Below are 72,089 nucleotides of genomic sequence, written 5' to 3'. Positions count from 1 at the left end.
AGTGTTTTTAGTTTTCCAGAAGGAAACCAAAATTTTCCTTTCTTTCAGGCCTCAAAAACACTAGCAGCAACATATATATATATATATATATTTTTTGGCTTTGTACATTGTAGCTGGCCCCCCCTCAAAAACGACGGGCCCCTCCTACACAAACCTGCTGGCTACACCCCTGGTAAAATAGAATTAAAACCTATTGCTTTAAGTATTTTTCCGTTAGCGAAATGCATTGTATATACAGTAGGACGTCGATAATCCTAACGTCAAAAATCCGAATGCTGTCCCTAGAAGCTTTTTACATTTTGTCTTAACGCTAGCGATAAACAAACAATAGCGTGTCCATCGACGTTATGTGAAGTCAGTGTTTTTACAAAAGTTCATTTATATGTAATTGTGTCATGTATTTTTATTTTTTCTTAGGCCTATAAGTTTTAATTGTGACTTACAAGAACAGTGTAATTTAGAGTACAAGCAAGTTCTTCAGAAACATTAAATGTAAGTAGCCTTACGTACGGTATTGTAATTACTGTATGTACTGAATAACCACTGTATCGATAGAAGAACATACCGTAGAGTATATAAGCCTAAATGGCATTTTCTTGGTCACTTTCGAAAATCCGAACAATTTGAAAATCCGAATACCTGTGGTCCCAATTAGTTCGGATTTTCGACTTCCCACTGTATATGTTGCAGACATGTTACAGCAAGTAAGATTACTAGCTTCAGGCTAACAAATAGTTTTTAAACTACATTTTCCTGTTTTTGCCAATATTTCCGAACGATTTTGAAACTATTTTTTCTAATGGTTTCAAAATTTCCGGAATTTTACATAGAACAATCAAAATATCTCTATAAAATATATGTTTGATTTAACATATTAACTAAAATGATTCTGTGATTAAATGATGATTCTGATAATACCCAAATTTTCCGTTTTTTCCCCAGCTCGGAAAAACAGTAAAAAAACTTTTTTTTTATCCCAAAATTTCCGTTTTTTTCACAGGCCTTCACAATACTAGTCTGAACACACACTCCTAACGATGGCGAATGTTAACACCACGACATCGGCAACTATAACTAAAATGAACACATGACCATCGCCACTAGACCTTGGCACAATGGCAGATCGTTGCATTGTCTGATGAATCCCGATATCTTCATCATGACGATGTGAGGATGACATCTGTACTGCGGGACGGAGACAAACTGGCTGCGGCTTAATTATTATCTTGGGAACATTCAGGTGAGCATCCATGTGTCTAGTGGAGCTTGAGCAAGGCACCATGACGGCCGAGGTATCGCACACTGCTTGCAGACTACGTACAACCCTTCATGACGGCCATGTTTCCCATCGGTAGTGGCATTTTTCGACAAGATAATGCACCATGTCGCAAGGCCAGGAGTGTGATGGAGTGGTTCGAGGAACACAGGAGCGAGTTCCAAGTGATGTGCTGGCCCCCAAACTCTCCGGATCTGAACCCAATCGATCACATCTGGGATGTGATTGAACGTGACGTGAGGGTGCATCACCCGCTCCCCGGAATTTACGGGAATTAGATGATCTGTGTGTGCATATGTGGTGCCAACTCTCTCCAGCGACCCACCGAGGAACATTGCGACCATGCCAAGACGCGCTGCCGTTGTTATTCATGCCAAAAGGTGGATATACTAACAATTAGGTAGGTAGTCATAACGGTCTGGCTGATGTGTGTGTGTATATTTTAACTCGTATATTTTGTCTCGACTCGAATTTCGAGACGTCTCGACTCGAATTCGAGTCGAGTCGAGACAGAGACTGTCGAGTCGAGACACGAGTCGAGACAGCAACATATTTTCGAGTCGAGACACGAGTCGAGACAACATTTTCTCGAGTCGAGTGGAGACAGGCTTAAATCTCGACTCGACTCGACTCGAACGCATCCCTACAGGTCTCAGCCTTGATCGTAAGTACTACAGTATATACTTATGTTGGTGCTCACGGTATTTGAGGCTGTCTTGTTATAAAAATCTATGGTCGTCTTATTATTGAGATGAGTCGGGACACGAGCGGTGTTTCCTCTCATGAACAACAATAAAAGTACCCACATTACACTTTACATTTCTCATTGCTTTCGTTTTCCTTCTCACTAGGCCATGATTTCAAAACTAGTTAAAACGAGCTGAACGATCTAACTATTTACCAAACTCGACTCGACTCGAAACTCGACCAGGGAAACAATGACTCGATTGAAAACTCTACCCTACAAAATTGCCTTTGACTCGAATCGAATTCGAGTCGAGTTTTAGCTCGATTTGTGTCCATCCCTAATAAGCATTCTTCTACCATGCAACTGAGAGCGACAAACAATAGAAAGGAGATGCTCAGTTTGTTGTCTGCAATACGAAACAAAAGGACTATACAATTCTTACCAATGCTTGTCGCTTGCGGTCGCCCAATGAATTTCAACATGATATCTTTTCTCGGGTCAACGAATTATGAGCAGGGAGCAGGGTGTCTTTGTTGTAGGGCGTCATTTAAGATGCTAAAGGCCTTTGGTTCGAACCCATAGAATGTGAGTTTGTGTTGAACAACATTGTGTTGTAGGGATTTTCCTTCAAGTTCTCCCGTTTCGTCCCACATTCCCATACCATTATATTGAATGGAATCCTTTCATAATCCTTTTGGTTAGAGCATAAGAATAGGACCTTAGCGCTTTTAGGATTTTTGGTAACTTGTTTCCATGGCGTAGTATCGTCTTTGACCGCTTATTTAGGTTCTATAACAGGTATTTAAACCGGGTTGTTTTTATTGGTCAAGTTAAGGGTGGACCAAAGAACACCTCAGATGCGTGTTGGAAGTGAATGGTCAACTGGGCGTCGCCAAGTGGGGGCGGAGGAAAGGGACCTTTTTATTTTTTCTTAAGGCAAATTTTAATAATTTTTCACGTCTTTAGATTTCAATATATCAGACTGAAACTTTCCACACAAATTTTGTGTACCTTGGGATATTTCTCAAACTTTTTTGAGATCCCTACGTAAAACCGGGTCCCGGCCCGAGGGAAGCAAGTTCCGAGGGGGTGATTTTTTCAGGAAAATTTCCGGTTTTTCTCAATTTCTCCTATTAAGGTATATGATACGAACGAGTGAGTAGTACCGTTGGTAAGTATGCTCTATCCTGAAAATAATCTATCCTCTATCCCGAGGTATGAAGCATGGTCCTATGATAAATAGTAAGGAAACAGTATTTTTTTATAATATGTGTATTATATATATATATATATATATATATATATATATATATATATATATATATATATATATATATATATATTAGAGATAGATAGATAGATAGATAGATATAGATACATGGGGCCTAAAATCAGATTTTCAACAATTTTTCCGCCCTTTGTTTTCAAGATACAAGATTGAAATTTTGTACATTTATTATGTACATAACAACGTATTGTTTTAAAAATTCAGATCCCTACGTCAACCCAGGCCAGGAACAGAGGAACAAATTATTTTGGCTGTATTTTCAAAAAATAATCTAGATTCCCGAATTTTCCGGTTTATGTGTATGATACGAACATACGAATGGTACCGTTGCAAAAAAGCTCTTTATACTAAGTACTGAAGAAAATATATACACCAGGTGGTTCATTTTCGCCGTCTGTGAATCACTTTCAACATACTAAAAGAAACAAGTTATATTTCTCTAACAGTACACTGTAGAGAGTGCGGTTAAAAACGTCATTTAGGAAGTCATACCTACTCTATTGAAAAATGTATGTTTCAAAACGTCGCAATGCGTGCGCACGGGATTCCCCAAAGGAACGGAGGGATTCCCGGACATGCTGTGAAAGAAAAATTTCACATGTTGTTAATTCCGTGCACACGCATAGCTGCGTTTTCAAACATGCATTTTTCAATAGGTTAGGTATGACTTCCTAAGTGACGTTTTTAACCGCACTCTCTACAGTGTACTGTTTTTGAACTATTGGCCTCTGAAGTTCATGTTCCCACGCTTTCGACACGCTGTCACTCCTGAACGGGACTGAATTTCCCCATGTTCACTAGGACTTTTCTTCTTCTTCTTTTTGGATGTATACTATCACTCCTCTAAGTTTGTTCACGTAGTTACCGTTCACTCTCTATCGTTTAACCTGTTTACCTTCAGACCTTCAAAACTTTCTTCCGACCTCAGTTTTCAAGATACAAGATCGAAATATCGCACACATATTATATACATAATAGCGTAATTTTCTATAAAAATTCATGTCCCTACGTGAATCCAGGCCCGGTGCAGAGGGGAGCAAAATTTTTCGAATTTTTTCGAAAGATCTCCCAGTTTTTTCCCGGTTTTCCCGTTTCTGGTGTATAATGTGGGCAAGCGAGTGGTACCGTTGGAAAGTACGCTCTATCTTGAAAAACACGGGGAATAAACTATGATCCTATGATAACTAGTAAAGAAGTAGTAGCTATTTGAGTGAAAATCTAAAATTTACTTCGAAAAGTGGAAATCCTAAAAGGGTTAAACTAAAAATTTTACTCTTTCATTTCTTTTCAATATGTGGAACCTTGGTTTAGAAACATAGTAGTAGAAGAATCTAAATTTTAGAAGGTTTATTATATTAGTTCACCCAATATTAAAGTATTTTACTTCTCTTCTCTCCATTTTTGCTTTGGTTTCAGTTTATTATTTCACCTTGTTAGGAAGATTTGGGACACAACTCTGAATTTCTGTATTACTTATCTGTGACATTCATATAAAATGCAAAAGTCGTATATATTATCATGTTGGAAACGATACATTGTTTTATTCTTCGTAAAACAAGCTTTTAATTCAAACCAGAGCTGAGTCAAGTGGTTAATATGCGTGCTAGTCACTGTTGCCACACTTGGTACAATTGTACCAAATTCAGCCCTTTTTGTTATCCATCGGCCCGTTGGTACTACGCTGGCATTTTCAGCCCCTTTTGTGAAAAGTTGGTACAATTCTACACAATTCAGCACCATTTAAGGTTGATTTAAAGGGACAAGCTTTGCCGATAGATGTCACTACAGTCTTCGTATCTCTCTCATGTATCTTTTTACATTTCACGATGTCTCCTACAAATTTCAACCTACAGACTCCAAATTTTTAAAGAAGGAACTTCATAACCTATGGAAGCCAACAATCCATGCCGATTTCTTATTTAGAATTTTCTTCAATGTTGAAATGACGATTATTGAAATGGATATCCAAACCATTAACAATATAACTGTTTCAACAATGAAGAAAATTCTAAATAAAAAATCGGCACGGATTGATGCCTTTGATAGGTTATGAAGTCCCTTCTCTAAAAATTTAAAGTCTCTAGGTTGAAATTTGTAAGAGAAATCGTGAATTTACGTGAAAGGCAAAAGAAAAAAATACGAGAGATACGAAGACTGTATTGACATCTATTGGCCAAACTTGTCCCTTTACACCAACCTTAACAAATACTTGTCACATTTTCAAAAGTGTCAATAAGACTTTTCCTACATCTTACGTTACTCATACTGTGTAATGTCATGAGGAGCGAACTCGGAGATGATTGATTTGTTTCTAGTTTTATATATTCTATATATATAAAAGAGAACGTACAAATCCTTTGTCCGCTCATCACGCTAATACGGCTGAACCAATTTCTTTTATTTTTGGGGGGTTATTAGGATTTGGACCCTAGATGGTTTTTATCATATCACTTTAATTTTCAATTACCAGTGTCTTGAGATAATTGACCATTCAGGTGTCCATTACGTACAAATCCTTTGTTAGTTCATCATAGGTATAAAAATAAACGTATTTATATGCAACCCGCATGACCGTGTCACTCGGCGGGTTAACATACATGACAGGCGTTATAATGGTTTTTATCATATCACTTGAAAGCGAAAAAGTAAAAATTATCTAAGTAACAAAGTTTATTGCGTTCGGGGGTGACCGCAGCGAAGCGGGGCGGGTTAACATAAATGACAGGCGATATAATGTTAACATTTACTGCAATCTTCTATGGTTTTTATCATATCACTTGAAAGCGAAAAAGTAAAAATTATCTAAGTAACAAAGTTTATTGCGTTCCGGGGTGACCGCAGCGAAGCGGGGTGAACGCTGCTAGTATATATATATATCTATATCTATATCTATCTATATCTATATCTATCTATATCTATATATATCTATCTATATCTATATATATATCTATATATATGTATTCATATATCGCCATAATACCGTTTTGGTTTATTGGTCACTTTGAAATAGAAGCGCGTTTAGTTTCCTTACAGTACATACCGAAGACGATAACTGTTTTCTCTTTTAATTTGCGACCTCTGTTATACTTCCTATGTGCAAGAAAAGTTTCATATACTTCCACGATTGTTTGGAGTCCCCCAGTGGCGTAGTAATAGGGTAGGCAGGGTAGGGCGCAGGACGTTTCGGTATATTAGGGGCTCCCCAGATTTTTAGTAAAATAGAAGCGAATTATATAAATGGAGCCCCAAACTCTCATGGTCTTCATTTGCAAACATGGCAAGAATAAAAATTCCTGCTCACTTCCCTCGCAGTTTATTACATTTGCGTATAAAATTATTGGTATTACTGTAAACTCGTTGAGGTTATAGCACTGTATGATTAAGAAATTAATCCTCTTGTATTAATACGATACCAGTCCTATATTACATGTACTGAGCTTACTAACTATAAATGAAATTCCCCTGCGCAACAGGCTTTCAACAATAACGACAAATTCTATGAACTATAAGATCTGGAATAAAACTAGTTAAAAAGTGTTGCTATGAGGCACAGCACAATTGCTACGTACTGCGGCTACACAGAACCAAGCACAAGCACCAAAGGTTGGGCAAACTGGGCAACAGCCCGGGACGCTAACGTCAGGAGGCGCCCAAACGAGCACCCCAAAATAAATTTTCGAACGTATTTTCTAACATCACTGTAATAAAATGTAAAATATAGGCTAGGACTAGGTGGGGGTGGGGGAAAAGACTAATTGGGAAGGTGAAAATTTTGCCTTCGTCCGCTCCTGATGTTGACTGAGATGACGTAGTGTTAAATGGATGAGAACGATACTGACCTATTTAGGCTCTAATCTCAACATTATTGGATAGTAATAATTAGCAGATCTTAAATACCGAATGCAATATTACTTACAGTATTTTTGTAGACGTGATAACTTTTTTCAGTTAGCGAATTTTTAGCCGTTTTAGCGGAAAGAAAAATCTCATGTTGGCAACCCTGCCCAGAGCTAGTCAAATGTGGGATGTGGCACGTACGCGTAAGTTACAGATGGTCATACTTGGACTTTTAAATGGTTGAGGGGGCACCACTATGGATTTTGCCTAGGGGCACCAAAGGTCATTGTTACGCCACTGGGTCCTCCTACTTGGATGTTTTTTAAAAAAATAATTTGATTTGACTCTTGATTTGGACTCTTGAAAGAGGGGGTGAGGAGTGTTTTAGAACTTTACATATTTTAGTTTCGTGTTATACAGCCATATATTAAACTGGTTTAAAATAATGAATTCAGCCCCTTTTGTTTCAATTTGGTACTATTTTTCAGCCCACTCCAGAGCTAGGATTGTGGCAACACCGGTGCTAGTTATGCATATGTCCTGGTCCAAGGCATGGGAGTCCTTGTCTTGGATGAAAATATAACGTTAAAACTTAATTAAACAATTGATTGTGGGGGCGGGGCATGGTGGCTCAGTGGTAGAGATTCACCTCCGGTGCTTGGGGTCCCTGGTTCGATCCCAGCTCGTGCCGTGTGGACTCTGTGGTGGACAAACACCGTGCTCGTGGGTTTTCTCGGGGTTCTCCCGTTCCCTCCCACTTTCTTCATTCCACCATTTCACTCATCTCTCATCACCACCACCTCCTTTAGCCTAACCGGCATTACCGTGGGACGTAAAACTTAATGATTTCATTTCATTTTTTTTCCTTTACAACTGATTGTGTATTTTACATTAGCGTAAATGACGATGCAGCAACTATACTAAAGAAAACCGTTTAGGATACCAAAAAGCTCGTTTTTTAAATTGCAATATTAAGAAATTACTTGAGCTCTTAATCCTAAACGGTTGTGGAAGAGTAAAAAATAGACAAACATTCTGATAAGACTAGCAGCCACCCTCACTACTTTCTCCGTTGGTAGAATAATTACTGTGATGAGAATATTACAAGGAAGGGACACAAAAATCACAAAGGAAGACTTGGTTGTTTCTGAAAATGCGCAATAAATTTATTGTTTTCTTCTCTGTCATGCACTGTCTGTCTATTTTGATCTATTTTGAAATAATATTTTTCCATCCATATCAATCCATAAACTGAATCCACACTTCTGTTGTTTGGTTCCATCCTCTGATTCCATCAACCGAATCCATTTTCTCAATCCGTCCGTTCGATACATAGTTCGTACGTCATTGCTTTTAGAGTGAATCAAAATTTCTCAGGATACCACACACATAAGTCGCGAATTTATAAATTTGGGTACCCCTATTGGGGATCCAAGTGCTGGAAGCAACACGCAAGGCACATTGAAAAGTAATATATCTACTCGTTCTACGTTAGATATTTATCAGCTTTCATTGAAGTATGATTAGTAAGTATGATGAATGAAAAATAGTAATGATACAGTGGCGCACCTACGCCGGGAGTCCACCCGGTCTGGCCAAAAAACCTTAGTATGTCAACATATATATTTGTACACTTTCTTAATAAAGCCTGCATATTGAAATACAATTAAAATTGAAAGCTAATGAGATACCTAAACATGGTGTGTTTTCACTAGTGCGGCAATGTTCGGTTCAATCTTCGTAACTTACATTATCAAGTCATATAAAATACTCAATAACGTTATTGACAACTGTCCATTTTTAAAAATCAAAATCAGAAATCACTATACTTTTTGATGACCCAAAATTAAGGGTGCTGTGAAGTTTTAAAATTTTCAAACGGCCTCCATTTTGAAACAGTATGACGGATTGGATTCCATATTTGTAATATAAATGAACTGACCAAATTTGGTTTTAATCAATTCGCTTTTAGGGAAGTTATTGTATGCACTGTGGAAGAAATGGATTCTACTACTATAGAAATAGATGGATATCGTGAGATCTCCACAATAGGTATATTGCAAATCCCATACAAGCTTTTTACAAACCGGAAATTATAAGGGAGTCGCTGGCAAGAGGATGTAATAAAATGGGGGTCATGATAGGAATTAGGTTCCATTGCTCTATAACATGAGAACCACTGCTCTATAACAACAGTATTTACAGAAAATACTACAAAATACTTTCTCTAATCTGTAAGGTAGAATGGGGTAGGTAGTTCTTGACCTACAGAGCCCCGAAGCAGGGTAACCAGAGTGGTGAAAAAAATTCCAATGCTCCGAAGCAAGCAGTGATGATGTTAAGAGTGATATAGCCCCGAAGCAACTGAGGTTGGGATCCCGACAGAGCCTAGAAGCAGTCTAAACCAGATTCTGATTTACGATATAAGTTAAATGATGAAGTGGGCTTATATGAAATCAATATATATGCACAGTAACTACTGAATGTACAACAATATAATTAGTATTTAACAAAACAGCTAAAGTGTTTAACAAGAAGAGAAGAAACATATATATCGCTATGGGGATATAATTTGAAGTACTCACCAACTACCTCTATAAAAATTGTTGCGTGAGTACCGCAGGGTTCTGAAACATGGATTTTTGGATAGGGCACATATTAGTTCCTAAATGTCCTAAATGAAGTCTTGACCCGACTACGGTATACTATAGTTTTGGAGCTATGGACCTTTAAAGTTCATTTCTTCATGTTTTTGACACCCTGTAACTCCGAAAGGAAGCCTTTGTGCACCAAGGGTGGTCTATACTCTTTGTCTTATCTTGGTGTCAGGAATCCCCTCCCAAACATTGTCGGTGTTGTTTTGAAACACCCTGTATATATATATATATATATATATATATATATATATATATATATATATATATATATATATATATATATATATATATATATAATATATGTGTGTGTGTAGAGTATATATAAATGAAAGGGACTATCTCTGTGACATCATAATTCTTGAACCACACGACCTATCTTGATGAAATTTTCGACATAGATGAGGTTCGGAGGTTCGGGCCTGGTATGGTTTTTATCATTTCACTTTGATGGTGCAACTTGGGGGAGGGGAAGGAGGAAAATATATATACTACAAATGATCGCAAATGACTGATATTAGTGTCGAATCCATAGTTTCCGGTGTCGCTGAGGCTGACAGTGACACTTTCGATGCCGTATAAATCCAAACTCAGCTCTTTATGTCCAAAATGAAACATATTCTTTCCGTGCAAAGAACGGATATTCTACTAGAATATAATAATTGATAGATTTCGTTGAGCTGAACAAGAAGATATGGGTGATTTTAAATCCACATGCGTAGTTTTCGAAAAACGTCGATAAAACCAGTATCCTATTTCTTTTTTCAGTATCCTAAAATGTATGTTGTACGGTAATCACATCTCCCATTACGAGGAAGCTGACTGTCAAGCATATACCCATCAAGCCTTTCATTCTGACATTAGCAATACCACAGTACACACTACAGATAATGAGAAATATCCCAAAATTATGATCAACCGTTAGACTTTAATTTTTGGTTAAGTTTGATATTGCTAGCGTGTTAGGGCAGCTCCATACTAAGTGAGGAGCAGCAGAACAGCATCGTGAGCTGAGAAGACTGTGATAAAGTAAAATTAGAGATCTCTCCGATGTCCAAAAATGGCCAATAGATGTGCTCGGTTATGTAGTGCGAGCGGAATGGAAGGGGCAATTGTGGTCACAAGAGATAATCTCGAAGGTGATGACGGCTTACGCAACTCATGACAAAATCACATCGGCGAAGAAAATCCACAGTACTTAGACCCGCCGAGTATTAAAGCGGATTGTCACTCAGAACGGGTGACTGCGTCTGCCGTGCAAGTGACATAGGAATTCAAACAGCATCTCGCACAATCTATGTCGGCAATTACAGCCATGCACATATGGGTTCGGGTTGCATTGATGAAATCGCTTATATGATCATTACAATATAGCATGACACCAATGGTGCCGCGAAGACTTTATATGGACAGCTGATGACTAGAAACGTGTGGAAGGACGTGGACGGGTAGTTAGTGTTCAACTTATTTCAAACCACTGTCCATGTTCATGTTTATGTTTGGTGAATTCCCAAAGAATAATATGATCCATCGTGTCTCCACCTCACTGTGAAATAACGCTACGCGATTCTGTGATGATGAGGGCCGTAACATCTTGGTTTCCAGTGGGTCTTATGCTCACGCTTACCGGTCGCCTCACTACTCCCAATTATGTCAATATTTTAGGCTACTATGTGCATTCTATGGTCCACACATTGTTTCGGGCAATGGCGCCATATTCTAAGATTATATAGGGTGCCTCAATAAGAACGCTGGACTTGAAGCTACTATAAATTGTATTTATTAACTTGAAAGAAGCAAACAAGGCACACTATTCTATTCACGAGATGTTGAGGTTTCAACGTGAAACACAATATCGGGCATATAACTCCGGCCCTACTTAACCCTATACGCGATCTCTTGAACAATGAAATTAACCATCACCCACTCACACAATCCCCATCGATTTCGTAGAAGATACGTCGAATTTCTTGTTCCAACAGACTACAGGATTTGCTCTGGTAAACTCGTTACTTAGCGTAATTCCATAGGAAAGTCACAAGATGTCAGGTCACAAGATTGAGGTGGGTAGGTTTGGTCTTCTCGTAACGAGATTAGTCTGTTCACTAACTTTACACGTAGCAGAATGACTGTATCTCCTGAGGTGTGCCAAGTTGCACAGTCTTGTTGGAATCATAAATTGCCTATGTTTATTTGATTCAAACGGGGCTAAAGGAAAGCAGTGAGCATCGCACGATACCGAACTCCATTCATCGTGACAGCCCTTCCTCGTTTATCTTCAAGAAAGTAAGGACCGATTAAGCTCCCACTTCAAATCCCACACCAAACCGTAACGGAATATTCCGTGGGAATATTCCCGGGATGATTCCCCAAAATGGGAATTTTCCGGGAATTTATGTACAATCACAAAGAACATTGCATTCTATTACTATATTATGATTCCAAAGTTAAATTCGTTTTTTAATCACAGTATATTATTATTGTTGTCTCCAGAGGATTCTTTAAAATGTATATTCTGAACGGTATTAGGCCAGTTTTAGACGAAAGCATTTATCGTAGCATTTCTCATAGCAGATGTGCTGCCAAAAATCTCGTATAATATTCTATGGCATCATAAGTATATTGTGCTCAGGGACGGCGCCAGGAACGCTTGATGGGGTGGCCGGAAAGAGGCGGACCTAGTTGTTGGGTGGGCGGACAACGAAAATGAGAACTGGGCAATGTAGACATTTTTTGACAATAATTAAATTTCAATTTTTATACTCTTTAGTTAGCTAAGGCTCAGACCGAAATAGGGGAGAAGCAAGGATGTGGAACATCTGTGTTGGCCTTATAGAAGGTGCCATTCCAGCATTCACCTGGTAAGACTGAAGAAATGCAGGACTTAGGATGGGCTGCGGGAGTTCGTGGCAATATGCTCGACCTACCGAATTCCGCGTGGCACACACACTACCTCTACTTTCAGCTTTTTAAATAATAATAACGGTGTGTTCTGTGTAGTCGAAGAAGTTCAAGACTGCTTTAACTCCTCTCCCTCCAAGAATGCACATGAATGCATAGAAATAAAAGAAGGTTCAAACAACGCAGACTAACAGATAATACTCTACTTTTCGTTAATAACATAAACTACACAATAAGTAGGTAAAGTAAAACAAGGATAAAATAGGCTGCTGCAAACATTTTTATCTTTGAAGTATTTATTACAAGAAAGCAAGAGGCAAAAAATATAAATGAGTAACTTCAGAAGCAATGCTGTCGTCTTCGCTCTCTCCAATATCTAGTTCATTTTCACTTTCCTCGAAATCGAACACTTCAAATTGCGAATCCTGGTTGTCACATGTATTTGTATTTTTTGTATTTTTCCCCATTGAAGAAGAAGGATTATCACTAACATCAACGGTTTGAAAATCGCGCTTCTTTGAACACGAGAAAGACACCGAGCCTGAGAAGAAATCGCTAAATTTTTTCGACATATTAGTTGAACAAGCACCGACCGCCAAGACTTCTGAACGCAACAGAGATCAACTCAACAATGCTATAATAAGGGTTTTTACAAATCTGTTTAATGCCACACGGGTAAGACATGTGGTATTAAAAAATTGCAAGTTGGAACCCTCTTATAAGAAACTATCGCGCCAACACAAAGCAAGGGCGCCGATTTCTCTGTAAATTTGGGGAGGGGGACATTCAGATGCAGAAGGCATGCATGAGGATTTTAAGACAAATTGAATTCAAATTATGCCAAATATTGTATATTCATAAATAAAATGCGGGGGCGCACATGGGCTTGGGGGAGCCCGGGCCCCCTTGGGCCCCCAGGATCGGCGCCCTTGACACAAAGCACTACTGTCCTCCCTCTCTTTCTCAAAATGAGACAATAGATAATACTGGCCAGCTCTGTCCATTATTTAGTTGGCTTTTTAGAAAGCACTTTTTTATTTCAGTGCAGCACATACAAACACTGGCGTTTCAATAGCACGATTGTGCGTGTGTGTTAAACTTCAATTCATTAATCACGACTTTTGGCATCCATTATATTACTACAAGTATCTGTCTTAAAATCATTGTCCATTGCAGAGTTAAACAGAGTCATAGAACCTATTACATTACAATCGAAAGTAATACCTATTGCTTGTGAAGTACAGGATGTCACCTTCAGTGCCGGATTTGCGTATAAGCTAAACAAGCTATAGCTCTCTTGGGGGCCCCAAAAATTTTAAAGAAAAAGTGGCTGTAATGTCATTTCCAAATAATAAGAAAAAGCAAATAAGATAAAACGCACATACAACAACGGTGTTCTGTACTGTTATGTATTAAGCTCTCATGAAGCAAGTAATAGGGCCCTGTTTTCCAACGCGCCTGCAATGGGATTTCTGTTGCCCAGTCCCGCTTATAATGGAACCCTCGTTTCCCAGCTCCGCTTGTAATGGGGATTTTGTTTCAGAGCCCCATTTGTAATCGGGACCCTGTTTTCCAGCCATTACACTTAGCTATTTTAATAAGACTTTACAGCATAAGTGATACAGTATCTTGTATGCGGATAGAACTCTAGTGCTACCCTTTCTTGTACTATTTGGAATTCGACAAGAAATTGAGTCTGGTAACAGTGGATGCTTAAGAAGAAGGCATAAAACGACAAGCTCGCGGAATAATAGTAAAATATAAAGGAATTACAGCCCTAAGCGGCAATAATCTTTACATCGCGAAATTATAGCTATTTTATTTCGCTGTACGTAAGTATGAAAAGTAGTTTGCAGAAGTATTTTCATAACTTTCAGAACTTGGCACTGATTTTCATAGTGATCTATAGAGTTGAGTTGATTTTGAGTTTAACGTCCCTTTCAGCAGCGAGGCTACATGAGACGGGACCTACTGATTAACGTGGAATCCAAACCACATGAGCTCCCACCGGGAATCGAACCCGGGTCTCCCACGCCAAAGGTGCGTACGCTAACCGCTTAGCCACGGAGGAGCTCATATAGTGATCTATAGAGTGCGATAATGGATCACTAAAGGCAGGGGCGGATCCAGGTGCGGAGAGGTCGACGATCCCAGTTTTTTGAGTGACAAAAATAATTGAAGCCATTACTTACATATTTTTGAAAGTTTAGAGTAAACTCACGATATATCTATCATAATCTGGGTTTTAGTTGCCCCTTCTCCAGTTTAAACCTTCTAAGTTCGCCTCTGGTTCCAGCGAATTTGTGTCGTATTACACCTTGTGTAATCTTCGAGGGTTGCATTCCATTTTGAGTTACTCCAGTAACCTGACCTGGAAAAAGCTCACACGATTAGTTGAGCTTCAGGCAGTAATTACCAACCCTGGATGATATTTAGACTGTATTTACTTACACGGATCCCTGGAAACGTTTCAAACTTTACCAAACTGAATAGAAACAACTTGAAATGAGAAATAATGCGGTCTCCACATATTGTAGAAGCATGGCGTGGAGCGTGGATCATAGTTGGTGCAAAAAGATCGGCAACGGACTTTATTGGTACCAAATTAAACTACCGCTAATTTTACAAATTTTACAGTTTTTCTGTAATGTATTCAAAACAGTAAGTTAAGTTAACGAAATATACACGAAAACGTATTTACTTAATAGATATGTATTAGGTCCATAAATTACCATATAGCATATATTCAAACAGAAAAGGCGAAATTTTGTCGCTGAAAAAGAATGCTAGAAATAAATTGGCCCCATTATCTTCAATAGCTTAGGGCCCTATCAAACCGAAATCCGGCACTGGTCACCTTTATTCTTCTTCTTCTGTTGCAGGGGTGTCATTTCAGACTTCGCTTGAGGGGGCAAGAACACCAACAACATAAGACTTTCACAGTTTGCACTAGTATATTAGTAGACAATCGATAAAGTATATGTATTCCTCAAAATCTTGCGGGGGGCAATTGCCCCCTCCTGTCCCCCTTTAATGACACCCCTGTTCTGTTGGGGTGGGCGGTTGCCCACCCTTAGCGCCGTCCCTGATTGTGCTTTTACATGGTAGCATTTTGATAAGCATTTTGTCGTGACGTAGCAAACAAATCACTGGAGAAGAGCGCAATTATGGCTCCAAAACTAAAAACAGATATTTCAGTCACTATTTCTTCTAAAGCCCTTTTTCGCATATGGTTATTATGATACAAAGGACTTTTAACGGTGCAGTTATACTATACAGATCCATAGATTTTAAAATTTACAGAAGAAATTTCTAATGTTTTAATAGAGTAGTGTATAAGTAATGGAAATATGGTGTGCACTTACATCTGAGATGCGTATTTATGTGGAAATATAGAAATTGAAGTCGAACCTGAAATGCACGTAATTTTCAATAAGCTGCCATAAAATTTTGGCAAGTCTGTAATTTCCCCATTTTGTATCGAAAACAGAACCCAACCAACCCCTTCGGGGCTTCTAACTCATTCCCACTACTGCTGCTGCTACTACTACTACTACTACTCCTATTCCAACATCTACTACTACCCGTTCCTACTTCTACTCCTATTCCTACTACTACTACTCTTACTATTACTACACCTACTGCTACAGTTACTATTACTAAGTACTCCTCCTCCTACTACTACTACTACTTACTCCTCCTCCTCCTCCTCCTACTACTACTACTTACTTCTACTACTATTACCCTTACTACTACTACTACTTACTACTACTACTACTATTAATACACCTACTACTACTAACTCCTCCCACTACTACTACTACTACTTTTACTATGGATCCGTATAGTAAAACTACACGTTACCGCCTGTTAAAGTGAACCTGCACCGGAGAATGCAAGAGCACACGAATAAATGAAACGAGAAAGTTTTTTAAATGAATTTCTGTGTGTATCCGTATAGTGAAACTGCACGCTTTTAACTTTGTACAAATAAGGATGTTCCTCATATTTTTTAATCAACATAATAATAGTGTCCCTACTCCAACTCATTTTTCTTTACTACAATTCAATTTCCCATACATCGCTTCCTTTTAACACACCACGGCGCTGCAATCGGAGCAGAAATGCTGGAGAAAATGCTACGAAATAGAGCAGGTTCTATCGACAAGAAATGCCATAGGATATGCCATGGCATGGGAAATGCTATAACATTTGCTACTTTACACGGTAGGATATCGATGATACGATTTTTGCTACGAGAAATACTATGATAAATGCTTCCGTCTAAAACTAGCCTTATGTTACTTTATTAATATTTTATTATATTTAGAGTACGCATAATTGTATATTTACTTAGAACATATTCTATGCAGGTAAATATGTGAAAAAATGGTAGGCCTACAGTAAGTTCACATACTTTTACAGCGCTAAAAAATTTAAATTTATATGTAAGTGGATTTTCTAAACTTGACTCTACTACTGATATTATAAACATTAATTTTTTTAAAAAAATATAAACAAATTAGGTTGGATAACTGCCAGAAGACATATATATATCACTATTTTATCAGCATTAGCGCGTATATATTAATGTTCACAATATTTGCAAGATTCTGACTTGTCTTTATAATTTGGCACGTAAGCACCTTTCTTCCTACCCAACCACAGACGACCTTTCTTCCTACCTATTTCTCAAAATTTCATGCGTTAACTCTTCAGAAATTCGAGTCAGAGAGAGGAGGTAGACCGAAGTCTATTACTAACGATGGTTCGGAGAGTATTTCATCTTTATTTCTATAAAATGTGTACATTACTTTACAAACTGGTTCCTTTTCATAGTTTGTAAATCAGTAGGGCCTAATTTGCTGCTTTTTAGTGGAAATATAAATGGAACTTTAAAAAGTAATATTACTAGCTATATAAAGTACAGTAAACGAATCTTAAGTTTTTTAACATCTAAATTATCTAATACCTAGACCTAAATCATAATAGATGCAAATAAAGTAATTAGTCATATGGTTCCTATAATTTTGAAGATAAAGTATAGAAATGGAAATAAATTCCTTCCCGGGAATATATATGCCAGGGGAAAAAGCCGGGAATATTCCCATTTTTTATTTTCCTTCCCACCGGGAATATTCCCACTGCCCATCACTAACCGTAACTCGCTGAGGATGTATGTCTTGACACACCTTTTATTTCAGTCATTCACACAGCTAAAATATATTGACCTGAAATTTCATATTACAGGAGGAGGACCTATAGTAAATATATACGTATATTAATTTCTTTGCTTTGTTCAAATAATATCTTAAAATAAATAAAATATAAAATCAACTGAGAAAATATGTAACTGTCCAAAATTGAAACTAATAAATAGGTCAAATCACAATTTTGTGTGGAAAAGTTTCTTTTTCTTTTTCTTTATTCTTCTTTTTTACCTTTTTAAATTAACAATATCGTTAAGTTAATTTTATTTTATGATTAAGCATGCTAGAATAATATCGTTTAATAGGGATAAATATATGGTAAGTGAAATTTCAATGTGGAATACTTCAGTGTTGTTAATGTTGTTATGTACATTAAGATCTGTCGACTTCGAAAAGCGTGATCCTCCCGTTTTTCAGATCTAGTATCTTAGATGTATTGGTTTATTTTGTTTCATGTGTTAGCTTAGTATTACGAATGAAGATACGTATCATTCGGCAAGGTTTCTCGTTATCGCATTTTACATTTTTTTTTTTTTAACTGTTAGGCAAATTCGATCACTCTTATTCCTTTTTTTTTTCTTTAAATAATTGTGTTCATAATAATACAGGGCATTCATGTATAATTTCTGTACCTGACAGAAAATATTGTTATGATGACATCTGTTGTAATTCTCAACCAGTGCGTCGTGAAACTTTAAAATTTCAAAGCAATTCGAGAGAAAATTATTAACAAATGCAAGTTACAATCAGTTTTGAGAGACTGTAGTAGTGAACTACTCCAGCGACACAATCAATGTTCAGGCATACGGCAGTCACTAGTGTATCTTGTAGAAACTTATGTGCTTACACTATTATAATTTATTCCCTATTAATAATAATAATAATAATAATAATAATAATAATAATAATAATAATGTTTCGGAAGTTCAGTACTGTCCCTGTGTCTGTAGTATATACAAATTACATAGATGGCAGCACATAGCTTTAAGTAATATTTGAGGGAAAATTAGACAAGCTGATGTCTCTAGCCATCTTTTTTTACAGCATATGTTTACACTTAAAGTTTAGTTTTACCTCTTGAATTTACAAGTATATACTTGGATATATTTGTATACACCGGAAAAGAAATTAAAAGCACTTACGTGGAATAAATGTATGTAAGAGACTACCATACCGCGCAACGTCTTCCGCCAAGAACAACGAGCTGTGTATTTAACCTTTTATTAGACGTAAGTTATTTTCTACTATAAAATTTTTGGAATGAGCATTAGTAGAGTTACTTCGGTAATTCCTAGTGCTCAAAGTGTGTGAAATCTCTAGCCTGGTCAGTTTGTTCTACTTGTTTCCATTTTCAAGTACTATTACGTATCTCGGTGTCATTTTTGACACTCATCTTACCTGAACTCCACACCTAACCAAACTCATAGGTCAAGTGCAAAATCGACTTAATCTTCTCATGCGATTAGTGGGCACAGCCTGGGGATAAAGGCCACATACCGTTTTCAATACATATAAAACCTTCATGAGGAGTACATTAACCTATGGGCATACAGCCTGGGCATCTGCGTCCCTAAAATTCTATCAAAAACTTGCTATACTAGAACGCCATGCTATATGCCTAGCATACCGCATAAGCCTACCTCATCCAACACGTTTACTTTATAAGATGATCGATTTACCGCCATTATTAACGCACCTCCAACAACTTCGTATACGTTACATCAGCAAACGTATGGCACAGCCCCATCCTATGATACTTGATATACTCCGCTACGACCGTGACAACGATGCACCACCAGCTTTTATTGAAACCCCTCTCCAACACTTGATGACATTATATCATTTACAGTTAGATGATGACATATTGGACCCCGAAATCTATACAATCTACCTACCGCATGAACTTTCATCTCATATCTATCCGTCATATGCACAGTAATACCTATTAACAAGGGCCTCCTTCGTCTTCATCAGTTCCTGAATCGCCCCAGGAACAGAAGATAACTTCATTCGTCTTAATTAATATAACCTTATGATGTGACGTCCAAAGCACTGCATTTAATCCATTCATTACATTTGTTCATTTTCTTACTGCAGCCCTCAACTTTCTTTTCCTCTCATAATGTGTGTTTATGTAATAACTGCCAATATTCACTTCTAGCCATTAACCTATTACTGCTTGTGTTATATATATATATTTTTCTCCTGGAATCATTTCAATCCATGTATGTTTAATATTAATGTGATGAATAAAGAAATAATAAACCTGACAACCCTTAGACCACCTACATTTCCATAGAAACAATTGCTCTACATTACAGCACTTACCCGAAGAAAGGGCACAACCCTTTAAACGGGACGAAGAACAAAAAAAAATATTGCTGTGTATTAGGTCTAAATTTATACGAGGTTATATATATATATATATATATATATATATATATATATATATATATATATATATATATATATATATATATATATATATATATATATATATTGGATTGAGCATTAGTAGAATTGCATTGGTAATTCCTAGTGCTCAAAGTGTGTGAAAATGCAAAATGTTCTTTTCTAATATAATTTCTAGCTTGGGCAGTTTGTTGTACTTGCATACTCGATTTTGAAGATCGGTTCATGAGCATTTATCTCTATTGAAATCTTTTGTTCTGATGAATTGAATAATTCCCACCAGTGCCAAATAGTAAACCGATAAGTTATTACAGTTTCTTTTTCAAAGGCGAAAACAGAGAACTGTACAGGGGGAATTAGTTCGAAGTAACGCACACAAGTTAATTTCGGTGCAGATTGACTGTACGGATCCATACATAAATTAATGAAATATATAATCTGCTCCTTTCTCTCTGCACTCACTTTTTTGTACTTTCAGCAATTGCTGTGTGCACTTGCATTCCCTGGTGCAGATCTACTTTAAGATGTCTTTTTTCGAAAACACCAACCAACCTATGCTAGGTGGTCACTAAAAGGCACTAATACTATCTAACCCTGTCAGGGTAGGAGCGCATCAGTGGGAACCGAGTGGTAGCGACTGGGTGTCCGTAGGGAGCTGGTGCGTCGACGATGGTGGGAATACGCGTAAACGAAGATTGTGGAAACCCACTACTTTCACGATACAAAGATATATATGATTGGTCCCTTCATTTACACTTTTACTTAGAAATCTGAAAACAAAAGATACTTTCTACTATTCTGAACTCTTTCCTGCTAACAATTTGTCACAATTTCAGAAAATTGTAAGATATTCACGAACACTTCAATGGTTCCACTTCTTAAGTGTCCATCTTTGTATACCTTGAATCAGCTTCTTTCACTTTATACCCTGTGCTCAATGGATAGCCTATCTGAAGGAGAATGTGTGTGCAATATATTACATTTCGATTTCTCTCTTTCTACGTACAAATCCGTGTCGGGCGTAAGAACACAACGTAATTCAATTATTCTCATACTAGACTATTCTATAATATTATTACTCATGTATTCTGCAAATTTTAGAAATTGTGCATCCATCACTTTCGATCGCTAGCAATTTTGTTAACGATAACCGCAATAGCTTGGCTATAGCGATTTTTGAGAGGTCCTTCCTGTTCCTCATCGCGGGCTTTTTTCTGTGTCATTCCTTTGAACACTACTCTCCAGACTAATCAAGCCAAGGGTGTGTAGTGTTACGGGTTGTCCAGAAAACTGTTCCAACCTTGGGGGCTATCCAAACGGGTCACCTTACCTACATCTACTTTATAATCATAACACACTACATCTCGTTCGTTCTTCAATCTAGGGGCTTCGGCCCGCTTCCTGCTCTCCATAGCGGATCCATCTCAGATCACTGGAGCTTCGATGGATGATCGGCATGGCGGACTACATCCAGTCTTCCTCGATTCTCCGGCTCATGCCACAAAGGTGGAAAAGCGAAAGGAAAGCACACGACACCGCAGAGCTTCTGAACGCTCAACTGCCTCCACTGTCTCGAACGCCTCCAGGTGATCGCAATCGCCAATTCTTTCAGATAGCTATGCTGAGCGTTTAGTGAACTCACCGCCAGCAAAGAAACAACATTTAAGTCGAACATCAACTTCAGTTGACATGGACGCCGAAATCGCTCTCTCTTCATCCTCATATCAACGTCAAAACCAAGTCATTCCATCAGTATCAAGACCAGAGCTTCATTGCTTTCTCCTTCAAAAATTTGATCCGAAATTCGACGTCAAATACGTAGTTCTTGAAGTTCGTAAATATCTCCCAAGTATTAATCTCACTCAAGTTGTCAAATCTCGTAATGGGATAATCGTGAAATCTACGTACCCACATTTTGCTACTACTGTACGAAACAAGGCATCTTTCGAAATCTTTGGAAATACAGCCAAAATTGACACCCTCAGTTCCTCTCGGCGAAAACAACCACCACCTCCGAAAAAGCCTCCTCTTCTTTTCGTTGTTATCAGGGGCGTTGATCCTATATACAAGGATGAAGAAGTTTCTGAAGAGCTGATACTAGAAGGCTTCACCATCACCAAAGTACTCCGCATCCGGAAAGATCAGGGACCCACTTACATGATGCGAGTCTTAACAACATCACAAGGAACAATTGACATCATGCTCCCACATGGCACTATGATCTACAATAAACGTCATCGTATAGAACGCTCACGATCACCACCGCCACTTCCAATTCGTTGCGAAAGGTGCCAAGCATACAATCAGCACACCACTGATAACTGTCGCAACACTGCCATATGTGGCTACTGCACAGGCACCCACCCTACCCGTACTTGTCCGAATTTAGAACTTGCACTCCGTTATGCTACCAGTAACGAAAAACACCCCACATACAGTTACAAGTACAAAGGAAAACCTGAACCTTTAAGTACTCGACCTGAATTAGTTGCCCCACTTCGCACTCATAATTCTTCTACCAACACGGATTTCCCCATTGATTCCACTCCTGTTACTATAGATAAACTACTCGCCTTTACTACACTTGCCTTCCAAACCTTCACCCCTTTATCCGTCCCCACATCCTTCAACAAATCATTCACGCAGCCCGTATCATTTTTCACGTCTCTTTCAACGCAACATACTCTAATACCAATGCTCATTTTCATACGTCATATCTTCCGTCTTATTCTTAACAGCCAACTCTTACAGCATATCATCATGGCTTTAGTGTTTCTATTTCTTAATATCCGATCCTTTTTCAAAAACAAACTTCTCTTCGAAACACTTCTACTCGAGGAAAAAGTAAATGCATTTCTACTCAATGAAACCTTTCTCAAACGATCGGATACTAGTCATATAGCACGCTATAACATCCTCCGTTGTGACAACACTCTTCCTGCTCCGCGAGCAAACGGTGGGGCAGCAATTGGCTTTTACCACAACCTTCCATATAGACGTCATTCTAGCCCAATTCTCAATTTTCCTGACTATGTAATATCTACATTATATTTCCCAAATATAGCCATCACACTCATTACCATTTACGTCAGGCCAGTTCATCCGATTCCACTTCATTTTCTACAAGATATATCCAATACATACAAGCATTACATCATGGCAGATATCAATTTTCATAGCCGTACAGACAACGAACGTACCATGTTCACGCAATTTGTTTCTTCAAATACAACAGGCATCATTCACGCTTTACCATCCCCATCTCGCCCTATTTCTCAGACAACTCCCAATATAGTCATCACTTCCAATACTCTTGCTTCCCATTGCACCGTTGACGCTCTAGCACTACTTGGCAGCCATCACGCACCTATTAAGCTGATGTATCGTTATACTCACGCCACTAAATCTGTTAATCTATCACTTCCACGCCCAACACTTCGATACGATAAAGCTGATTGGCAAAAATACCGTGATTACATTTCTCAGTCTTTACAACATCACGCACCACCTGATACAGAAGAGCAATTGTACGACAGCATCACTACCATAAACTCGACTCTCAACCGTGCCTCCGAACTGTATATTCCAACTACCTACTCTACTCCCTATAAACCACATCTTCCACCTCAATACTTATCCATGATTCGTCGCTCCCGTCAGCTATACCGTGATTACCTCTGTACTAGGAACCCTGAAACCTTCCATCATCACACTCAACTACAGCGCACTGTTCGCAATTACATCAAAGCGTACAAACTGCGGGATTGGGTTAAGACCTGCAATGATCTCAACGAAACCAGCCACCCAACCAAATTGTGGAAACGATTCCATGCTCTCTGTGGCAAATACACTAAGCCTTCTTACCCTATTCTTCATAATAATGTACCACTCCAAACTGATCTGGAGAAAGCTAACGCCTTTGCAGACTACTTGCAAGATATCTTTACACCTGCAGCACCCTCCACTCTCATCACTCCACATCCGACAGCTCACCTGAATCTCGCATCACCTCACTTACAGCCCGAGGTCACTCATTCACTTCCACATCATCCTCTTACCATATCTGTTACTACCGATGAAATCATGACTGTTGTAAATCGCAAAAGAAATTCCACCCCAGGCTTTGATAATATTACATATCGCCACATTAAAGAAGGTCCATTATTGTTTCTCAATCTGCTTGCACTCATCTACACATTCATCCTTTGAACCGGCTTTTTTCCGACAGACTGGAAAACTTTCAAAACACTCATGTTTCTGAAGCCTAACAAGCCTTCACTGCTACATCATCTTACCGCCCTATTCAGTTGACATCCACTTTTAGTAAAGTCCTGGAGCGCATCATCGTTAAAAGATTACATCCATATCTCGAAACTAAACATCTTCCCATTCACCAAGCAGGATTCCGTCCTTCATATTCAATTAACGATCAGCTTCTTCGCCTCACCAGTCTCATCGCCTCACATTATAATTCCATCAAACCTTCTTGCCTTCTGTTGTTTGATCTGGAAAAAGCCTTTGACAAAGTTTGGCATTGCCACTTTTCTACAAGTTCATACCTCTCAAACTTCCTGCTGTTTATATTCGTTTCGTCTATCACTTTCTGGTGGGTTGTATTTCCTACGTCTCCATTAATGGTCAGTTATCTCATCCTGTTTTTCTTTTGTCGGGTGTACCTCAAGGTTCACCTCTCTAACCCTTTTGTACATACTTTTTGTAGCAGATTTTCCTCCGCTTCCTCCTGATATATATCTTTTTCAATATGCCGATGGCACTGGATTGCTCGCCTTAGGAAACACTATTCGCCAGATTAATCAGGATCTGCAGGAAGCTATTAATCGTTTCACTCGCTGGTGTACTACATGGAGTCTCTCTATTAACGCGACCAAAACACAACCTATCACTTTCATTTCTCCACGTAAATGCTCCAAAATCCACAGAAACCCATCATTGCTTTCTCTTCACGTCCATGGTACTCCCATAGTTCCTACTCGCACAGTTATCTATCTTGGCATAATCTATGACACACATCTTACATGGAAACCCTATCTTCAGAAAGTCTCGGCCAAAGCCTACCAACGTTTGAACCTTCTCAAGCGCCTCACCGGCACTACCTGGGGCCTTCAATCACATACAGTTCTCAATACGTATAAAGCTTTCTTGCGCCCAGTCTTTACGTACGGTTTTCCTGCCTGGATTGCCGCACCACCCAACTTCTACGAAAAACTACGCATACTAGAACGTCATGCATTCCGAATTGCACACCGCATACAGCTCCCCAGTCCGATCGGAGCACTCTATGATCTTATCACTTTTCCAAGCATCACACCCATATTGAATCTCTTAGGCTGAAATTCATCACTGTCCGATATACCTCTCACCATCCTTTACTAATGGATACTATTCGCTATCATGAACTCCATCCTGTCCGTACTCGCTATATCCATTCTCCACTCAGTCTGCTATTCACTCTATACCTATGCACTCTACCACCTGACCATCCGGATTTGTATCTGCTCGAAGACTACCAACTTCATGCTCATCTACCGCACATATTTCCATCCTTCACTGTACAGTAACACCCCTTGTTTCTAACAGGGCTCCCTCCGTCTGCACCGGCCTAGAGATGCCCCTAGGCAGAAGATAACACACATTTGTCTTACTAACATACCTTCTGTTGTCCTGTGTATCGCACATCGCCTCATCTATTATTCTCACTCTCATTCGAAATTCGTTCAATTTTTAGTCTAACTTTCCAGAATCACTTAATTTACTCAATAATCCTGTATAGTAACGTTTCTCTCTTTTTCTAATTATATACTTTATCTCATCTAAATCTCTGTTCTTAAATTGTTCTCATGATTTGCTCTATTATCTAATTTATGTATATTTCCATCATGTCCTTATTTATGTTGTGTCCAATTATGTTATGTTATGTTATGTTAATATGTTAATGTAAAACTACTCCTACCATTTATATATGATTATGATCGAAAAGATCATAATGTCCTCGTTCTGGAAACAAATAAATAAAATTAAATAAATTCCTCTTAGCCCAGCTACGCCTTACTCCTCTACCACAATTCCTCCACTTCTCTCACCTCAGAGAGGGTGTAGCCCTCCAAAAGGAAGCTAGCCTATGGCTACTAACTATTCATATTTGTTTATTTTTTGGAAGGAGTATTAGTAGAGTTATATTAGTAATTCCTAGTGCTCTACAGTGTTGTCAGATGGCGGAAAATTTCCCGCAAAACGGGAAATTCTGTCAATTTTTCTTTTAATGTCGTCTCTTTCTCACTCCTTGTCTTCATCTCTTTGTATATACATGGATTGGAAGCGTCTTTGAAGGTCAAAAGAACCAGAACAGCAAGAGAGGTTTATAAACCGAGCCAAATGGAACTGATTTTTAAACGCGCCAATATCCATTTTTTGCTAGAAGATAGAGGGGAGAGAGAGTTGATTGCGCTTTGCTTACCATATTTATAGCCAGTCATTCCATGAATGTTAGGGTGAAGTGAGGGAAAGGGAGGGAGGATATAACACTTGAAAGTAGCACACACACACACACAAAAAAAGATTTCTCTCTATACCAAATAAACTACAGATAAAAAATAGAAGAATGGCTCTGTAAGAGATTTCTTCTCCCGCAAGAAATAATGTACTTCTGATTGATTATTCATAGTTATTTCATTTTAATTTGAAGTTATTAATATAATGATTAATTAATTATTATATTCTTTCTTGGTGGGAAATTTTGCAAGCGATCGGGAAATTTCAGGGCTTTAGGCGGGAAGTCTGTTACTCTGAATCTGATAACACTGGTGCTCTAAAGTAATGTAACCTTTGGGTATGAGCAATTTGTTTTACTTCCTGGACAATTCATTCCTCTCGATTCAATCCTTATGTACTGGTGAACTGAATTACAGGTTTTTAAAATTTTATTTTATTTTTTTTAATTTTTTATTTATTTATTTATTTATTTATTACAGAGAGAGGAAAATATACGAGGAGGAATTACTGTTTGAAGTTACGTACATAAAGTTAACCTCTCTAAATTGTAGGTCTTACTTTTATATACATTAAATCTAGTGTATCAGTGTTGCCAGATATGTGGTCTTGAACGTGAAAACAAATTTGCTCTTCTGTTACGGTATATGGTCTGATTCCTTGACCGTACACATCATGGTGCGAGAGGTCTTTGGTTCGAACCCATAGGATATGGGTTTGTACTGGGCTATATTGTGTTCCAGGGTTTTCCCTGAAGTTCGCTTGTTTGCCCCTACATTTACATACCATTATATTCAATCGATTCCTATCATAATCCTTACTTTAAGAAAAATTTCGTTTGAACATTTCACTTTTTTTCAATATTTCAAACCTTGGTTTAAAAACCTAGTCGAAGAAGAATAAGAATTATAGTAGGTTTATTATTTCACCCAACGTTGAAATATTTTCATTCTTTTCTCTACATTTTTTCTTCGGTTTCTGTTCGATTTTTCTTTACCTCTTAAGAAGGTTTGGGATACAACTGTCCATTTCTGTATTAACTATCTGTGACGATAATATAACATGCAAAAACTCGTATATATTATCATGCTGTAAATGATATATTGGTTTATTCATCATAAAACAAGGTTTCAGTTCAACTCAGAGCTAAGTCAAGTGATTAATAGGAGTGACCATAGACTTTCTCATCAAGAGTCGAGACTTATTTCCTCTTCTTTCACTTAACATAAGCTTTCATACGATACTCAACTAGAACCACTTTCAATTTCAACATTTTGAGTTGCACCCCGTCTGGGACCCTGCGAGGGACTATGGAATATGGAAATCCTGAATATCACTATCTTCGGTTGTTATCAAAAAAGTGGCCTTGTAGTAGCCAAACGATCAGTGATTGGTGGTTATCCTCATTAAGATTTCTTGTCAGAATCACAATATCTACAACATATAATAATTTTAGTAATTTTTACAAAAATTCAGAATATTATCTTCGGCCGTTAAAAAAAAACGTCCTGTAGTGGCCAAACGAACAGTACTTGTGCTTTGTGGTTGTGCACCACCAACTTTCAACGATGCACCACCAACTTTCATTGACACCCCTCTCCAACACTTCATGACATTATATCATTTACAGTTAGATGATGGCATATTGGACCCCGAAATCTATACAATCTACCGACCGCATGAACTTTCATCTCATATCTATCCATCATATGCACAGTAATACCTATTAACAAGGGCCTCCTTCGTCTTCATCAGTTCCTGAATCGCCCCAGGAACAGAAGATAACTTCATTCGTCTTAATTAATATAACCTTATGATGTGACGTCCAAAGCACTGCATTTAATCCATTCATTACATTTGTTCATTTTCTTACTGCAGCCCTCAATTTTCGTTTCCTCTCATAATGTGTGTTTATGTAATAACTGCCAATATTCACTTCTAGCCATTAACCTATTACTGCTTGTGTTATATATATATTTTTTTCTCCTGGAATCATTTCAATCCATGTATGTTTAATATTAATGTGATGAATAAAGAAATAATAAACCTGGCAACTCTTAGACCACCTACATTTCCATAGAGACACTTGATCTCCAGTACAACACTTACCCGAAGAAAGGGCACAACCCTTTAAACGGGACGACGAACAAAAAAAAATCAACGCGTGTGTAAAGTGGTCTGTAAACTTATTCTTTGAAGTTTTTAAAAGGAGCATTAGTAGAGTTGCTTTGGTAATTGCTAGTGCTTTAAGTGTGTGAAAAGATGAAAATGCTTTTGTGTGCTGTGGGCAGTTTGTTTTACTTGCAGAATCGATTTTAATGATCGGTTCATTATTAATTCTCGCTATTGAATCCTTTCCTTCTGCTGAATTGAATAATTCTCACTTCAGTGTGATTCCTCATTTCAGCCAAATAGTCAACTCATAAGTTATTACAGTTTTTTTTAAAGGGGTGAACAGAGAAGTGTACGGGGAAACTAGTTTCGAGTCACGCACACAAATTTAATTTCGATGCAGATTCACTGTACCACTGTACGGATCCATACATAATCTACTCCTTTCTATCTGCATTCACTTTTTGTACTTTCAGCTATCATTTTTGAGGTGTGCGTTTGCATTCCCTGGTGCAGATTTACTTTAAGAAGTCTTGTTCCAAAACACCAAACAACATGTGCTAGGTGGCCACCAAAAAGCACTAATTCTATCTAACCCAGTCAGGGTAGGAACCCAGTGGGAAGAGCCAAGTGAGTGTCCGTAGTTAGCTGGAGCGTCAACGATGGTGGGAAGATTGTGGAAAACCACTGCTTTCACGATATAAAGATATGTGATTGGTCCCTTCATTTACACTTTCATTTCGAAAGCCGAAAAAAAAAAGAGACTTTCGTACATCTCCACATCGTGGAATATTTTCGTGCTGACAATTTGTGACAACTTAACTTGTCAGATGTTCACGAACACTTCAATGGTTCCACTTCTTAACTGTTCACCTTTGTATACCTTGAATCACTTTCCTTCACTTTATACCCTGTGCTCAATGGGTAGCCTATATGAAGGAAATGTGTGTGCAATATACAGGATTACACTTCGATTTCTGTCTTTCCACGTACAAATCCGTGTCGGATGTAAGAACACAACGTAATTCGAATATTCTCATACTGGTCTATTAAATATTATTACTACTGTATTCTGTAAATCTTAGAAATTGTGCATCCATCACTACTTATTTTATGGGCAAATCCGTGCATACCAGGTTCGACTTTTATCATTAATGTATTTTTTTCGCACCAATGCACCTCATAGGTAAGAACATCGTATTTTGATTATTTACACACTACTCTATTAAAATATTATTATACAAATCTGTGGATCCGTACAATCAATCTGCACCTTAATTTCTTCCTGAATTCTTGCTTGTTATATACATTAGACCTAGTCTATGAGTGTTACCAGGCACGTGGTCTTTAACGTAAAAACAAATCAGTAACTTCTTTGCTCTTCCCGTACGGTATATGATTCGACTCTTTAGCTGTAAGCATCATGTACAATGTTGCTAAAATTTCGAAGCAAAATTTTATTTTTAAATAGAATCTGTTATCTTCTGTCATGATTTATGTCTGCCTGTGACATCTGGTCCTCACGTTGCCGCAACTCATTATTGCTGATTTCCCGTTTCGGCTTCATTAAAATAAGTGCACTCAGTGATGATTTCAAAGAGGTACCCAGAAGGGACATCTTCTCTCTCCCGGAGTCAGGGTCGGACTGAGAAGCTGTCGGCGGCGTAGATCTCAAATCATTAGGAGGGCGCACTGCCTCTAACATAGAGACATTTTTTGCATATGCGTATTCTATGTAGATTAACTGGCTGATCAACAGTAGTATAAAAGTCCTAATACAAAAATATCTTCGCAGACCCCGCAAACGCTCAAAATGTAAGTTTCAAAACCACATAGTTTTATTTGTTTACACTCAATAAAACATCTTCATTAAACAAAGTGAGGACCTTGGAGGTCAAGGGGTCTAACTGACTTTTGAAATGAAGTTTATTTATGCCCAGGAAATGGAGTCTCCACAATGAAATATATGAACTGGGAGTTTATCCACGACGCAATCCACTCATCGGTAGACCCTCGAGTGGACTGCGATGTGGTTCACCTTCTAGTTTGCATATTGTGCTGCGGAGAATCCTTTTCTAAGCATAAATAAACCTTGTTGGAGAAGTCATGTATAACTGAGATCTCTTGTACTCTGAAGCCTCAATTGAGTTGTCCGAAATCAGTGAACTAAGTGCATTTTCAAGTTATCAGCAACAACGAGTGAACTATGTAGTTTTTCATGAATTGTGATAAATTAGCATTTTTGGAAACAGTGGTAGACAAAATCACATGAAAAGGTGATGTAAAAATGTGGTAATCTACCTTTCTCGTGCCAAGTGACGTGCTGATTTTGTTTTAAGTTTTAGACGTAATTGTTGACAGCTCGAAAATGCAATTACGGTAGTTCACTTCGGTTTCACAAAGATAGTTTCGTAGGAGACGAAGTTCTTCAACAATGAAAGAGCATCATTACGAACTTTTTGATTGAATTCATTGGAGGTGTCAATAAGGAAGAGTGTAATCACAAGTTCAAAGAAAATTGACTCCGATATCCTGTCTGTAGGACCTCTACCTTCTGCCCAATAATGAAAACGACCAAATACACGTACAGTAGCATGACTTTTACTGTTTCATCTAACCGTTCCAATAGCAACAAAACTTTCACTAGGGTTCTGTTGTATATACATATTAAGGCGCTTGTAGGGCTCTTTGAGAAATGTCTGTGTTTCCTGTAGTAATCCAAAGAAAGATATGGAAACTGGATGGTATTGCGCCGTATCACAAATTACAATGTTGAAAACGTGGGCATAACACCACGTGTGAATATGGTTGATGTTTAACTCCTGAAGCCTTGCTGTGACGCTGTTATATTGACTACTCATATTCAAAGCTCCATCAAATGCATTGACAATACACTTTGTCACATCTAGTTCAGCTTCGTGCAATGTGTCGGTCAAGGTTAGGAAGAGACTATCTCCAGTTGTAGAATTTACACATTTTAGTCCTATTACTCTTTCCTTCACTTCTGCTTCCAAAATATATCGAATTACTATTACACACTGGTCAAAACTAGACACATCTATTGTCTATCCATTAGTACGGAAAATTTGTTAGCTTTCCTAATTTCATTGCAAATAATGTCCTGTATATCTTTCTTAATAATATGGATACTTTTTTTCTATTGTACTCTTGCTTGAAACTGTTATTAGCTTTCCACTTCCTTTCCCACCCTCTTTTATTCTAGATTCATGAAAAGATTTGCTTTGCTCAATAACTTTCTCCAGACGATTGTATGATCGTAGTCACTAACAGAAGAATGGTTTCTAAAAAAGTTCCCATGGTTGACATCTGGATCATCTAAGCTGTATGCAATCTCTTCTTTCCGTCGAAAAGCAAGGTCTTGTTTACATAAATTTAGTCACATTAATTACTGATGAAACTATTTTCCCTCTTTCCGTAACTTCCTGCCTTCGCTTCTCAGTTTGGCTTTCAAATAACATGTGTTCAATTGCATGACCATGTTTATAAGAAATATATCTTTTCAGTGATCCTGAAAGTACGTTTCAGTTTTCGTGTTTGCCAACTGTTTAGCTAATATGCCTAAATCTTTAGAAGCCTTGACGAAACAGATGATCCGTCACTAAATGCGAGACGTATACTACAGTATAACTTTTGGTTGATCGTATTATAGCTCAGCCAATTTCGTTTTGTAACTTCTCTGTTTCCAAGGTCAAATTTGGGCTTGGAATCCAAATTAAATACAAACGATACAATCACAGAGATACCTTACTTTATCTCTGTGGATTCAATGTTCAGAAAAACGAGCAAGTGGCACTCACTATCTTCGACCCAAAAGCTGTTGCTGGTAGTGCGCGGAAACCTCCATTGAAGAAGGGCGGGCCAGCAGGTCAATCCGACGTTGCCCGGAGCGTACCTCTAATCATTTTCAACGTGAGTTACCGGTATTTTAGGAGTACCGTACTACTTTCACCCTCTGTATATTCAAAGCCCACTGGGGGAAATCTTGATATCATCACTGAGTATCATAAAGATGAAAAATCGAAATAAACTTACAAACTCGGCAGTGAATAAATGTATTTTAAACAGTCCGTCTGTGTAATATAATGTATGCACATGTGACAGTTTCACTCTATCATTAAATACCGGTATGTTAAATTTAATTAGTTGTCTCCTGCATAGTTCTATCCAGTGCTCAATCATTTCATCAAGGGCGGGATTCATCTCTGAATCTCATTTTATTTTAGGACAAGCGTAATTTTGTTCATATATGATAAGTTAATGTAGCAAAATGTTTTCTTATTCCGTAATATTTGCACGAGGGATGTTTAAACCTTGAGCACGTGTTGCGTATACCACTGTTTCCAGCCGTGGTCCAAACTAACTTTAACATTACGTGTTGAAAATTATTGTTATAATGCTCTTTTACTTTATTGTTCATAATTTTAAAACAAAAGAATAAATATATCTGGATACAACTTTCTTTCTTTCTTTTACTTTCTCTCTTCTTTTTTTTACTTTAACGTCCCTTGTTTTTGCTCCGAGGCTAAAGGAGACAGTGATAAAGACAATAAAAGAAATGGTACAATGAAAAAAGTGAGAAGAAACGGGAGAACCTCGAGTAAGCTCAAACGCACGGTATTTGCCCATCACAAAATTCCAGTTGGCGCGAGTTAAATGGAACCACGACCCCTACGCATCAGAGATGTCTGGATACAAGCAGTAAACTGTTATGTATACATACAAAGTAAATCACTTTCGTACGAAATTTTGTTGTACGATCCTCCAGAGAAGAAAACAATATATTGTTATGTTGCTTATCGTTTTCGTGTAGAAGCGACAGGTTGATAAACACTCTTCTACCATGAACCTCGAAGCAACAAACAATTGAAAGGAGGTGTTCCGTTTGTTATCAGCAACACAAAACAAATGAAATATGTGTTTTTTACCAGTGCCTGTCGCTAGTAGCATGAGCAGGAACTTATGTCGGGGGGGGATTCAATATGAGGGTATATTTTATTAGAACCCCTAAAACTACCCCTAAATTAGGCTAAATTTACACAAAAATCGAAATTTCGGGGGGAGTCGGGTCCGGATCCCCCCTCCCCGGATTCAAATACCGAAAGTAATGATCTCGGTCCTTTTGAAACATCAATTCACAAACCAGAAACATCTCAGCATCAATGAACATCATTCTAGTAGCCAGGAATATCAACCCAGCAACTAGGAACATCAACTCAGCAACCAGGGAAATAGAGCAACTCAGTGTGCTGCGTCATGAACAAGAAGTTCTATTTGGCGAAGCATTTCTCGAAAATGTTTCTGAAATATATATCCATAGAAAATGTTCCTGGAACATTTTTGGAATATATTCCTTCAACAAATGTACAAAGAAGTGTTGTCCTGAATCTCTGTGTTTCTATATTTTGTTGTTTCAGCATGTAAAATTTGTACTTTTTCAAGCATAAATTAAAATTTATGAAACTTTTCCGTATATTTTATCTGTATATGTAACCTTACCGTTCGATGTGATTTTCCATACATATGGCTATTTCTGCAAAGTATGCATTCATTTTTTTGTTGCAAAATTATTATTTTTTAGTTTCTAGGGACAAAATTATATCCTATAAAAACAAAAAGGCTTTTTTTAGCTCTGTTAAATAATTCGGCCGGTAGAGGGTTAATAACCTTCATTGATAGGACAGACCCTGAGGAACCAAGGATTATTACAACATGCACCTCATATTTCAAAATTCTCTATACAGCAAAGTCCGTGCGGTGAAGGTTTATTGGCCATAATGCTTTTCCTAACCGGGCAGAGTAAGTCAAACTCTAGCTGAACTGTCTACCTTCATCCTTTAAGCCATATTTCTGAGCCCGCATAAGTTGCCCTCTCTTCTCATCCAGTGTGTTAGAAATACGTTATCTAACCAGTGCCGTGTACAATTGAACCATAACGAGGTAGCAGCACTGATTTCATACTTTGTTACTACTCTATATAAATGTACAGAATTTTGGATAAATTTTGCAAGTAAAATTTCTATATATGTTATTAATTGTAATTAATTTCTCTTTGTATGTTTTCAGTACAAGTATCATCTAATTGGAATTCCAGTTGGCCTTCTCCTTTGCCATCAAGTTTCAATGTACTTCGGCCGCTTAGTAAAATAACTATTCAAGAGAAAGTAAGAGTTACTGGAGGTAAGTAACGTAATTACTGTAGCTTACCTTATCTGTAAATGAAATACCGCGTTACACACTTTTCGCAGATAATCCACTTCCGCAGCACAACAAGAATATAACGTAGACCTCTCCACTGGTCTAGTGGCTTTGCGCGCGACTTTGGTTCATGGGGTCTCCAATTTAAGTGGTCCTAGTATACCTGTCAACAATTTACGGTAGATGAATTTACGTTTCTGAAATTTTATTCAGTGGTATATCTAGAAATTTACGGAATTTCAATTAAGTGTGTCTTGGTTCAATCGAACATGTGTAATACTTTCTTCGGTCAGCTATTCTTGTCGGAATTTTCTCTTCAGTCACAGCAGAAGGATACTGGATACTACCTTATATAGTCCCAGACCGTTCCCTTCAAAAATTATGTTCAGCAAGGATCATTTCTATCAACACAAAGTGGATGCCATGCAAGCTTGTTCCTAGCAAAAAGAAAGTCTTTTCTGCATGAATAGGTAAATTCAGGTTGTCTAAAAACTATTCAACCTTTGGAGATCAAATTTAAGTATAAATTTATTGTGACTTCAAACTAATATCATGAAAACACATAATGCACGAGTTTGTTCAATGATCTTCTGTCATTTTTCCAGCAAAGCCATATTCCCATCGCTGTAGAACTTCCGGGAGTCTGGTTAAATAATTGTAACACGTGGTTTTCACATGCCTCTTTTGAAACTAATTTAAATTATACGGGACTGAAACGAATGGTAGTCTAACGATACCAGGTGTAGGCTATACGGTGAACGGATGAAAACATTCCAATGAAGTGCTCTTAATTTCTGTCGGTTCGTTAAAGATGTATGGTGTCTGGCGTTATCAACATGGTACTCGATATTCTTTTTGTTGACCAGTTCCACCTGTTTCTTTTGAACTGCTAGGCTCTCGCTCTAACTGTCGACGGTACAGATTCGAGTCTATCGTTCTACCCGGTGGCAACAGCTCGTCATGCGTAATGCCCTACCAATCCCATCACACGCACAGAGTATAACCTTCCTGGGCTTCAGTGTGAGCTTTGAGGAGCCTCTCCTTACTTTAATCATGATTTTTTTTCCTACACTCTTATAAACTCTTGTATACTAGATTGTTATTTTTCTGAATGCTTTAAATTAGTGAAAGTAGTACATATAATGAAAAAGGAAATAAGTCTTCTCTTGATAACCACAGACCGATTTCACTGGTTTCAGTTACATCTAAAGTTTTTGAGATTGTTTTGAATGAACAGATTGTTGACTTTTTTGAACATAATAATTTATTTAGTAATTCTCAATTTGGCTATAGATCCGGTCTAGGTACTGTTAAGCCTGCTGTATTATTTTTGATAAATTGTATTACTGAGTGGGACAGTAAACTTTGTTCATGTAAAACTATATGATCTATCAAAAGCATTTGATATTGTGTCTCATGATTATTGATCGGAAATTGAAGACTTAAAAATTGCCTAAAAAGGACCTATAAAAAGACTTAAAAATATCTCTAAAAAAAGACCTAAAAACTGGAAAATGGACGCAAAAATAAGATCCAATGTAATTAGAATTACAATGCTAAAGAAATACAAGCTCTGGTAGGTTAACGGTCTGTCCTTCCACAAACTGAAGTACAAACTAAAATAAGAAAACTTCCCCACCATCACCCCTTCTTCTGGAAGACATTATTACGCCTCCTTATCTGACTTGTGATTGTTGCAGATCTGGTCTTATCAGTCCAGTCGTTGAAGAATGTCTTATCATTAGAATTTTCTTTACTAAAGAAAAGATATTTAAGAGGTGGTGGTGATTCGAGTTAATTGCCAATAAATTTATTGTCGAAAGGTGAAGTGCAAAAAAAGACGTTAAGACCTATGAAAAGCATTTGAAAAGACGAATAAATATGAAAACGCCGAAGAAGGCAAAAAAGGACAAACAAAATCCATCATTTTCTGGCTTACAATGACCCAAAATGATCACGTATTATGTTAAGCCTCGTTATCGGGAGCTCGTAAATAATAGGATTTTTCCTCAACTTCCAGGTCTTACTCATGATATTTTGCTTAAAAAAATAGAATTCTATGGTTTTGACACTGTAATTCTGTCACTTTTTCATTCGTATTTAAATGGACGATTTCAGAGTTGTTTATGAAGAAAAAGTCTAACCTTTTGACTGTTAGACACGGAGTGCCTCAGGGATCTATTCTTGGTTCGATTATTTTTATTATTTATATTAATGACCTTCCATACAATGTCACTTCACCCTTCGTCAATAGTTATTTATTTGCTGATGATCTCAGTATCTGTGTCAACTCACGACCAAAAGACTCAGTTCAGTCTGTATCAAACATCACCTCAAATATTATTTAAGTCTGGTGTACTTCCAACTTGCTTTGTATTAACTCTGACAAGATCGAAGACTTGATGCTTACCTACAATGACAAAAATTCGAATGCAGAACTTAAAAATATATTCCGTTCCTTTTTCGGAGTTTTAAATTGATAACCAATTTGAACTGGGACGACCATATCTTTAAAGTGAAATCTAGAGCTAGTAAAGGAGTTTATGTAATACGTCGATTAAGATTTGCATAAGTTTAAGGGTACTTAAAATTGTTTACTATGCGCAAATTCATAGTCATTTAAGTTATGGCACGATAATTTGGGGTCATCAGTCTTCCATGAAATGTCTTTTGAAATTACAAAAGATATACGGTGTATGTAAGATTGATGTTTGGTCTCCCTAGTCGTGCGCGTTGCAGGTCAAGTTTCGCTAAATTAGGAATTAAGACAGTTCCTGCAATTTTCATATATCAATGTTTGCTTGATATCAAGGAAACCAATCATATTTACAATGAATTAGGGTCTTATCATGCGTTACATATCAAACTAGAAACAGGAACCGTTGAGGATTATTTAGATTTGGATATAGTAAGACACAAAAAAACTTTTATTATATGTCAGTTAAATTTTATAATTTTCTTCCTGTATTTTTAAGAGAACTTCCATTTCTGATCTTTAAAGAGCAAGTGCAGAAATCACTTATTAATAATTGTATATACAGTGTTGATGAATTTTTCGAACTCAAAATTGATAGTTAAAATGCTTTCGTCTGTTGTACAGTGATCTTTGTTTATATTATGGTATGTTCTAAATTTGACACTAACATTTTTAACTATTTATTTCTCACGATCGTAATACATCTGACTTTCTCAGATGTTTCTGCAATAAAATGTATTATTATTATTATTATTGTGACTATTAGAGAATCCTTACTGTAAGATTTTATTTTAGTCTTAAATTGTTTAAGGTGAGGGGTAGACTTGCCACTTAAAATACTCGTATATAATAATAAAATCCAGTGAATCAAAAGGATTAATTTTCACATGATCTATCATACACTCTGTGGCTCATTTCTGTCCAATACGAAATCTGCAAATTCGTGAACTTGGAACAAGTATTAGTCATCTGTTCCGTTGTCGTTTTATTTTCACAAATTTAACCAAGAGGAACGAAAATGGGGAATGGCGGAAACTTCATAACGAAGAACTGCATAATTTTTACTATTTACTAAACATTGTTAGGGTCGTCAAAGCTAGGAGGGTTAGGTGAATAGATCATGTATCCAGAATAGAAGAAAAGAGGAACGCTCTCAACGTTTTAACTGGAAATCCAATCGATAAACGTCCATTAAGTAGACTTAGCACAGATGGGAGGACAATATCAAGATGGATCTCGCAGAAATAGGAGTACAAAGTTGTATAAAGAAAGTCATACAATATGACATACAACTGTATATAAAAGGACAAACAATTTTCTTTATTCCTTAGCAAATTAAAGTTATATATACAAACTGAACTGTATGATGCACTAAATTACGCTATAGCCAGTACAGTGGTAGGAACAGGTCAAACGCTCAGCTTCCTCTGCTTCGTCGCTATGTTCGTGTCTGCTCAGTTTAATTCAGAAGAAAATATCCCTCTCACCACAGACGGCAGCAGAGCAGACACATGGAACTTGCTTGTAGTAAGGCAGAGGATGGGATTTTCTCTTCTATGGAACGCAACATTTATAATAATTTAAACCTTACTTAGAGAGGCACAAAAGGGAGAGAACAGGCTGTTCCTTCTGCTCCATGAAGAAATCACCACTGATTATAACCAGTATTTATATACAAAACATAACATTAATGATATGTTAATATTACTCTTGAATTTATTTATCTATTATTTTGACAGAGAACCATTATAGAATTCTGAACGAACGTGGAGAGGACATTCTTTTGGCAAAAGGTCATCCTGAATGGTTCAAAAGCCTCAGCCTTACAATTCATGAAGTGGGACCTCAAGGAAAGGAAATCCTCAAAGTTACCACCGAGACTGACATCATTCAACAGGTAAAATTTCTTTTCTTTAAACTAACTAGCACTGTTGTTTAACTAACCCATTAATTAAAACCTATGTACGTGGGTACACATTCGGTACGTGGGTCACGAATCACATCCCAACATGTGACATTTGTGGACAGGTTGCTGTCATTCGTTCTGGTTGGTAAAAGAGGTCACTTTGTTTACAATATTTCTTTGTGGAATATCATTATTGTGACATGCTTGTTGCGTAAGATATTGTGCTCATGAAACTGTCAGTGTGTGTTATACAGTGGCGGATTGTACTTGCAATATATATTTTTTCATTTCACGTCTAACATGCGTATACATACTTTCATCCGAATTGTTTGTGATCTTTTGTCGATTGTGACATTTCTAAACTATTTGAAGTCATTTGGTTGGGGATGTAGCTTCCCCTGTAACATTTTTTCGCAGCAAATAACAAATGTGTATGTCTTACTTGTATATCTAGTATGTGCATACGACTTTTTCTGCAAATTATTTGGGCTGTTTATGGAGATTCGAGTTTTTTATAAAAAAATACTTCGGAAGGGGCTTGGGCCCTTTCAAATAGTTTTTCCGCAGAATCGAAAAAATACGTATATCTTACTTTTACGTCTAGTATCTGCATACATAGCTTCCTCAGAATCGCTTGTGTTCTTTTGTCGATTTTGAGCTTTTAATATAATTGAGATATTTGAATGTGGGGTGTTGCTTCGCATGAAACTGTTTTCTCACAGAAAAGAAAAAAATGGTATTCCTTAATTTCGAGGTTTCTTGAACATACTTCGGAACGGGCATTGACCCCTTGAAACCATTTTTCCGTAGAAACGAAAAAGTACGGATCACTTTGTTTTATATCTAGTATCTACCTGCAAAATTTCGTTGAAGTTGGCGTGCAACGCTTCGCGGATATTTTATGTTAACATTTGTGTCCGAATTCCGAGACTAGCCATTCTCACTGGGAATTTTTCTCAGTCCCAACCAGGCTTTCGACATCCCCGACTGTCTTCCTTACCTTTGTTCTTAACGTTTCAGTACAAAATATCCTTTTGGCTGTATCAAAAACTTCGTTTAATAAACAAATTTTAGGATAAAACTTCATATAAATTATTCATACTAAAAGAAACGTTAAATTTTCAACTTAAAGTATGCAACCAGTTATACGCAGACGTAAAATTGGTTGTGTATGCTGTAGGCATTAAAGCTCTCGGCAAATACAGCAAAATGCCTGAAAATGAAACTTGATTGCTATCAACTTACAGGTATTGCTTTCAGGTGAAGGGAACATCAATTTTTTAGAGGGAAGTATAAGATTTTACGATAAGATATTAAAAGGGCGAGTAAAAGAAGATGTGATATTCAGAATTTACATAACAAACAACAAACACTTTTGCACAAAAGTCACAATCACCTGAAGTGCAGTCTTTTATTGGTTCACACTAACTTCTGTTCCTAACATCAGTATATCACTATAGATCTAAAGTACGATATGATTGAGATTGTGTTGACAAATGAAAGGTAGGATGCTAGAAACCAAATTATTCGTAATCATAGTGTTGGGTGTCAGCTACACAGGAGATAAAAACGCAACTTCTTGTGTCTTTATCTCTGAATACTGAGATATGCTGTGTTGTTAATAACATGTGAAAAATCATTTTCTCAGATTAAAAGGTTTTTCAACTTTTAAAATCATTTTAAAGGTGTCCAGGGCTATAATTTCTTTTATTAATAAGAAAACGGATTTTTTTGAAAAAAGTTAATATGTATATCATAATACTTGCCACAAAAATGTAAAATTTACGGGATAAACGTAAGATCTGGCACACAAAAAATAAACCAAATAAAAAGAGTTTATTTTACCCACATAGCACACGGATGTCCAGGAGACGTCCGAGACTGATCCGCAATGGACAACGGGATATCCTGGCATCATCCTAATTTGCTCCCGGGACATTCACAGGACCTCCGCGAGATATCCAGATGCGCCCTAATATCCTGGAAGGGATATCCACTGGTAAATCGTGGGATAATGTGGTCCTAGGTATGTCCGGCGTGGGATTTCCCTGGGATCTCCTGTCCCATCCGGGCGTCCCGTGGACACCATACGTGGGAATTCTTTAGGACGTCCCTACTCATTATCCCGATAATCCCAGGAACTATACGGGAAAGTTGGGATCAAAATGGGACGTCCTAGGGACGTCGTGTGCTATGTGGGTATCTTTCGTTGCCCCAACTCTAGGGGAAGAGAATCAAGAAATACAATCACGTGTGCGGGATTGCTTATATAAGAGGACAAGAGTTACGAAAATACAGAAGGAAGCTGACAGTAATGAGAAACGCAAAGAAAAAGGAGACTTTTAAAATTTTCACTTACGAACAGTAGCTAAAGAATTGAATATATAACGGACACTGTCCCAAATTTTTACAGAATGTATGTATGTTACAGTGGTCCAAAACCATATGCAAAAAACTCAACTTGTTCAAAATAATCCTCCACAAGGCTTATATTTTCCCTTGAGTCATAAGCTACTTACCTCCAAAATTTCAACCCAATTAATCAATATGTACAGGTCGCTCCATTTTAAAACTTTTTGTTCTTATAGTAGGCCTATTACCAATGATCTAATGCTAGAATTTTTGAGGGCATACGCTGGACAGTTTTGAAAATATAGTGTATGTCTGCCTCCGTATATACTCGTTCATTCGTAAATTTAAGGAAAATATATGCTGCCCTATAAAAATATTAGGTGGGTAATGGTTATACGCCCCATTACATTCCTGTATAGTGCATTATAGGAATCAAGACTACAATGTAATTTAACACAGTAGCTGTGCTAATAACAGGGTAAATATAAGTTCGTAATCTTTATTTTGATCACTAGATGTCGAGATATTTTTTTAAAAAAAAGAGATTCGTGAATTATTAAAACAAATGACTGTGGTGATGATGTAGCTGAGAAAGGTATAAGTCTTATCCAAAAGTATAATGAAGCCTTGACAAAAGACGAACAACAGAAGCAGTTTAGTCTTCGATTGGTTGAAATCCATCGTAAAAATGTTCCCGCTCCACTGAAGAAAGCGTTTTTGTAACTTGAGAATACAAATACTGATATTTTTCTAAAAGGTTTGGCAACAACTAAAAAAAAAAAAAAAGGCAAAATGGAGTGACCTGTAAATATGACTTAATTGTACTGACATTTCGTTAGTTATTTGTATACATAAGAAGGAATAAAATAAGCCTTGTGGAACCCCAACTGTTTTTTTTTTTTTTTTTTTTTTTTGTGGACTACCCTGTTACATGGTACCCCAAATTTATCTTCAACAATAGTAAGGGAAGTGAAATCTACGGTTGAAATACACTTTGTAATGTTTGAATCTCTATAGAATTTAAAACACATGGTGGCTTAGCTTAGTGCCTGACACGTAGTTGACTGTGATATGGTTCATATATGGACCTTTGCCGCATTTTTATAGGATCCTGTTTCGAGTCCTTGGTTCAATATCAGGCAATGTGAGTTTGTGGTGGACAACATCGCTTCTGTAGTTTTTTCCTCTCATTTTCTCCTTCCACCAATGTTTACATAAGCAATCTCAAAATTTATTTTATTTCATTGTGATAGAATTTTGAAATTCAAAAGAAAACTTTAGTGTTATTGTTCTATTATTCTAAATTCATAAAAGTCTCTGTTAGTGTTATTTCTAGGTCTTATGTTTCTGGTAATTGAATGCTGTAGTGATTAATTTTCTTCTGCTGAACCAGTCTTTTGTCCGTGATATGTATTCTTTTTAAAAAATAAACCTCTCAATTGTTCTCTATGATATCTTAAATATCTTCATACCTCCCACTGGTCTAGCGGTTAGCGTAAGAGTCCTTAGTGCACGTGGTCATAGGTTTGATTTCCGGTAGTAGAGAGCGTTAAAAGCAATGAACGCATTACGGCGGTTCAGATTCTACCCTTAAGTTGCAGGCCTACGTTTCACATAGCCTCGGTGCTGAAAACAGGAGCTAAACTTCAACAAAAAATTCTTAAATGTACAAATTGAATTAGTTAGCACATCAGAAATAGGAAGAATACATACAATTAATATAGTTTTAATTTATCGTTGCTGAAAACAAGAATATTCGTAAAAAATGAAAAAATGAAATCTTTGAGTTTTACGTTCCACGATTATGCCGGTTAGGCTAAAGGAGACGGTAATGATGAGTAATGAATGAAATGAAGAAAGTGGGAGGAAACGGGAGAACCTCGAGAAAACCCACGCATACGGTGTTTGTCCACCACAATTTTCACTTGGCGGGGGCTGGGATCGAACCCGGGACCCCAAGCACCAAAAGTGAACGCTCTATCACTGAGCCACCGCGGCCCAAGAATATTGGTAATGGGCTTATTCGTGATGGGCCAAGAATATTCGTATTGGTATATTACTGACATACAAACCTGTCATTGTGGAAAATTTTTACATTACTAGCACAGCTCTATCATGGTGAGAGTAAGAAGTTTCTGGCTTTCCCTCGTAGATAGCTTTTCGGTTACAACCGCCTATAATCAGAAGAGGCTCAATAATAATTACCATAGCTATTTCTTTCGTTCGTGAAAATAGGCGTTCAATAAAAAATTAAAAATAAAATACCTATTTAAATCTCCTTTGACAATATCCCCTGCTCTCGTTACCCAGAAAAATTCTCAGAAGAAAATAATAATATACGGACTTGCTTCAAATCGTGTCAGAACACCCCAACTTGTTTTCCCCTAAATAAAAATAAAATATAACCAAAACAAATCACATTTTAGTAAATTATAGTATTACGTATTCGGCAATGTATCAAATTTCGGCAGATTTTATTTTAATTTAAGGCAACGCAGTTCTAAAGCTACTGTAGAATCAACGGTATTCTTTTCTCCCATCCTGAACTTAACACGTTGAGTGTCATATGGTCCATATATGGACTTTTGCCTTGTTTCTACGAGATTCTGGGACCACGCTGGGTCAATGGTAGAGCGTCCATCTCTGGTGAATGGAGTCCATGGTTCTATCTCAGTTCGCGCCAATTGGCGATTGTGGTATGTGTGCAAGAGTTTCCTCGAGGTTATCCCGTTTACTCTCACTTTCTTCATTCCATCGTTTCGTCTCCTTTAGCCAACACGGCATAACCATGGTACGGAAAACTTAAAAATGTCGATTCATTTTTTTTATGAGATCCTGAAAAATACGATTGGGCTTTCGTATTCGTTTTTGGAGGTGAGTAGCCCAATGTGGAAATTCAGTTTATGCTGCTGAATGTAAGAAAAAATATATTCCTACTGCTCCTGTGAATAAATGTGTACGCCGTGGCGTAAAGGAAAAAGAAGGAGTCAACAGCTTTAATATTATTCTTCATTGATACTTCACACTATAATTTACGGGGGTATTCAGTTTGTGGCTCCAGGAAACGTGATTTCTCAATTATAGTTAACGTGTTTATGAATCACTTGAACTCTTTTATAATTATCATAGTACAGACTGCCGTAGCAAAAGGCCACATCATTACATGCAACACTTCTTTCTACGTAACTGAATTGAGTTTATATATCAATGCAATTTTTCTTTTTCTTTTAGAGAATGGAAGTACAATGCCCTCCAGGGTCAGTACTCGCATTATTCGAGCGAGAATCTCATTGTTGCAAATCATCCAAGTTTACTGCGAAACATCCTGATGGCGACCTTACATTCGAAGCTCACACAACGCAACCTTTATGCATCTGCTCACTAATTCAGGACAGAATCTATAAGGTGAGTCTTCTAATTATAGTGCGCGGACCTTAGAACTAAATGTTTTAAGGATTAAACTGGTAACGAGTTTCCTGATTGCGGAGTGGAAGGTTGGGAATTCATCCTTCATTGATTTGATCAAATCTTTGTTAGAAGTTCACACTACATTCACTTACAAGGGAAGTGGGTGAAGTGGTACGAGGGGATCTGCATGTGTTATATGTCGTTCAAAAGGTCACACCAAGTACACCTCACATGTGAAATATCACTCTTGAATGGAGCCTGTAGGGGACGTGGCGACCATTTGAAGATCTGAACGTCCCACTCTCCGAAACTCCAGAAAACGTGGACAAAATAGGAAGCTATGATGTAATTGTTTTGAGACATGGTGTGTATAAATACGTGTAAAAGGTATCTAAATACAAATCTGACATAAAATGTTTACAAATCAAAATGGCGGATCCAACATAGCGGACACAAATTACAAAAAAAACATGCTATGGATCTGAAATGGGGTATATAGATACATTCGACGTCGCTATGTATGAATCAGATACCACAAGAGTAAAATTTAAAACGGCAAATCCAAGATGGTGGACAAAATGCAAAACACTGCTATGGAACTGAAAGCAGATAGGTAGAATTTTCCATGGTCGCGGAGTACGAATCCAACGTTAAACGTGCAAAATGCAATATGGCGGACAAAAAAGGCAAAAATATGTACAGAACGGACATATGTGATTATTATGCATGTAGTAAAAAATACGTATAGTGCATAACGGGAAAGTAGGGATATGTGATGTTTTGTAGGGAGTGTGTTTTGCTACACAATCATGTCAAAATTGAGGCACGGAACGAAGGGAAGTTTTTGTAGCGCACATGGAAGTTTTGTTCTACGAACAGATTACAATCATAGACAATAATTATTTTACTACCAACTTCCTTCAATCCCTGAAGAGATACTTCAGGATCGTCATGTGTCGTATGTCGTCGAAAAGCTCAAAATGTCAAAGATATTAATTTTTCTTTCGATGAGTCCTTTTGCCATAACTGCAAGCAGGAAAAAAAAACCTACCATGCACGTTCTTATGTGTTTTGTCGTAAAAGATGTGTTAAAACTGCTTCTTTGACCTCTACCATTATCATTAATCATTCTACACTCTTTCCCCCATCCTCTTAAACGCTTGTTACGCACAGCAGTGCATATCTAAGGGCTACAAATGTGAATGGCATAATGCGATTCAGAAAGATAGTTTCGAAGCATAACGCTCATTTTCACATCAAAACGCAAGTTTTCACTCCAAGATTTCAGTTCGATAGCAGTGTTTTGCATGTTGCCCGTCATCTTGGACCCGCCATTTTGATTTGTAAACATTTGATGTCAGATTACTATTCAGATACCTTTAGCACTTAAATATACCACGTCTCAAAATAATTAGATCATAACTTACTGTTTTGTTCACGTTTTCTGGAATTTCGAAGTGTGCCTTGTTCGGATCTTCAAATGGTCGCCACGTCCCCTACAGGCCCCATTCAAGCGAGATATTTCACATATGTGGTGTACTCGGCGTCACCTTTCCAATGATATATAACACATGCAGATCCCCGCGTATGACTTCATCTACTTCCCTTGTTAATGTTTAACAGGTTAATGTTTAATCTCAACGTTTAACAGGTTTTAACCTCAACTTAACATTTAACAGATTAATGTTTAATCTCAACGTTTAACAGGTTTTAACCTCAGTTTGACGTTTAACAGGTTAAGGTTAACCTCGACGTTTAAGAGATATTGACCTCAACTTAACGTTTAACTGCTTAATATTTAACAGTTTTGTTTCCTGTATTAGGGATATCTTAGAACAAAGTAGGGAGAAGCAAAAAATGGAGTGATGAGATAGATTCAGAAGGAAGATTACGGATACTACAGATACAAGAACTGAGTAACTTCGATTGCCTTATATCCGAGAAGTCCCTATATCCCTAGATTTCATTCACAAACATTGGTCTAAATCGGTAGATTCCAACCTGGGAACGCACACTCTAGGATGACGTGGTAAGCGAGCAAGCTACTGACAAATAAACTGTGAAATTGTTAATGAAGCATCACTCGTAATGACTATTTACGATTAACTATAGCAAGCTTCATCATAGACGATACATGTTTAACATTTTGTTTTTGTAATAGGAAGAAGGGAACGTGAAATATACAGAGTTTACGGAAGAGACACAAGGTAAACAAGATGGAAATCACATATCTAAATGTTTTCATATGACATCTTTCATAATGTATTCATGCATTATTGCTCGAAGTTTCTTCAGTTTAGCTGCTTTTTTTGCGAAGCAATTTAGCTAGAGACACCGTAATTGTCTAAGCGACGGCAACGCATGTTCTTTCATACATCTTTTTACGCCCTCTACGAGGTTCTGTTTGATACATCTTGATACAAATACACGTTTCCCATTTCTCCCAATCAAACAGGGTTGTTTTATGAGGAGTGTCCTTGCCAAAGCTATCTCTAAATGCAGTCATTACTCGCGTCATCGTTGTGTTTGTGGTCGTTGGTGTATTCGCATACCTGTGGCACTAATGGTTCCTTAACTATGTAACTGCAACCAGTTAACCTTGGCTTCATAATTGAAACACTTGAACTCTGGAGACCAATGTTTCTGTTACGATTAAAACAGTGTTAGCAATATCACAACTAAAACTACACTGATATTGTTCGCTGTGACATTCAGATCTAGAAGCACAAGGACTTCTCCGATACCCTGTACAGATATTTAGCCGCATATGCTAATCAATACTGTAGCTAAACATATCATATACAACTACTTGCTCAAATTTCTTTAGTAAACTCAATACATAAATTGTTAAAATATAGTATTATGTAAGGTGAGGCACAAGTCTACAGTAATCTGGTGTGGGCCTCTTTCTCGTAGCCCACCCTGTATATATTTGGGTAGAACGATAAAAATATGATGAAAACGAACAATGGAAACCTTCGAGATGTGATGCAAGTTGATAGTTAAATGGGTAGATAATGTATCAAATAATATAGTGCCGAAGATGGTAGAAGAAAAAGGAAATATCTATACAAAGTTCGACATGTATTTTGAAAAGAAGAGATAGGATGATTGTTAGAAAGTATGGGACATAGAAAAATCACGCTATGGGCTGCAGAGGGAATGAGAGAAGTAAAATACACAGATGAACGTCTCGGATTGAAAGATATGGGCAATAATTCAAGATATAGGAAAAAATGCTACAAAGAAATGAAAAGTCTGGCTTAGTACAGGAAAGAATGGAAAGCTGTGTCAAAACAATCTAAGATTGCTGATTCAGCGACGAGAGAAGATGTGTTTATCTAAACTTTTATTTCAATGCCATACTGATATACGAGGCGTATCGATAAAGTAAAGTTACAACTCATGAAATATTTTCGCGCGTAAGTTGGCTACACTTGCTTTCACTGTCAACCTTCTACTTCCTCTCGCGGCTGTTTTCTCATTGTTACATGAAGTCAAGTGCAAGTGACATATATTTACAATTGTTGAGGTGTTTCAGAATCCCGATAAATATGAAGTACACTCTGCCATACGTTACCTCCAAGCGCAAGATAAGCACCTGGTGGAAATTCACAAAGCGCTTGTTCCCTTTTATGAAAACATTATATACCAATGGCATGTAACATAAATGTGATTCTAGTAGTAGTCATAGAATTTCAGAAAAGCTAGTACGCCAGCTTAACAAGTGTTTGGACAATAGCAGCAGAAAAGTTGAAGCATCATTAATAACTCATGCATCTTTCAATAAGATAGACCTCCCTGCTGTTCTAGTAGCTAGAGCAGGGCCGTGCTGGGATACTAATGAGGGCGGTGGACAAGTCTACTAAAAGGGCGCCCATACAAACGGGAATATATATATATATATATATATATATATATATATATATATATATATATATATATATATATATATATATATATAGAGAGAGAGAGAGAGAGAGAGAGAGAGAGAGAGAGAGAGAGAGAGAGTTGTTGAGTTAATTTTTACGTCCCGTTCAGCAGCAAGGCTATATGGGACGTGGACATACTGATTAACGTGGAATCCGAACCACATGAGCTCCCGCTGGGAATCGAACCGGGTCTCCCACGCCAAAGGCGCGTACGCTAACCGGTTAGCCACGAAGGAGCTCGAGAGAGAGACTTTAAAAGAAAGTATGGGTACCATTTTATATCAAAATCACCACTAAATTTGTTTTAGTATTAACGTAAATAGCTAACCTCGAATCGAAATCCTCTTTACTACAGAAAAACTTTTTAATTCCTGTAATAACATTTCTGTCAAATAAAAAGAAGCGAAATATATCAACAACTTAATATAGCTCTATGGCATATGGACACAGGAGGTTCATTGCCGCGTTCACAAAAGCTCTCCATTGATTTCTGTCCTTAGCCAACTGAACCCAGTTTCTATTTTATATTTCAATCTCTGCGAGAACCATTTTAATATTGTCCTCCCATCTGCTCCTCGGTCTTCCTAACGGTCACTTTCCTATTTGGATTTTCAGTTACAACTTCGAAAGCGTTTCTAATTTATTCCATTCTGGCTACATAACCTGACCATTTGAGCCTCCTAGACTTGATGACCCTAACAAAGTTTGGTAAACGGTATAAAATTATGCAGTTCGTCCTTATGAAGTTTCCGCCTTTCCCCATTCTCGTTCCTTTTGGAGTTCGAATATTGGTTTAAGAATCTTGTTTTCAGTCTGCGATTTTCCCTCAGAGTCAGTGACCATGTTTCGCAACCATACAGCACAACAGTCATGATTATCGTTTTATATTTTGAGCTACAAATTCCTCAACAGAATTAGCGACAACAAAAGATTTTTAACTGAATAATAGCACGAAATCCCTGCTTCCAGTTGACATCAAGTTTTTTACTGATTATGGTTTTGGTCTGTTAATAATGATCCTAGATATTTGAAAGTATCCACTTTGTCGAAAGAAAATATTATTTGGTATTTTAACGCATCCATAAAATGCAGTATTACGATACCGACAAACTTCCATTTATTTAGTTTTTTCTGCATTTACTTTTAAGCCTATATCCCTGCAAGCGTTAATTAAGATTTCTGCATTTCTATCATTCCCTATTAAATTTACATCAGCATACGCCACAACCTGGCAAATACAATTCAGCTCTAGGACCTGATTGCTGTCTTTGATTTTTCTTATAGCGTTCTCCAGAACAAAGTTAAATAATAATGACGAGAACGCATCTCCTTGTTTCAGATCATTCTCAACGTGAAAGCTCGTGAACAAGAATTCCTCCATTCGAACCTTACTTTGGGATTCATTTAAATATATCTTAATTAATCTACCTTTTTCGGTATTGCAAATTCTGTAAGCATATTGTACAATGTTTCCCTCCTACCAGAGTCTAAAGTCAATAATTGATGTGCCAGGATGTCGTATTCTCTCATTTCTTTTCAAGTATTAGTCGAATGGTAAATATCTGGTCGATACTTGATCGATTTTGCCTAAATCCGTTCTGATAATCTCCAATAATTTTATCTGCGTATGGAGTCAATCTTGCTAATACAATGTTTAAGAGGATTTATTGGATGTTGACAAGAGAAATGTCTCGATAATTATTAAATCTGATTTGTTGCTTTTCTTCTGAACTGGGACAATGATTGATTCTCTTCACTCTTGTGGTAATTCCTCCTTGTTCCAGATAAGGAGAATGAGTTTGTGTATCTTGCTCTACAATTTTTCCCCTCCAGCTAAAATTAAGTCAACCAGAATTTCGTCTACACCCGGAGATGTGTGTTTATTTTTTTAAATAGCGATTTCTATTTCTGTCTGGTTAGGTTCTGCAATATACGGTTACGCTACATGCATTTCACTTTCTCCACGCGCATTAGTTTTTGGCTATGTGTTAAGCAAATCGTCAAAGAAATCTGTCCATCTATTTAAGATGCTATCTGTATCAGTGAGAACTGTTCCTTTAGGTTTCTTTAATATATAAGCACGAAGTTGATAGCCTTTCTTAGGTTCGTTGATGCATTTATACATGTTCCGAATGTTTTTGTTTTCACTACTATCTTCAAGTTAATTAATTTTAACTTTCAAAAGTCTCGTTTCTTTTGTTCTAAAAGTTGTAGAAGTTTTCTGCCAGATGACAAAAAAAAATTTATGTAGTTATTTCGTTCGGATTTTGTAGCCAACGCTGTTTGTTCTGTTTTCTTTTCTTTGCTACTTGAGTACATTCCTGGTTGAACCATAGTTTGTTCCTACGTATTTCTGCTTGCCCCAATATTTCTTTTGCTGAAATTTTAATGTTATCTCTAATTTCAACCAAGTATCTTGCACACTAGTGCACTCCGAACCTTCTAAAACCGAGACTCTATTCGACACTTCAATCTGGCTCCCCTCTCACTTGACTCTCCTCTATTTTTTAAAAAAGAATTAAACCGCTTCGTTTTCAGATATTGAATATTTCCTTTATTCAACGATAGTCTCTCTCTTACTATCACAATCTACTCCTCTGAACGACCGAACATCAGTTGTGCTAGAGCGTACTTTTCTGTCTACTAAAACATGATCAGTTTGAATATGTGTTTTTCCATCTGATGAACTACAAGTATATTTATGAATTTCGCGATGTTGGAATTTTGTAATCTTCACGATAAGGTTTCTGGATATTGCACAGTTCACGAGTCTAACGCCGTTGTCACAACTTTCCTTATGCAAACATTTATTCCCCATAATCGGTTTGAAAATTCCCTCTCGTCCTACCTTCGCATTGAAACCGCCTAACAGAATTTTCATATGGTATTGCAGGAGATGATAAAATACCCGTTCTATTCTTTCGTAAAAACTGTATTTTTTTAATCGTCATCCTTATTTTCTGTTGGGGCATGTGCATTTAAAACAATAATGTTACACCACCGACCCTTAAGAGAAGTAAAAGAAAATCTGTCATTAACAAATTCAATCTATGTAATTGCTGATATGTGTTCGTTTGTGAACGGAAAGCCCTGTTTCTAGCTGGTAATTTTTAATTTGTTCCCCGTAAAAGAACGTAAAATTTCCCGACTTGACTCCTCCATTTCCTTCTCATTTAACTTCCTGCTATCCAACTAGGTCCAACCTCTATTTCTAAATTCATTTTTTATGAATTTTAACGCGCCTGTCCTATAGAGACTTCTTATATTCCATGTTCCAAATCTCATGTCGATATTACTATGCTGAGTTCGTGCCAAGTTATCAGTTCTGATCCGAGGATTCTGCGAATTTATCTGAACAATCCTTTTTTTACAGGATGAGGTTGTTAGTCTCACACCAAATTCTCAAGTTGGATTATCACCCCTTGTCTGTCCGCGACTGCTTACTCAGTATATTCGCAGCTAATCTCTATATCCCATAAGCCTTTTCCTTGATCCACAACCTGAGGACGCGCCGGGACAGGAAGACCACATTTTACGGAAATGAATACAGCTAAATTTCAGAAATATAACAGGTACTGATTACCCGAACACTGCTTTGAAACACACAGGAACAATCAATATGCTCGGATATATGGACGCATATTAAGACTGTGAAAGCTTCGAAGCCGTAAAGATCGTAAATTAGAGACTAGTGTCAGTGTAGTATTGCATAAATGCATCGTACGTTTGAATATCCGAACTATTCTTGATGTATCATATTGTTTCGTTTTATAGATATATAACTTTATAAAATTTTTGTAAGAGATTATACTCTTTATCTGTTCTCTGCCAATAGCAACTGTATGAATTCATAATACAAAACTGAAATACAGAAGAATAAAATTAAAAAAATAATGTGATATTTCGCAGGGCATTTTATGTAAAGGGCGCCTTGTATTCTTCACAGTTCTGTACTACCAGTCAGTATTTGAATTTATTAAACAAAGCTGGTATACAGGATAACTAAAACCACTTATCTATAATGTGATGTTTCGTAGGGCGCCTTATGTAAAGGGCGCATTGTATCTTTCACGGGTTCTTCGTCAACAGTAACTGTATGTATTTATTGTACAGAACTGTGCTATACAGAAGAGTAAATAAAATCGTTCATATTTGATGTGGTTTCGCAAGGGCGCCTAATGTAAAGGGCGCACTGCACCTTTCACGAGTTCTTTACCAATAAAACTGTAAGAATTTATTACTAAAAACTTGTACCTTTATTTATACTGTGATATTTCGGAGGGCGCACCGGGACACGTCCCGGTATCCCGGTGGGCCAGCACGGGCCTGAGCTAGAGTGTATGCTTATGGTGGACATGGTCCCTGGTTCGATTCCAGGTAGGAGAGCACAAAAAATTAATTTCACAATAATTCATTAATATTCGCCTTCTTTACCTAAAGGGCATAACCATGAGACGTTAAACTAAAATTCTATTTCAGTTAATACGTTGTGGTAGACATTTTGCTAAATATATACTTTGAATGAATACCAGACACTGTAATTTTACTTTCCAGACACGCATCGTAATATGTATATTTAAATTACCTTGATAAGGTACAGCAATATAACACACGGAACTCGATTTTCTTTCACTACTTTTTGTATTATAAAATTCCTGTTATATGCAATATAACATAAAGTCACTATAAGTGTGACCCAAAGACCAATACAAAGTTCTCTAAGCAGTTTGAGTAAATAAAGTGTTCCAAGGCCCAGACATCCAAGGAAAGGATTCCACAGAGCTCCAGACAAGCTAGATTTAAGAGCTTTAGGAATTCTCATCGCTCTAGGCAAGTAAGGAGAAGTTACTGTCCCGCAGAACTCCAGGTAAGGGAAAACACAGAGCTCCAGGCAAGTTAAGTGGTTGCAGTTAGGATCTCTCAGAGCTCTATGCAAGCTAAGAGAGTGGTTGAGTTCCCATAGAGCTCCAGACAAGCTAGGTGGGCAGGAGATCTCAAAACTTCAGCTAAGATAAGAAACTTGGGTGAGGTTAAATCTCTCAAAACTCCAGGGAAGCTGAAAGGGGGATTTAATTAGCCGAAACTGATATAGATGGAGACCTTACATAAAGTTTTATACTTTCTTCTGGACGACGGTGGCGCTTGTGTTCTGCTTCAGTCACCTGACCTGACGATGTCGATGATGCCTGTCGTCCGCTTCTTGTCGTACTTATAGTAAGCGATCACGTGGACTTATTTAACAAATACAGACCACGTATAGGATACTACAATATAGTTAGGCTGTTAAATTTTGGGGGGTCAATAATGCAGTTAAAATAATAAAGCGGAAAAGAAAGAAGAGCACCAAAGAAAGAAGGTGTGTGTTAGCTACAATAAAATAATTCGGTATTTCGAAGAAAAACATTTAAACACAGTTTACCAGAAACTATAGTTTACATTAGTGAGGTTACACAAGTGTGCGAACACAGACTCCTTTTAATCAGTAACAACATATCTTACATGAACGCATTATTCTCAATCTGTACTGGTTTTATCTTCCTCATACATTCCTCTATATATTTGTACCGAACTTCCTATCTTACGCTAAATCTTTGTAATTGATTTCTTACTATTCAAGATAATCTTGATTAACACGATCAATAAATTGATAATTATAATTACATTTTTAACTAACTATTATTTGCACAGCCTATCACAATTATCACGACCCGTTCGAGAGAGTAATGCTCCCGGAAGCACGTTTTTTTTTCGCGCGCTTCTCTAGCCAGCTGTTTTAAGTTGATCACAAAATTTGTATCATGGGGGTCAAGGTGGAACAAAACGAACCCTGCGGGGCTTCTAACCCGTTCCTACTACTACTACTACTACTACTACCACCAACACTACTACTACTACTACCACTACTAATATTACTACTATTACTACTACCTACCTGCACAAAAGTAAGTAAATAACTTTGTTGAGTATTATTTTCATCTTATTTTAATATTAAAAGTTATAAAAATGTAAAAAATAAAAAAACTTTCGTTGGACCGGGTTTGAACCCACGCCAAAAGCCATATTCATTAGTATTACGTAGCGCTAGCATGATCGGCCACAAGCGTTTGATTTCTGCTATTTGAATGCAACGTGGCAAGAAATGGATAACGCCAACCCTTCGGAACTGTGCGTTTCGTTCCTACTTCAGGGAGCATTACTCTCCCGAGCTAGTCCTCAATTATCAACTCATAAGACAGTTTCCAAATTCATGACCACTTTCTACCCAATAACCTTATTCCTAATATCCAACAGTTAGGAATTATATTTCTGAAGATTACTGGCACCTATAGTCTATCTAAGTCCATTACATATAAGGGATGACGTCTCTCGGAGATTACATTATCCAGATATTTGGGAAAGGAAGGAATCGGCCTGGGACAATTATGTTAGATACTATCCCGGTATTAGCCTGGTGTAAATGAGAAAAAACCAAGAAAAATCTCACTCATGATGGCTGGCTTGAGAAAAGCTTTTACGTCCTTTCGACCGAGTATTGCCTTAGGAATCGAAGCCGGGACGGCTTGTACAAAAAGTGAGGGTGAAGAGTGATAAAGAGGAAACATGGCAAAAGAGAAAGAAAATTCATATAACAGAAGAGAAAAATCTTCGTAAGTCTATAAATTCGTATCAATATTTTGCACACGATTTGTTTTAACAATTTCGTGATTATCATTACCAACTCAAAAATTTCAATTATTATCATTTCAGGTATACAGTGCTGAAAATGATATGCCCATAGCAACCATGAGCTTCATCTTTCAAATGTTTGTGACTGGAGACAAACTTCTGCTGTCCTTCTTCTCACAAGTTGACCTTAAAACAAAGATTATCCTCACCACAATGATAATTATGATGGTAAGTTATGAACTATTTAGTCAAGTAATAATGGCACACTTGTTCTTCGTAACCACTCTATAATCAATCCAAGGGTTTAGACCAGTGATGGGCAATGTAAAATGCACTACGGGGCCAAAACAGAATAATAACCAAACTTGAAAGGTTATTTTCTATCTTCCTAAGCGTCGCTTAGTTAAATGTACGCTAAGTCATACCTTTGATGAATCTTTGTTATATTATGTGAATTTTGCTTCTTGTTTCAAGCATCTGCGCCAATTACTTTGTGTAGTAGTGCTCCTCACGAGATGAGAAGTTTCTCTTCTCGTCTCGAAAAGAAGAGAAATATATTTTTTAAATTCCAGACCAGTTTTCGTAGTTTGAGAGGAATTTCCCTAATTTAGGGAAATTTCGTAAGTACATTTAGCAAAAAGAGAAAATGGGATTTTTTCAATAATACGTGAAAATCCAGGGAAATTCTCGCGTTGAATGATAGACCAATTAAAATTTTTCTTTTGTTCTTAAGAAATAAATCAATATATTAGCAATAGTTTGTGTATTTGCGTGTGCGCGCCTCTGTGTGTGTGTGTGTATGTCTGTTCAAAGTAGCATAATTAGCACCCATTGTTTTCTGGGTGTACTTGTGTATATTTTTGTTTAAAAAAGTGAAAAAATAGAAGCAAAAATCAAATAAATAATACAAATGTGGTTGACACTTCATTGAAATATGGTTAAGTTAATTTTATCACATAACTTCTGTCATAGGAATTTGAACAATCAAGAAAGTAGGGAAAATTTTATAAGGAAAGGGGAAATTTTAGTGCCAGACAAATAGGATAGTGCCAGACGATAACAAATTGGAAACCGCATTGGGACATTGAAGGGGAATGAAAAAAAAACTGAAACTCATTCTACAGCTCATCGATAATGAGTCTAGTTAGTTGAAATCCCTAGAGGGTCTGTTTCAGGTGTGCCCTCCGAACATATGAGAAACATACTTCGACGCTAGCCCCGCCAATCTCTGACGGAGGAAACCCTTCCTTTGCTTAGGGAAAAGAAGTCAATGACTTTAGCTATTTTGCCAATTTGTCATTGAGTCATTTGATCTTGATGAGTGAAGATCGTAGGCTGCTTAGAATGGCTAACAAGACGGAGAACAGCGAAGTCCGTGAAATAATTCATTGTGGCAATGCTTTTGCATCCAACAATTGAAAGATCTCGGCCTTAGCAATTTGTCCCTCCTATTTCGACGGAGGTTCGAAAAAACACACATCGACAGCAGCGCCAGAAGGGGCACACTTGAAATAGAAATTCTCTAGTGGCATTGCTTTTCGTGTGTTTTTTAAATTGTTTGTTCTGCAAGAAATGCTACACTGAAGAAAATAGGCGAAACTCCGGATGTAGTAGTACTTCTAGAAACTTAAGTCCTTAATTTTAAGGATTTAATATATGCCAGGAACAGAGATGAAGTGAATCGTGTGTCAAGTGGGTCAGGATTTGTGAGTAGGACAGTGGGTTGTGGGTTAGTACGACGTGACCCACTGCAATCCACCACTCACCGTGACCCATTCTAACCACCATGACCTACCGATCCACTCTATTTAATGCATTGTAGACAACATCTTCTGAACTCTGGTGAATTTGTCTACGTTTTACTTTCAAGGCCTCAATTTTCTTCGTTTTTCATTTGTTTCTATTTACTTACCTCAGATGAGTATATCTAAATGAGAAAAGAACTTCAAACACTTTTGAATAATGATATTTGTAATTGTAATAATAGAAATAAGAGTTATTATTTGGCTTTAGAGAGATTGCCGAATTTTAGAGTTTATTTTCTTTAGTTTTTTTTTCGTTGCATTGGCCTACTTTACTTTGATTTGAGACTTTGAAATTTGATTATATTTTCCACTGAACAATATCTATAATTTAACAAGGAAATAATTATATATTATTAAAATATTAAATTGAAATTCATCGTAATATGGCCCATGACACTTTACCATTTTATGTCACAAATGTCAGGTTCATCGGTATTTTAACAGGGCGGTGCTTGGGCAAATTCAAACTCCGATTAGTGATAATTTTCACAACCTTGTTTTACTCTTTAGTCAGTAGAGTAGAGAGCGTTCATGGATTAGTGTGCATGACGATGGGTTTTGGTGGGTGGTGAGTCAGTGAGTCATGGGTCAAGTTTTCATTGACCCATGTTATCTCTGGCCAGGAATAACTGTTAATCTGAGCTTCATAATTCAGTTCAAATTATATTTTATACTGTTGCACCAGTATTACAAAAAATTATGTATTTTGTGTGAAAATATCAATAGAAAAATATCTATATTTGAGATTAAAATTTCTGGTACCGTAGTTCCAATAAAATTATTATTTTCTTATTTCAGCACCTTTCGCTCAACAGCACGAAAGCAGAAGAAGTAGAATGAGAAGCAGTGTGGCCAGATGGAAATCTAAAATACATTGTTGAAAACTGTAAAGAACTCATAAGAACATTTTCTGAGAGTTTCATAATAATTGACGCACAGATATTAACAAAAAAGTGTATATATCTTTGATGGCGAATACAATAGTTGGAGTCAGTTTATATTTGTGCTCAATACATCTAGTGACGTACTACGGCTAAATACTTTGAAGAACACTATGTTATGGTCTGTCCTAGTTCATAATTGTTCTCTACAACTATTTAAAAGATTGAAGTAACGGTTTGAATGTACCTTCACCTCTGTACACATTCCTGAGGAATTTTGTAATTTATTTTAGAAACAATTATGTACTTGAAATATAAAATTAATTTATGAACACATACGTGTGTGTCAATGTCACTAGCAGTGGCGTATTTACGATTTTGTTTCGGAGGGGCTTTGCTAACTTTATTACTGGGAAAGTGAACATTCTGCTAGATATTTCATTTACTTAAAAACAGTAATTAAAATTTCGGAGGGCTTAAGGCCGGAAGCCCCCTTAAATACGCCATTGGTCCCTAGTAATGCATTATTTTCCTGTTTATAATATTAAAATAAACAAAGCAAACCAAATGTGGTACAAGTGTCCCAATGTTTTCTATGTTGTAAGGTGTAAGGTATGTCTTTTGATGAGGAATGAAACTGTTGAGAAAAGGAAAGGGGAAACATCTTACTGTACTCTTTCTCTAGCAGTTAGTGGAAACAAATATTATATATGCATTACTTTATTTCTATTGTGTAACACTGTAAACTAGGTGTAATATTAAGATACTTTCGTGATAATTCTGTGTAACAAAACTTAGCATCTTTGGTTATTGTATTTGTTTCGTATTTGCTTGAATATAAACGCCTTTTATTTGTCAAAATGTAGGGTTAAAATACTTGAAGGACATTTGCAAACGCATATAATACGTTACTTTTGGACAAATAGTATATCAAGTCTATACTACTACATCTTCTTTAATTATTGTTCTGCCCTTAAGGTTGTTCTATTGTTCCTAGATTTTAGCTTAGTATTTTTTTTATATAGGCCATAATAACAATGATATTACGACAACATTTTGACAATATGAAATTGTATTATTGATTGCTTATCAGATCATAAAACTGCATAAGTTTATACAAGGTTTCTATTATCATTATTATTATTATTATTATTATTATTATTATTATTATTATTATTATTATTATTATTATTATTATTATTATTATTATTATTATTATTTAAAGAACGGTTATAGTTGCTGATAACTCTATCTGAAAATATAATTCCAACGAGCTTCTGGTTTAGCAGCCCGTAATGCGCCGTTGGTTTGGAAGGTTGTGTGAATTTTTTGTATCAGCATCATCATAAACGAATTCCGGAAATTAGCACGAATCTTTAAAGAGGTGTTTATATTCAAGTAAACGGCAATTGGAAAATTTGTTAAGGTTTTACACCATTCACTTGCTGTAGGAAATAACTTTCTTCAAATATTCGATTTTGTCGTAGGGTAACCAAACGTGCCGTTTTGAATTGGATTTTTTTTTTTTTTTTTTTTTTTTTTTAGAAAATTGGCCAGTATTCAGAGGAAAATCCAAAAGGGACACAAACTCGTACTTAAATAAAAGCGTTCTGTTCTGGCTTGCAATGTTTTAACGGGTTCTTAAACTCCATAGTCGAGTCTTCGTCTATCACAGGAGGTTTTCAACGCATGGAGAGCCCCTTGCCTTAACATGTGCCCCTTTCAAAAACTATTTATTTAATACGAAAATCAAATTAGTTTTTTTGGGATTTTTTAAATGTGGCTCGGCTCTTTAAAATAGTTCTATACTTTTCGAACAGATGATTCCGTAGTAAACTCCATGTTTCGATAGTCGATCACCATATGGCAAAGGTTTCTTCGTCTTCAATAACATGAATAACGACGTAAGAGTAACTCATCTAGATGGATTGTTAAATAATGCCAGTTTGCCGAGTGTCCAGTTATTTCATTTTTTTTAAATGTGGTTACCCTACTTTATCGTATCGTACAGTCTTGTTCAAACAAAGTAGCCACCCACTTATCTTTGAAAATCCTTTTAGTCTTACCCACAATAGGAATCAGATCGAGAAAAGGTGGGTTTTCTTTGGCAAATTAAGATATTTATTTAGAGCTAACGTATTACAATTTCTGTGTACAATTCTCAGTATATGGCCTCCTAAAGCAAGATGGGTGGCCAGTATTTTTTTTCAACAACACTGTACGTATAACATTTATATTAGATTTGTTCTGTGTTAAGTCACGTTTATTTGAAGGATTTTGCTTTGCAAAGTTTGAGCGGGGCTAGCTGTTACACAGATCGTTTGTTATATGTTAACACTGCAACAAAAATTAGCACTTTAATATACTGCTTTATGGTGTGGTAACAAATGAATTCAGTGTCGTCGAAGTTTCTCTACTAAATTAAAAAAAAAATTGAAGAACTAAACGTGGAACTAAACAGAAAGTACAGTTGCTTGAGCATGCAAGCTACAATTGTTCCATAAAGAATGCTAACGTATTTCTGTGGAACTATTTTCATAGTTCTGGAAATAAAACATTCTTATAGATTATTATCAAGGTCATAGCTACCTGAAATGGTGTAAGATATTTTGTTTTAGTACGAGAACTAGTAACCACATAACATCTGAACTATATGTGATAGGTCTATTGATTTTTTTTTGTTTTGTTTACATTTGTTAATGAGTTTCCGAATGGTCAAAATTAGCATTTTCATTCGCGTTAAAAATTGTAATGTTCATTTGTTTCGTTGCTCAATATTAATTATAGTTATATTGTTTGTTATTTTATTACCTAAATATTGGCTGACTTATTACGAAACTACATCTGCTGATGAGCTCTGAAAACTTTGAAGATCGAATATTGTTTACAATTTTAAAAATATATTAATATTATTAATTAAATATTAATATATAATTAAAAATTCCGATCATCTAGTTTATCACAGCAGAAGTTAGAATCTGTGCTGAAAGAACTAAAAATGAAATGAAATCTTTTAGTTTAACACCCCAAGGTAATTCCCATGAGGCCAAGAAAGGCGGATGATTAGGGCAAGTGAATATTGTCGAAGAATTGTTGAAATGAGTGCCCTGAGAAAACAAACAGACAAGATGTTTTCCTCCACAAAGTTACATGACCGGGATCGAACCAGAGACCCCACACATTAGAGATAAGCGTTCTATGAAAGAATTAAAGTTCATGCCATTAGTAAAAAGTGCCCACACTTGAATAATCTCTAATTGCACTTTTTTAATACTAATTTGAGAATGTGAAATCCAATGAAAATATTTTAAAACATATCTGTCCGTGCGGTTACGAGAAAAGTGACCTCAAAAGGGATTTTTAAAGCACCGCTTATGCCAATGGTTAAAGTACCCAAGCGTGGATACATTTCTGATTGCACTTTTTATATTAATTTGAGGCTGCTGAACTCAAGGTAACTATTTTTAAACATATATGTCCATGAGGTATGGTTCACTTTAAAACGTGGTGTCCTCAGCACCAGGAAACATTAGTAGAATTCACCTGCCGGCATTTGCTTAACGTTGAATAAAGTACAAAAATTCGAAGATCAACCCTAGTTCAAGACCTACTAACATCTTAGTTATGCCCTCAACAGGAACATAGCTTCCTTCAGAAGAAGGTATGTAGCGAGGACTTTGTTTTGAAATATACTATACTTAGAAAAGTGATCTTCAATTTGAGATATAAATAAATAAATAATCGCAACTGTAAGGGTTTTTTTTATCCTGACACCATGTACAGATATATTTGAAAAGAGTTCCATTGATTCTGGGTCTTCAAATTAGTATTAAAAGCGCAATTATAAATGTTTCGAAGCGTAGGCAATCTTACTTTGGGCATTAGTGGTACCTTAAAAGTCCGAACTTAAGAAATCATTTTTCTCTTGACTCATGTATATATGTTTGAATATATTAAAGTTGGATTCAACATCCTGTATCAGTATAAAATGCTCAATTAGACATTTATCCAAGCTTGGACACTTTTTATTAATCGCATGATCGTTAGTACTTACTATAAAATTGAAATTTAACACTAATGACTATCACATGAAATCTGCTAACTATAAATATAGAAAGTACCAATTTTACGGCTAACTAAACACACTAGTGCTAGAAAACAAAAGAAAATCAGATAAACTACTTTACTATCGTAAGTAGACTACCATAAGCAAGGAGAGTAGAAATTTAGAGGAAGATCATATTCATACGTAAAGTTACACCATATGATCATCCAGGAATTGTTACATTACTTAGTACTTCTAATCTTGTTTCAAAGTGTAATCAGGGGTAAAAGTGAATCTGAAAAGATAGGAGAACGTATGACGTCACGCCGTCCTCCGTGCCTATCTTTGTCCATTGTAATATTTAGGAAGTGGAGGACGTCATATATTTTTTTGGAAGTGGGATAACGACGTCCTCCCACGTTCCCCTCACTTTTACCCCTGAGTGTAATGAACATTTTTCTGTATTTTTAGATGTGCCATTTTATTTTTCTTAGAATGTGCTATAAACTTCTTTAAAGTATGCTAGGGGGTTTAATATTTTAATCTGCATGCAATGCAAGTCCTTATGCATTATATAATGTTAAACTTGAATGAAAGCTTAAAAAATTCATTTAAACATATGAGTTTTAACAGCACGGTGCTTAAATATGTAATACACACTTTCATGTCGAAGTAAGTACACAGTATTTTGTCTTCTGCACTGTTAAAAATAATTTCTTAAATTTGAGAAACCGTTTCTTGTCTGTGTACCGAGACAATATTTTCTCAGAAACGAGATTTGGCCATTCTCATTCATAAGGAAAGCAACAGTATTGTATTTTCTCGTTTCAGTTTATACAACCTCATCTACTTTTCTTCATTTCTCCTTAATGAGAGTTTCAAACTTGTTTCTGAGAAAAGATATTCTCGGTGCACAGATAAGAAATGTTTTCTCAGATTTAAGAAAGTATTTTTAACAGTGTGTTTGTGAATATATATATGCTTATCGTTTTGCCTTAAAATAGAGCTGTAGAGCATAAGCTTCTAGCTTTGAGAGTTATAATAGATTTCTACGAATAAATAATGAAATCGGAACGTAATTTTAACTGTAAGATCATAAACGTTTGATAATTCCAGACAAGTGCATTAACAAATATTTTGGTTTAAACTGCCACTGTAAAAACATTGTAATATTATTATACAGTATTTTACAACCATACTAATGTATTTATTAAAAGGCTTTATATCTTGATTTGCCCTAAGTTCGTTGTTTCAGAATTTTTGGAACTAATTAAAACGTAGTTGATTCACTAAATGTTTCAATGATAACACACAAAATAATAGATATTTAAAGTGATAATTTTCAGCAGATTTTCTGCATTTACCTTTCTATTTTTTACAAAATTCCTTCTTTATAATTGAGAATACATGCACTGTAAAGGCTTCTTGCATATTCTATCTTTTACTGCTTAAATAAACGTGTTTATACATGTCTGGCCACACAACTTAAGAAGTTAAATGTTCAGGTCTGACCATAAAGAAAAATGATATCATACGTTACGGACTGTTGTCCATATCAACATATACATATGTATGAAGTTGATCGTTATAGATTATAGAAGAACTAGAACGAAACGGAGTTTGCCTTAAAGTTTTGTCGATGATCATAAGAAAGACACTTTCTTATTTACATTGATTATGTTAATATATATATTATTTCATTATATTATTTGAAGCCATGTTAATTGAATTAATTTAACTAATTTTAATGCCTTGCCGTGTATTCCTGACTGGTTCTCACTATTCAAGCTTCTTAACATGTTTGAAGTAGTGTTGGGCACAAAACCGGTTTTCTCCAAAACCGGTTCGTTTTTTGACCGGATCCGGTTTCGGTTTTCTTCAAAAGCGGTTCCGGTTTTTCCAAAATTTTGTTCTATTTCATACTACAATAGTGTTTCGTTGTTCTCCGGAAACCGATTCCGTTACCACAGAAATACTTTTGTGTGTTTTCCAAAAGTTTTCACGGAAACCAGTTTCGGTTTTCACCGAAACTGGTTTCGATCAAAAATCGAACCGGTCTCTTTAGAAAACCGAAACCGGTTCCGGCGAAAAACCGAACCGGTGTTGGAGAAAAACGAAATGTCGGTTTGACGGGTTTCTTTTTTCTAGAAACCGGTTTCCGGTTTTTATAGAAACCGGTTTTGCCCATCCTAGTTTGAAGCAAGAATATGGGGAACGATGTGTAGGGATGCGCACGAGACAAGATTTGAGGCTGTCTCGTCTCGAAAATGTGCTGTAAAAGTAGTGTCTCGACTCGAGAAATGTATTCTTCTCTATTGAAAGAGCTGTGTCTCGACTCGAATTTTGTCAGGAAAATTTTGTCTCGACTCGTCTCGTGCGCATCCCTAACGATGTGTTGAGAAACTCGGGCTACCTTCGTAACTACTAACCGAAATATTGTTTCTTTGCGTATTTAAGAACTGAGATATAGCTCATTTCAAATAACAAATTACTATAATTGAACGCGCTTTCAACCGCGTTCGTGTAGTGCTACCAATTTCCGATATGCAATAAAATACAGGGTGTCCACAATCTTTTGGGTCAAATTTATACATGTGTTAGAGGGATTCAATACAAATATTTTGAGATACGAAACCGAGGGTCGAAAACGGTTAGTTAAAGCGCCCCGCCATCTTGAAGTTGCACCAATATGTCGCAACAAGTTCGACGTTTTAATAGCAAATGTGTTACCAAGTCAATGTAACCTAATTTATTGTGCATTACACTACATCTGAGTACGTAAGATTTAGTACAAACAAACTATTGTTGCACTGTACGTCCCAAACACTCACAGTAACTGCTTAGTGAAGACCACCAACCTCGATGCACGTAGCACAACGCCTTAGGAAATTTTGCCTCACTCGCTCAAATATTCCCGGCGTCTCTTGCACAATCAAATAGGCAGCTAGGATTGTTGCAAGCAATCTTCCAGTCTTAAAAAAAAGCGAGAGGGTTGAGATCCGGGAAACGCGCTGGCCACCGGATTCAACCCCCTCGCCTTTTTCTTTTGATGACACATCCATCCGAGGAAGACTTGCGTGCAACATTCCTAGCTGCCTGCTTGATTAACAGACGCCGCACCGGGGATACTTGAGCGAGTAGGGCAATTTCCTTAGGTATTGTGCTGCGCATCGAGGTTGGTGGTCGTCACTTTGAGCAGTTACTGTGAGTGTTTGGTACGTACAGTGCAGCAGTAGTTTGTAGTAAACCTTACATACTCAGATGTAGTGTTATACACAATAAAGTAGGTTACATTGACTTGATAACACATCTTCTATTGATACGTCGAACTTGTTCCCACACATTGGTTCAACTTCAAGATGGCGTGGTGCTTGAACTAGCCATTTTTGACCTTCGGTTTCGTATCTCAAAATACTTATATTGGACCCCTCTATCACCTGTATAAATCTGACCCAAAAGGTTGTGGACACCCTGTATGACAGAGAAATCAGTATCGGCCCGCCCAGGCCCGGCCCGGCCCAAAGAAATAACAGAAGCTTTGGGCAGGGCCGTGCAGGTCTCTAATGTGTGGCAAAGAGATCTAAGCGAAATAATGTTGTTTGCTACATGCACAATAGTTTATAATCACACTTTTCTTAAGAAACCTGTATAATTATGCTACTTTAAAGTTGCTTTTATCTAAATGACACAATTATGCACTTATTCTGTAATGGTTTTCACCCGTTCAACTAACAAATAATTTTCACAGGGCAGGGGCGGATGCAGGACGGACTTGTGGGAGGGGACGGTGTAATACTGCTACTTAGAGCTACTTTTAAGAGCTCCAAACTCTGGGATGGGTTTTATTTATATATACAAGAAAATTTCCTCTTCTTGGGGGCGGGGGTGATCGCCTCCCCTCGCTGGATCCGCCCCTGTCACAGAGTAGAGCAACGTGAATTCTTAACAAATAAGACAAAACTCTTTTTGAAATATACCTAAATTCAACACTTCTCAATATATTAATTTACTCGAAGATAATATTATGTTATTTTTTATGTTGAATTGAATGTGCCAGATACGTGTTCGTATCAATAAATTATCGAAGTATAATTCTGTTGTGTAATTTCTCTGTCATTTTTCGTTATAAAATCCAATGGATGTTCTGATATTTCTGTCTGTGATAATGTGAAAGACTGTACAGTTGTGTTTTGTGTTAACAAATAAACAATTTTTAAAAAAGTCGTTTTACTCATTTCTTACTAATTTTAGTGTTGATTTGGGTGGTGTGTGGAAAGCTCTTCGAGTACCCCTGCAATAATAAGAGTTACTTTCCGTTCTCTATCTGAAATTTTCTTTTCTTTTAAATCAATCACAGACATATACTCCTTATCGTTAGAGACGAAACTTTTTCGTTAATGCGATATGTGCGAAACGTTTAAAAAAATGCGTATATGTTTCAGGAAATCTCAAACTTTTCGTTTCAGAGCCAGAAATCACGTTTATATTATCGCGAATTTTTGCGAAATTCGGCATTACTTGCGAACGATAAATACGAATAAAAGCGGAAAAGTAGAATTCTTGCTAATTATTGCTAATAATAACTAAGAAAAGCGCATTTCCGATATAAATTAATTCTAAAATCGTTGTATTTTACCGAAAACGTACACGACGCTAAATTAAGTTCTCCATAAAATCCATAAACTTGCATGGCTTGCGAGAAAAATTTCGTCTCTACTTATCGTACGCAATCGCGTACTTGCTCATTCTACCTTAACCAAACTTTTCGTTCTGGTAGTTCTTGACAAGCTTATGAAGCATAAGAAATATAATACCACTCGGGTGTTTGGGTCGAAACTCATTCTATCGTAGAGCTCCTTCCTGGCTCAACTGTTGGCCGGTGGCAATAGCCGAGTGGTCTCGGGCATTCGGCTTCGGATCATGAGGCGCAATCCACTGGGAGTTCGAATCCCTCTGAAGAGTAATGTCGGAATTTTAACTGTCGTCGCTCTTTCTTTGTTCGTGTCATTGTCGTGTTTGGATTATGCATAAATTGCGCGAACTGTCTTTGGCAAACAGTATGCCGATTGGGATGAAATTAAAAAAGAAGAAGAAGAAGAAGAAAGTTAGCGTACATGCTTTTGGTGTGGGAGACCTGGCTTCGATTCCCGGCGGAAGCTCATGTAGTTCGGGTTTCAGGTAAATCAGTAGGTTCCGTCTCACATAGCCTAGCTGCTGAAAGGGGGGTTAATCTCAAAATCAACTCAACTCAATTCATTCTATCGTAACCAAGCTTTTCATTCCGATAATCCTTGACAAGATTAGGAAACATAAGAAATATTATGCTTTGCAGGTGATTGAATCAAAACTCATTCTAACGTAACCAAACTTTATATTTCGATAATTCTTGACAAGCTTAGAAAGTATATGAAATACAATGTTATGCAGGCATTTGATTTCTGAGTTATGGGCCATCAAACTCTCATGACTTGGATGTTTGGACTAGGTCAAATTTTCGAAAGAATTTTCTCAAAACACTTAGAATTACTGTACTTAGAAAAAAAATGCATGGAACAAGAGTGTTATTAATCGTTAATTTGACGCATAAGAGAGTAAATGTTGAGACTATTTATTAACTGTGCTATACATGTAGTATGTACTTACAACAATGATTTGATAAGATGAATGAAGAATGATTTTCTCCTTAATCTTTTTTCCTAAATAGGGGATTTTTATTATTATTGTTATTACTAATTATTATTATTATTATTATTATTATTATTATTATTATTATTATTATTATTATTATTATTATTATTATTATTATTATTATTATTAGAATTTCTTTATCAGATTTTAAGATCGAGTTCTCTAAATGATTTAGAACATACAATTACATTAAACACTCGAGTCAAGCTCGGAATCCACATGTTCCAAATAAGTGTCGTTAGAAAAAATTGTATAGGATTACCAAACGAAACAAAATTGTCCCACACGCCCGTTTTACAATTTATGTTTTTCTGAAACATTTAGTACGAGGGATGGAGAAGAGAAGAGAATACTCAAGATAGTGTTCAATACAACAACTTCTAAATTAACATTGGATGACGTTCAAGGAATGATACGTTTTATTCTGTCAATACATAAATAACTCCATGTCAACAAATCCCCAATCTTGTTATACAGGGAACATATCAGGCATCTTAAAAAACCTGAACAAGGGTTTCTTTTCTAAAACATTGTAAACTGGAGTCAAAAGATACTACACAATCATTAACCAAGGTATCTGTTTCTTAAGTTAAAAAAGAGATCCAGATTGTACTTCACAATCAGTACTCAGGAGTATGTCTATCTTGAATTTCGAAAGGAATAAAAATACTTCACAATCAGTATGTCAGAAAGTTTATCGCTTAAAAACCATCATCATCATATGTATTATTATTATTATTATTATTATTATTATTATTATTATTATTATTATTATTATTATTATTATTATTATTATTATTGGCAGACCACATGTCGCATCTGAAATGCTTCTATGTTCCATGGCCTGATATCATCCATTAATTGTAGTCTCCTTCACTCCCTCTTTCTCTTTCGTGCCACCATACTCTCTAGCACGGCGCACATGATAGAGTTCCTTTTTAGCCAATGTCATAACCAGTTTCTCTTCCTCTTCTTAATAATATCTAAAATAGTTCTTTTCTCCCATAATTTCTAACACCCTCTCATTCATTTTGCGCTCGACTCAGCTAATTCTCTCCATTCTTCTCCACATCCACATTTCCAAAGCTTCCAGTCGTTTTTCGCATGCCAAGATATCTATCTTTTAAACTCCAAAAGGAAAGTGAAAGATTCTTCATAGTAACCCCATCAGGATCCTGCCACCTATAGTCGGGCAATTTGTCCATACCGACCAGATGCCGCGGTCGGATTGCCGGCGCCGGACACCGGCGTCTTTCCGCGCGATTTTCGACCGCGACGAGCAAAAAGAGATTCGTTCACCAAAAGAAAACAAAGAGAGTTTAAAGGTAATTTGTTGCTTTAAAATACGAATTAGGGCTTACATTTCCCTCGTATAAAGCTTTCTCGAAACAGTAAGACGACGACTGCAAAAAGAGACTGCCGCCAAAACGGCGTCGGCGAAAGTTTCAATATCGCGTACCAGAGGCAAAGAGTCGAATTTTGGAAAATGAATAGAGCCTGTATCTTCTTTAATGATGAAGTAAAAATTGAAACTATTCAAAGGTTTTTTCTTGTGGGTGGGCACTAATTCCATAAGATATGTCTTGTGAAAACAGAGTCGGCAGCAAGTCTGCATACAGCGGACGGAACGACCGCGATAAATGATGGCTGTAAAGACGTTGAAACGTTGACGGCGTGCCCACCATAAAAAAGGTAAATGAATGAAAAGAAATGTAGTAAAGTGACTGCACGTAAACGGTATATGAGAAGTAAATATTTAAAATAAAATTACAAGTACGAGAGGATCCTTGACAAACACTTTGGAAGAAGACGGCAAACAGCGGACGGGCGACCTCGCCAAATGTTGTCGGAAAGACGCCAAAACGCTGGCGGCATGGCTACAAGTATAGAAGCCGAAAGAAGGTCGGCAAACAGTGGACGGACCGACCTTGGATAGATGCTCGCACAGGCGCCGAGCCGCCTTAGCAGCTGAAGAGCCTGGTTGCAGATATCGTAGTCTGGTCGCGCTTCCTGTATGTTCGGTTCGCGTTCTTCATTTGTCACATGGTGATGCAATGTGGGTGAAATGCTTCAAGCAAAGTTCGTTGATTCTTATAGTAAAGTGAAGGTGAGTTTACAAGTGGGGAAAATGTTTGTGATAAAAATATTATTCATTGGCAACTGTACCAAGTTGCTGGTTAAGCAAATATCACGAAAACATGATTTGTAAGTGCCCCTAGTGGGGAAGACGACGAATAAACTAAATATTCCATGTGCTAATAGTATTCCATGTGCAACATGAGGAATCGTGGCCTTAGTACGAAGTCGAAGAGCTATATACATGTGGTGAGTTAAAGTAATATGTATATACATTTCAAATTGTCATAAATTTTATATGTTTTGTTACATATGTTAATTGCTGCTGCGCATGAAAAAGATTCGGTTATACTATATTCCCACGCACTGGCGTCTCTGGCATGTAAAATTTGGGGGACATCAAAGAAAGTGATTTAAATGGTACTACGTAGCCCAACCTCTTTATTAACTTCGATTCTATTTGTTACCTTTCTGCTTATCTTCACGGACCCCCTAAGGTATATCAAGAACTCAATTACAATTGTAGGGGCCGCGGTGGCTCAGTGGTAGAGTGTTCACCTCTGGTGCTTGGGGTCCCGGATTCGATCCCAGCCGTCGCCACGTGAACTTTGTGGTTGACAAACACCGTGTGCGTTGGTTTCCTCGTGGATCTCCCGTTTCTTTCCATTTTCGTCATTCCACCATTTCATTCATTACTCATCATCACCGTCTTCTTTAGCCTAACCGGCATAACCGTAGGACAGAAAGAAAGCTTAAAGATTTCATTTCATTTTTTATTTTAAAAAACAAGCGACAGTTAAGAAACTATAGTACACGATTTTCTTCTTGAAATTGCAAAAGTTTACAAGCCTTGCTTTTTAAGGTATTGGCTTCTAACTCAACGGCAATGTATTTCTGCACAGTGTACGAAAGCTGCATTTTATGTTTACAGATGAAGCGTTACTAGTATGAAACCATAAGTGATATTGAAATATATATGATTAACAAACCCCACATATTTTCACTACCCTCGCTTACGCGTATACCCACCGTCGCTGACGCACTTGCTCCCTTCGGACACCCCCCGCGCTAACGCGCAGGTCCACCAGCGTTGCCCTGCTCTGATTCAGTTATATATATAATTCGTGCTTTTTAGTGGCCAACTAGCACCAGGGGCGGATCCATGGGAAGCGATCGGGGCCATTGCCCTCCCTCCCAAAGGAGGAAACTTTCTTATATTATATATATAGATTAAACCCATTCCAGAGTTTGGAGTTCTTAAAAGTGGCTCTAAGTAGTAGTATTAAAACCTTCGCCCCCCCCCAGAAGTCCGTCCTGGATCCGTCCCTGACTAGCACAGGTTGGTTTATGTTTTTGCACTTTAGTTTCTATGCCCCTAACCTAATGTAATGTAATCGAACGTTTCTAAATCTAATCCAACCAAATATAACCGATTGGAGTACGTTTTGGTACTTTTTTTTTATTTTCAAATTGGTCCTGCGATACAACAGTAAATCCCTACATTTAGATTAGGTTAGTTTGGATAATTTTAAGATTAAGACCTCTGACTTACTGCTAGAGGTGATAACTTGATTTTGTTTTTTTGTAAATATTTGTTGCTTAATAGAGCGAGAAACTGACCCGCAACCTTTTCTTATGGCAAAAATACTTAATAAAGCGAGGTGGTATACAGGCTGCACCCCTATAATACAATCAAAAGAACGCTATTACCAAGCAGAAATCGCACTCCAGGGGAAAAACGTCAGCGCGGTGA

General features: G+C 36.9%; 1 protein-coding gene across 1 annotated transcript; it reads left to right on the top strand.

Moving 5' to 3' along the window:
• The first annotated feature begins 31,580 nt into the window (after nt 1–31,580).
• Nucleotides 31,581–59,440, top strand: LOC145683170 (uncharacterized). The gene is made up of 6 exons (XM_081754534.1): nt 31,581–31,629; nt 34,970–35,083; nt 39,317–39,474; nt 45,067–45,240; nt 55,923–56,069; nt 58,445–59,440. Exons 1-6 carry the CDS (start codon nt 31,581–31,583, stop codon nt 58,484–58,486), a joined length of 684 nt encoding a protein of 227 aa, XP_081610660.1. The 3' UTR covers nt 58,487–59,440.
• Nucleotides 59,441–72,089: the final 12,649 nt, after the last annotated feature.

Source organism: Thermobia domestica, chromosome 4 (genome assembly GCF_964235325.1).
Source record: "Thermobia domestica chromosome 4, izTheDome1.hap1.1, whole genome shotgun sequence".
Taxonomy (NCBI): Eukaryota; Metazoa; Arthropoda; class Insecta; order Zygentoma; family Lepismatidae; genus Thermobia; species Thermobia domestica.
This window is presented reverse-complemented; position numbering and strand designations above follow the sequence as displayed.

Coding starts and splice junctions, on each gene's coding strand:
- LOC145683170 (XM_081754534.1), top strand. CDS start 31,581: ATGTCTGTGTTTCCTGTAGTAATCCAAAGAAAGATATGGAAACTGGAT. Junction 31,630..34,969: donor AAAGATATGGAAACTGGATG/GTATTGCGCCGT, acceptor GTATGTTTTCAG/TACAAGTATCATCTAATTGG. Junction 56,070..58,444: donor CCACAATGATAATTATGATG/GTAAGTTATGAA, acceptor TTCTTATTTCAG/CACCTTTCGCTCAACAGCAC.